General features: G+C 36.3%; 1 protein-coding gene and 1 long non-coding RNA gene across 2 annotated transcripts; both read left to right on the forward strand.

The window, feature by feature from the left end:
• The first annotated feature begins 12,506 nt into the window (after window positions 1-12,506).
• LOC119544710 lies at window positions 12,507-15,688 on the forward strand. Its single transcript, XR_005218905.1, has 3 exons — window positions 12,507-12,811; window positions 13,673-13,837; window positions 14,560-15,688. It is a non-coding gene; the product is annotated as an uncharacterized LOC119544710 (long non-coding RNA).
• Window positions 15,689-47,278: 31,590 nt separating this feature from the next.
• On the forward strand, window positions 47,279-57,029 carry LOC119544527 (translation initiation factor IF-2-like). Its single transcript, XM_037849994.1, has 3 exons — window positions 47,279-47,386; window positions 47,485-47,917; window positions 52,195-57,029. Exons 1-3 carry the CDS (start codon window positions 47,279-47,281, stop codon window positions 52,275-52,277), a joined length of 624 nt encoding a protein of 207 aa, XP_037705922.1. The 3' UTR covers window positions 52,278-57,029.
• Window positions 57,030-72,089: the final 15,060 nt, after the last annotated feature.

Genomic DNA, 72,089 nt, shown 5'->3' on the forward strand with positions numbered 1-72,089 from the left:
TCCTGGATGGGATCTGAGGATGGAGGACAGGAGGGTCGAAGGGAAACAGTTGGCAATAAGAAAAAAAAAAAAAGGAAATATAGAATGTAAGCTTTGTATCAATGTTGAATTTCTTGAACTTCTTAGCTGTGCTTAATGGGATTGCATAAAAGAATGTTCTTGTTCATGGGAATTGTATATTTGAATTATAGTGTTTGTTCAAGGATGTGTGCAGCTTGCTCTCATATGTTCAGAAGACAGAGCAATAGATGATGGATGATAGGGAGGGAGGGAGGGAGGGAAAGAAAGAAATGGCAGTGTGACAGGTTGTTAAAGGTGGATCCGGGTATCAGGGGAGGGGATTCATGGTATGCTAGAGTTCTGTGTATGGGGTTTGTATTGTTTTTGCAACTGTTCCTATAACTTTGAATTTATTTCAAAATAAAATTTAAAAAAATTACTAATGTTTTTAATTTGCAAAAAGTACAGGAAATAAAACATTTGATTATGACACTTATGTTAAAACAAAAACAGATGTTATGTAACTATAGATTTACTCTTTACTGACCATCCACCACCAGCTGTACTTTGGAACTGTTTGACCTTTGAAGAGCTACTTTGTCAATCAATCTAGTTATCCTACAATGATATTGAACTGATTTGTAAACAAATACTCTAATTTTAGTTGCATTTGTTTCAAAAAATCAGTTGAAATATTTAAATCAAATACTCACTATAGAATCAAACAAGTCTGTGAAGTTAACAATAAATTATAACTTTTTAAAATGGAGTTTACAACATGATGCTATTGAAATGTATGCCTACAAGAGCAAAGAAGGAATTGAATAAATTAAATCATGAGGGCTCAAACATTGTTCAAAATATAATTTTTATATCCCACAAATGATTTTTGGAGTGTCTATTTGTGGGGAATTGCTTTTGCTTGAACTAATACTTCTTCGTGTATAATCATGCATTTCACCCATTAAAATTATACAATTCAATGGTTTTTCGTCTATTCACAGAGTTGTGCTATCATCATGACAATCAGTTTAAAACATTTTCATCACCCCAAAAAAGAGACACTGTGCCCTTTAGCTTTTAACCCCCCAATAATCTAATTCCCTGGGCCTATGCAATCACTAAACTACTTTCTACGACTACATATTTGTCTATTATGCACATTTCATATAATTCGAATCATATAATATGTGGTCTTTAGTGACTAGCTTCTTTCCTCTAACATAGTGTTTCAAGATTCCTTCATGTTGCACTATGTATCAGCACTTCATTCATTTTTATGGCTGGATAATATTCTTTGGTATATCTATACCACATTTTTTATATTCATTCATCATTTGATAGACATGTGGGTTGCTTCTACCTTTAGTTATCATTAATAATGCTGCTATAAACATTCATGTACAAGTTTTTGTCTGGATATATTTTTATTTTCTTGGGTAGGTACCTGGGAGTGGAATCGCTGGGTCAAGGGGAAACTCTGTTTAAAATTTTGAGGAATTGCCATAATGTTTTCAGAAGTAGCTGTACCATTTTTATATTCCCACCAGCAATTTATGACAGTTCCAATTTCTCTACATCCTTAGCAACACTTGCTATTGTGTATCTATTTTATTATATTGTATATATTCTTTAGAGAAATGTCTGTTCAGATTGGAACCCATTTTTAAACTCGAGTTATTTTACCTTTTGTTATTAAGTTGTAAGTGCTCTTTGTATATTCTAGACACAAGTCCCTTATCATATATATGATTTGAAAATATTTTCTCTCCTTCAGTAAGTTGTCTTTTTACTTTTTTGATAGTGTCCTTGAAGCACAGTAGCTTTGTGCTTCAAGAAAGTCCAGTTTATATTTTCTTTTTGGTGATTGTACTTCTGGTGTCATATCTAAGAAACAATTAGCAAATCCAATATCATGAAGACTTACACCTATGTTGTCTTCTAATATTGTTGTAGTTTTAACTCTTTTATTTAGGTCTTATATTCATTTTTGCATATGTCATGAGGTAGTGGTCTAACTTCATTCTTGTACATATGGATTCTAGTTGTATTAGCACCATTTGTAGAAAATACTATCCTTTTTCAATTGAATTGTCTTGGAACTCTTGTCTAAAAGCATTTGGCCAAAAATGTGAGGGTTTAATCTTGATTCTTAATTCCATTCCATTTATCAATCTGTCTATTCTTACTCCAGTACCAGGCTGTTTTGATTATTCTTGCGTTGTAGTGAATTTTGAAATTGGGAAGTATGAATCCTCCACCTTTATTTTGTGTAACCAATATTCTTTTTTTTCACTTTATTTATCAAACAAAAATTCTTATTTCCTTAAGCCTGAATTTCAAAATCAAGTGTCAAGAGGACTGTGTACTCTCAGAGGCTGGAAGGGAGATTCTGTTCCTTACCACTGCCAGCTTCTGGTGGCTGTACATAGACCTTGGCTTCTTACTACAATCTCTGCTTTTGTCTTCACATGTCTTTATTCTCCTCTCTGTGTGTCTCTCTTCTGTGTTTCTCTCATAGGAAAAACTGATGTTGAATTTAGGATTCATCTAGAAAATCCAGGATGATCTAATTTTGATATCCTTAATTACATTTGGAAAGACCCTTTCCCCAAAGGAGGTCACATTCACAAGTTCCAGAAATTAGGGTATGAACATATCATTTGTTCCAGAAATTAGCATAGGAACATATCATTTGGGGAGCCACCATTCAACCCAGTATGGGGAGTAATGCCATCTAACCAACATTATTATTAACCCTTCTGATCCAAGAATATGTAATGTATTTCCATTCACTCATATATTCTTTAATTTCTTTCAGTAATGCTTTATAGTTGTCAGAGTGTAAGTTTTGTACTTCTGTTAAAATTTTTGCTTAGTATTTTATTCATTTTGAGCCTGCTGTAAATGGAATTGCTTTCTTAATTTAATTTTTTGATTGTTCATTGAAATTGTGTAGAAATGAACTTGGACTTTTGGATATTAATCTTATATATTGCAACCTTGTTGAACTCTCTTATTAGTTCTAATAGTTTTTGGTAAGTTTCTTAGTTTTTCTACATACAAGGTCTTGCCATCTTTGAATAGATAGTTTAGTTCTTCCTTTCCAATCTGGCAGCCTTTATTTTATATTCTTGCCTAATTGCCCTGACTAGATCCTCCAGTAAACATTGAATAGACATGGTGAGAGAAGATAGATAACTTTGTTTTGTTCTTGATCTTGTCAATTTTATCTTTCCAAATAACCAACTTCTGATTTTGTTGATTTTCTCTATTGGATTTTCTATTCTCTACTACATTATTTTCCACTCTAATCTTTATTACTTCCTTCTACTTGCTTGATTTAGGTTTATTTTACTGTTCTTTTTCTAGTGTTTCAAAGTAGAAGTTTAGGTTAATGATTTGAGATCATTCTTCTTTTTAAATATAGGCATATATAACTATTAATTTCCCTCTAAGTTCTGTTTAAGCTTTATCACATAGGTGTAGGTATGCTGTGATTTTCATTCACCTCAAAGTAGTTTTTAATTTTTCTCGTTATTTTCTTTGATCCATTGATAATTTAGGAATGTGTTGTTTAATTTCCACATATTTGTTCACTAAGTCTATTCTTCACTATCAGTCCACTGATGGTCTCTAGTAAATTTTTCATTTTAGTACATTCAACTACAGAATTTCCATTTGATTCTTTTTTTGTTTCTAATTTCTATGTCTTTATTGATACTGTCCTAAGCACAGCTTCTGTTAGTTATGTGAACATATTTATAATGGCTACTTTGAAATATTTGTCTGTTAAATCCAGCTTCTGGTCCCTATCAAGGACAGTATCTGTTCTCTTTTCTTTCTTCTTATGTGGGTCACACTTTCCTTTTCCTTTGCACATCTTATAATTTTTTTTTGTTGTTGTCGGAAACTGGACATTTTAGATAATATATTGTCACAAATCTAGAAACTCTTTTCAAACCTTCCATAGGGTTTTTTGTGTATTACCTGTGTATTTGTTTGTGTACTTGTCTATTTCTTTAGTGACTGGCTGGACTATTTTAGTGAAGTATATTTCCCAGCCCCTGATCTTGCTTCTCAGAGGGGCATGGGCACGCTCACCTTGGGATGCCAGAATTTTTAACAGGGCTCTCTTTGTCTCTTTCCCTGATCACACCCAGCAGGCAAACTCCACTAACTGACAGCTGATCGCTCTATTGTTTTCGACAATGTCCTGAAGCATAAATTACTTCACAGACTGACACAGTTATATTCTAACTTCTTTCCAAGGGTAGTTTTTGAGGTCAGGGTTTGAAATTTGATCTGACTGTAGGAGAGCCTTTCTTAGCTGTCTGTTTCCCTGGTTCATTCTGATAACTAGCTGGCCTATGGTTTAGCTAAGCCACCACCTACCTCTTAATTGCTTTACAAAAAAAAAACAAAAACAAAAACAAAAAAAACACCCTTGTTTCTGAGAGTGTCCTTCTGTTTTAACTGTCCTACACTGTGCTTCAAATTGGAGAGACCTACAGAGCTTTCTGATTTATGGTCTGCTCCTCCCTCTGGAGCTATGGATCCTGAGATGAAGGTGGGAATAGTGGCCTGTTTCTCTCCGAGTGACACTTCTGCTTTAGAAGCAGAGCTCTGGATCTTGGCAGAAACTTCTGGTCTTCTCTGCTTCCCTCTTCCATCAGGGAACCTACACTGTACAAATGGGTTGGGGTGGGGTCTAGTAGGCCCCAGTATTCTCACCATGCTGCACTGGAACAACAGTCTCCACCCTATTTGTGGGAACTGGGAGGAAGAACATAGCCTCTGACCTCTTGGCCAAACTGACCTGGAATTTAGCCTTTGCAACATGGAGCTGGTGGGGAAGGAGGAGAAATGTGGATGCCCTGTCCCTCCTGGGAAGATACTGTAGCCTCTGCTGGGAGCTGGTGGCAGAGAAGGCCCTGTGTTTTTTGTTGCACCCACCTGAAGCTGAGTTTCCATCACACTGGGCTTAGGCGGAGAAGGGAGAGCGCGGGTCATGGTTCAAATGCCATGGGCGCTCACTGTTAGTACAAGTGTTAGGTTTTCTTGAATAAATGCTTCTTTTGTTTGCCGTATATGCTTAAGATCATTTTCTGAGACTTTAAATGTTCTTAGAAAAATAATAAATCACCAGTTATGACTATTTCTCTGGTGAGCATGTGTGTGGAATTCCTCACATTTTCAATCCAGAAGTGGAACTCAGAAATCCTGTATTTAATTAGATCAATTATACACTATTTTTGAAATAGAAAGATACATAGAAGACACAACTTTTCAGCATCACAATTTGGCTTACCATTCAAAAGAATGAGAAAGACAACTCATTTGATGAGTTTTGCTTTAAAAAATATTTGTCAAGAAAAGCACTGAATGCAATCAATAGGAATCCTGGAATCCAAACTGGTTTTATGGGGAATCCTCTTAAATTTTGCTTGGTACTAGTAATTTGCTGCAAATTATAGAAAGCGGAGTGCTTTCTGGTTGGCTAAATGATCCATAACAGCATAAAGCAAGGTAGGAAACCTGGCTCGCAGTACAACACCACAGAGTTTACAATTTAGGTAGTCATTGGGATACCAAAGTTGTCCAAAGTCTAATTCAGAGATCAGTGTAGATGCCTTATAATGATTTGAAATGCATTTTTGTAGCTGCCCACGAACCAACACCTCTCCCCATCTTAATTTAGCAACCCCTAGCACAATCCTTAGCTCAGCTTCCACTAAGCCCTAACCACAAGACCCTGTGCAGGGCCCTAACCCAATCACAATCACAAGCAAACTTAACTGACTACTCAGCAAGATCCTCTCTTCTACATACCCAAAGAAACCAACTCAACCTGGCTCTGGGAGCCTGTGCAGTTAAGAAAACCCTATCCTGAAAATTCACTTTGCCTAAATATAATAGTAAAAATCATACCCACAGGAGCATTTATTTAAACCTCCCCCACCTAAAGTCCTTTTTGAAACAGCACATGTGCCAAAATACCCAGCCCCTTAAGACACCCCTGGACCAATTCACCCTCACCCCACCTTCTGCCCCTCCCAAACCAATGCCACTATAATGCTGCTACTCCCCCATGATGGGGAGACAGATTTGAGTAACTGCCCTCCTGTCTTGGCGAGGCTAGCCTTGGCTGAATAAACGTTTTCTCTTCTCAAAATCCCCATGTCTATTGATGGACTCTGCACACTGGGAAAGGACTCACTTTTGGTCTGCCATATTTTTATTCTGAACATTTCAAATATACATAAAAATAAAGAGCACTGTAATGAATATGAAAATATCCATCATCAAGATTTAACAATTTTTAATGTTTTCCACATTTACTCCCTGTATTTTAAATTTACTCAAATATTTGATTTAAGTCCTTAATGATGACATACTAGTATACATCTCTTAAAGGAGAGGATTATTTCTCTATAACGGAATTTAAAAAGTCTCTTAATTTTATCTAATACCCAATACATACACAAATTTCTTTGATAGTTCAAAATATAGTGTTTATATCATTGGTTTGATTAAATCAAGGAGAAAACAGATTCTTAAGAGTAGTTTTACATTTCAGGAGTCTTTCTAAATCTAAATGATTACCATGTCGAAGAGCAGAGATCAATGTCTAATATTGTGGAAGTCTGATTGCTTCTTTGTGGTATCATTTAAGTTGTCTTTTGATTACACATATTTCCTGTGAACTAAAAACAGAAAGTCTTCAGTAAATTTTAACACTTTTGCAAGAACATAACATGGGTAGTTCCATGTATTTCATTTTACATTATACCATGAAGCACAGAGTATCTGGAAGCTCCATTTTAGTGACTGATCAACAGGTTCATGTAAATTTATCTTTTTCCCTTACAAGGAGCAATTCATTATTACGGTAGTAACTTGGTGCTTTGTGAATGTCCAGTTCTCAATCAAGTAATGATTTTAACATCTGTTAATAATTTTGACTATATCCATTATGCTTCAGGAGCTACAAAAATGATAATTTTCTACTTTAATTCCTCCTACATTTTTTTTCAGAATTATCAGATAGTGAAGAAGATACATTCAGCCATGGCTTTTTTAGCAGGCAAATCAAAATAATTGTTCAATTATTTTTCTTTAATTTATTAATTTTCAAACAGGTGGTTCAAAAACTAGCTATTTCCAATAGTTAAAAATTATTTGTTTCTGCTTTCTTTCTTTTTTTTGAAAATCATTTTGAACTAATGGATTTTGAGTGAAACTATGTTTCTCAATCAATTGCAGGCATTATTAATTTTGTTGCTTAAATTATCAGTGTTTAGTCCATTCTAGTCTCTTCAGACTTTCCACCATGTCTTTCTGATATAACCCATTAGTCCTCTATATCTTCCTCTTTTTCCAACAAAAAAAAGGAAAACCACATTCTAGGATTATCTTGTACATTTCCTGTCCCAGATCTGAATTCAGCCATTTCTCCAAGGAGCCCTAGGTCCTTTCATTTGAAAATGGAATTGAGGCCAAAGTATATATGGCAATATATATTACTGATCATTGTTATTGTCAGTTACTTCCTCGTAAACATTTTTAGTGGCCACAATTATGATACATGAATTTTGAAGATAATAAAGTAACACTTTCAACCATGAAGTCATACTGCTATTCTTAATTCCATTTTAATATTACAGAGTTGCACTCAATTTCTTTGAGTTTTTATTTGTACATATTTTCTCACAACCAAAGTCTTGATTCTTAACATTGCCATAATTTTTAATTAATGAATTTTCTTACAAAAGACACACAATTGTTTCAAATTATTTTACTTTTTTTTTTTAAATCTGAAATATTATAGTGACTGTAAACCAGACAACAGGTGAAAATTCTAACAGGGTGCAGAGGTAAGGGAAGTATTTTATTGTTCAGGAAATTCAGTAGGTAAAGTTCACTGAACAATCTAAACACAGAAAGAAGTTTAATTAAATAAGGATTTTCCCCCCAATGAGCAGTGGTTATCAACTTTGTGTACAATAGAGTCAGTTCAGTAACTTGTTGAGAATGAAAATCCCCTTGTCCCTTCCCACAGTTTCTGAATCAGTATGTCTAGAACGGGGTCTAGGAAATCAAAATTATAAGAAGCTTCTCAGGTAAGTTTTGAGGTGCATGATTTACCCACCATGTCTTGATTTAGGCTTCTCTGAAAGCTCTTTAGTACTTCTGCCTACAAAACTTAGTGTACTCAGTAATGGGCAATTCTCTTATTAATCCCAAATTACAGTTGGTTGGAAAGCTGCAAGTGTACTTGAGCCAAGGACAGGAACATTAAAAGGAAAGTGAAACCAGAGGAAAGTTCTTATATTGAGCTCCCAAATGAAACTCAGCATTCTAATCAACAAAACATTCTATGCTTTCAGTAGGCAGCATTTTTTTCCCACCTTGATTAAATAAATCAGGGTTTGTCTTAGTACACTAAATTGCTCTGGCCAAACCTGCCAAGATTTAAATCAAACCTATGTTCCTTGAAAAACAAGTTTACACCTCTCCAAACAAATATAGTAAAACCCTGTCATGTTGTGACAGTGGGAACCAAAACACATTTGCATAAAATGCAGGATCACTTAATTATAAGGATAATGAAATGAACAGAAAGAGAGGACACAGAGAGCTAGGTGGCCTAGAGTTTGGGAATCCAGTTGCAAGTTCAACTCTGTCCAGGAACACATCACTGTTTGGCACTACCTGTTGGCATACACACACACACACACACACACACACACACACACACACACACACACACTCAACTTAAATAATAGCAGGGAAAAATCAGAATCTTATGGCTGGCTGATTATTCCAGGACAGTGACAGAAGTTCTAAGAATTTCCCAGTTAGTTGGTATTCATTTTGTACATCTGCTCTCAGAAGGTTAGACCAAAAGACTAATGAAGTGTGGGGGCACCGTTTCCCTCCCAGACTCGCTCTCAACACCCCTATCCCACCTAACGGAATAAGTCTCTCTGACCTCAGCAGCTGGGCAGAGGCTGTGAGCCTATCCCAATTATATTATTTCTGAACATATACATCAAAGAGATTATTTAATTATGGCATCTAACATTTCCAATATAATAGGACTCAAACTACAGAGATCCTGGTTTCAATAGCAATCATTTTGAAAATATTTGTTGATTTTTTTATGCTGAACATGTATTTTTCTGAGCTATAAAGAATTTTGAAACTCATTCACTCTAACCCCTTATTTACATATTAAATGTGTACATTTTGCCAATTGCTAGAGCAATTGACTTACTCCATGATAATTAATAACAGGTAGATCTGGAACTCAAATATTTGTACTTATAATTCATGCAAACATTAGGCATGTGTAGTTTAATACAGATACTTTGTGATGCAAGTCAATAGGTCAGCTCAGCTTGCAAGCATTCATTCCTGTCTCCTTCACATTGAATATGCCCTTTCTTGCTTGTTCTGGGTAGGGTTTTCAGCTCAGAATTTTTGCATTCCTACTTCAGCTGATCAAACAACAAAAATTTACAGTAAATCATATGGCAGAATTGCAGCTACAACAAATGTTTATCGGCTCCCTTTCTCTCCAAAGACTTCTTACCTTCTCTGGGTAGCAGGGGTGGAAAGGAGAGAAAGCATTAGAAATGATTAGAAAATAATTTATTGTGATCAAATGGAATTTTCTTAGTTCATTGTAGACTCAACTATTCCATTATCTTAATTTCATTCATTTTGTGACACCACAAACTGATTACAAATGTTGTTCTTTTAAAACTTTTTGTTAATCTTTTAATACTGTGTCCCTGAATTTTTATAATTAATTTTTTAAACTCAGAGTCATGAATATATTTTCTAGATGGACCAAGACACCAACTGAAGCTAATGCCACTTTGCTGACTATTAACCAATTTAGTGGGGCACAAAATACATGCAAAGGAGAGAGAGCTGGAACAATCAGAATTACTGGTAGAGAGTACTTTGGGTACTTTGTGCCATGCCAGCAAAACATTTATGGTATGGAGTCATAAATGAGGGTAGTTGGGTAGGGGAGCAGGTACGGGAAGTGGCAGGGGTGGGGTGGGGGGTGACTGAAGGAGAGTGATCCAGATTAAATACATTTAAGGCCCCCGATTTGTAGTTAGAATAATACAGAGATGGTTTCCTAAACTGAAGAGACTCACTGGGAATGCAACACAAAATGACTTCAAGTCTCCTTGAATTTCATAGCCCTGAGATATTTTTAAATTATTATTTTTTCTGTTTCTTCATTCATCTTAACACAAATCTTTAAATAAGCTCTACAAAAATGAAAGTATTATAAGCTATCATCATTTCATACAAGCTGAAAATTTTATTTTTGCTCAACTTTTATTTTTTGTTTGCTTAGTAATTTCTTTAGCATTTAATGTCATGCAAAAGTATGCACACACCATCAACAAGCCCAGTGTCTCTACCTGTCAAGTTGACCTCAGTTATTGAAATCTGAAAGTGGTTTTGTATCGCAATTTTTCAGCAATTTGTGATTGTCACTCAAGAAAGCACTCATGCATATTGTACTCCCAAAAAAGTAGAGGCCTCAAACCTGTCTGTCCATTAATGTCCAAATTGTTGCATGGTAAAAGGAGGTAGTGAATGCAACCATAGTCTCTTCACAGTGTCAACAAATGCCTTACAGGTAAAATATCTGAATTACAGACAGTCCTACATTCCTCAACTGCAAGTGTTTTGTACAGAATTGTTTGGTAGGTTTTTGTACCCTTCTAGCCCAAATAGATGCCTAACAAGGTGCTTTCATCCATCTTACTTCTGATCTTTGAGAGGGTAGCTAAGACACAATGCAATTGCTTGAACATATTTTTCAGGGATGGAAAGGAGAATCTTCAATCTATTTGGTAATTGCTATGGTAAGTAATTGAGTTTGAAATCCTGAATCGCTTGTTCAATCTTGGTTTACTAGTTTCTGAACCAAGTAATTTCCTGCCCCTACCACTAGTCAAGCATCTACTATTAGAAAGTTACATTAGCTTTTAAAGCACCAAAATAAAATGGATGAATTAAATTATATTCCCATTATAGTTATGTTTCTTAATCAACATGATTTCATATATTTTTATCCATCGCAATGTTATAATAACTCCATATGGTATGGTGAGTATAATTGTTTTGCAATAGGGGTACAATCTGAGTCTAACTTGTTTTTACACCAAATTTTCAGTATATCTGGATGTGCCTGGTGCACTGCTTCACATTTATCTGATGGAAGAAATGCCTCACTTTTATCTGATGGAAGAAAATGTCTCCTGGGAAAGAAGTCTTTGAAAATAAAAAGCAAATATGCACAAGTGTATTTCAAGGACAAAGAACCAGGACCAAATGGGGTGTTATGTTTACAGTAGTATTGAATTTATGTCTTAGATTTTCCTGCAAGTCAGATTCTATGAAACTATGTCTGTGTCTTAGGGTAAGAGAGCTACAGTTAAAGTTCTTCTTTATTAAAGTCCCCATGAGATTTTTGAGGTCACAGGATGTCAGAAATATTGGCTCAGTCACACTGGCAGTGGGGTAAGCCAGTGAAGACAATACTTTCTGCTGCGGTTCCAACAAGGCAGGTGCCATTAACTAGTTTTTGCAAAGTTGATTCTTGCTTATAGTACACCACATTCTTATTTGTTTCCAAATTTGTTTTTCATTGTGAATTTATCTGAAGAGGGATTTATTTCTTCCTGAATGACTCCCATGTGGGTGGCTTAGGTGTGAGATTAAAATTTTTTTCATACCAGTATAGTTTTCTTTTTGTTTTTGCCAAATTATCTAGACTGGTTATAGTCAGTCCCAGTAATTTTTACTTTAATTTCTCAATTTGTATATTCCTGCCAAACAAGAATAATACAAATTTGAAGCACAAATCCACTCCAAGTGCAGCACTTAATTTGGAAACCTCTGGGCTTTTTTTCTCATTTGGTTTAACCTGGAGTCCCCAGATTAGAGGCTTTCATGTTCTAGGCCAGTAGGTGAAGTTTTTCTGATACCTTTTTACATTGAAGACCTTGGCTGTAATAGAAACCAGCTCTAAACGGTGAAGTTCTCCTCCTTTTTCTTAGCTAGTCATATTAGTACATGAGCCTTGTATTTTGTCTGGAACTAGCAAGGGATCCCCAGTCTAACCACAGGACAGCTGTAGTGTTTTTCTGGAGCTGTTTTATCAGCGTTTACTTCATTAGTGGTATCTGGGCATTTCCCTTTATTTAGCAAATACAGATATGCTTTGAATTCTTGTGGCTTTGCTGTGGTCATATGTTATGCAAGTTACGTTATGTATGTAACAAGAGGTTTTCTTTTTTAGCTGGTCCTGCACTTTCGGGAAAAAAACTCTATTTTCCCTTTCCCTTCCCTTCTCCATTTACAGTTTAACAGTTTAACAGTAGCTATTTTTAGAGTATCACACCCTCAAACATTCTTATTATTTTTTGGATAAAGACCAAATCATTAATGAGAAACTACAAAGCTCAGCCACATCTTGCCCTTAACTTACTTCTTCAGATTCATCTTGAGGATTCAATTATGTCAATCCAATATGGTCCTTATAAGCAAGAAACAAAGGAAACTGGACATGGAAGGAGAAAGCCACGGGCAAAAGGCAGGAGTCAGTGGAACCTGGAGGAGAAAGGAGAAGATGCTGCCATGTGCATTACCATGTGAAACAAAAGGAAAGGACCAAAGATCGCAGGCAGCCAGCTGCAGAATGCCACAGCCTTTGGGGAGAAAGCATCCTCTTGCTTATGCCTCAATTTGGATTTCTCCTAGCCTCAAAACTGTAAGCCTATGAAGTCCCATTGTTTAAGCCAACCCATTGTATGGAATCTGTTTTAGCAGCTGGGAAACTAAAACACCTAGTATTATACTTTTACTTGCTTTCAGTTGCTGTCCAATGCCATGCTATCTGTAGCATGGAAATTGCATGTGTTATTCCTGTTGTCAGATAGCACTGAAATCTATTCTCCTTCCACTGCCAGCATCTATTACACAGCTTTCATAGCACTGATACTCTCTTTCAAAAACAAAAAGACAAAAACACAGAAAGAAACAAAACTTGATTACTTTACTTAATAGGTAAAGTAAAAATAATCAAGATTTTCCTCAATATAACTTCCCTCACTTATTGCCCAAGCTTCCCAGAGACAAAACTTCACCTCAGAAGGAGGATTCATTCAGTGTCCATGAACTGAATATTAGTTGTTTTTGCCTCTCCAGGAATCCTTTCCTTTTTTTTTTTTTATGATAAATCAACCCTCTTTTTAGTGCAGATCCTATTTAATGTGGTTCACATGTGTCTCTCATCACTCATAAAATGTGTGATAAACTTATTATCTAGTCCAGGTCTGAAAGTTGTATCACTTTGGCCACAATAATTATTTCAGTGACTGTGGTAGGCAGTCTGTAAGATGGTCCCCAGTGATCCCCATTTCCTGGTATTAATAGCCTTGGATCATTCTCTGCCCTTCAGTGTGAGTTTTACTTATTGACTAAGTTCAGATGAATGGATATCATTAAAGCTTAGGCAACGGGATATCCCTTCCAAGATTGGGTTACAAAAGGACTGTGGCTTCTGTCCTTTTATCTCTTGCTCTCTCACCCATCTCTGTCTCTATCATCTCTATATCTCTGTCTCTCTCAGAGCCCTCACTCTGGAGGAAGAAAGCAACCAAGAGAGTAATCCTATGGAGGAGCCCGTGCAGCAAGAACTAAAGTTGCTGGCTGACAGTAATCAAGGACCAATGACTGCAGCCCCTTGTTGACCCTTTGATAGAAGTTTTATGAGAGGCCTGAAATAGTCACCTGGGTAAGGTGTATACCTTGATTCCAGAAACACAGAAACTGAGAAAATAAATATTTGTTGTTTTATGTGACATAATTTTGGGGTAATTTCTAATGCAGCAATTGGTAACTAACATGTGATTTCAAGAAGGTTCATCTATCTTTTGCAAGTTTTTATATACAGACACTAGGAAGGAGTCTGGAAGGGAATGCTAGGCCTGAAACTGACAATAGCCATTTTTCTTGCTGTTTAGAAAAAGCCTATCTGCAAATGAAATAAGCATGTAGAAAAAATGAGAGCTCAAAAATGGAAATTAGACAGAACCCATTTGCTCACAAACCGTGAGGATTGGCAAGTCTGAATTCTGTAGGGCAGTCTGCAAGTAGGAAACTCTGATGAAGGTTTTGATGAATTCCCCAGGAGCAGCTGGATGGCTGAAATAGAGAAAGGTTTTTCTTTCTGACTGCAGAAATCATCAGTTTTTCCTTTAAGGCCTTCAACTGATTGAATGAGACATCTCTCATTGCCAAAGGCAGTCTCCTTTGTTGATTGTCCATGTAATCAGCCATCGAGGCAATCAACTGACTAATGATTTAAATTCATGAAATACCATCACAGTAACAATGAGGCCACTGCTTGCTTGACCAAACGACTGGAAACCATGAGATAGCCAATGTAGTATAGGAACTTAATCATCACAACATCCAAAAGAAAGATGCTTATATTTGTTCTTTTTTTTTTTTCAGGGAAATAATTATTCTTCTATATGGACTTCTTAACCTTTTTCACTAGAAACTTAAAGTCATTGTAACCTTGAAGTCACTAATGCCTATCAGATACAGATATTGTTTAATTTGGGGGATATGTTTTATGTATATCACTATTAAATTTCCTTTCCAATTTATAGAACATCAATATAATTAGGGATGTTTTTCACCAGACATCTCTCTGAAGGGCATTCAAAAACCCTAGCTAGTCAGGAATATATCTTTATATGAGTACATTACAAATGAAGCTAGGATATTTTGCTTTTATACAAGCCTTATTAAAAATGAATACTCATTTAAGAGCTCGGTAAATACAACATTTTCCCTGAAATAAAATAAACATGTTTTACTGCATGTGATAAGGACATAGAAGCAATAAATAGATCATTTCATTTCATATTTAATATTTTAAATGTTAAATATGTGTGCAATCTTAACAGTGGTAGAAAGCAATACAGCTCAATGATTCCCCAAATAGAAAATCTTGCTACAGACAGTCTGTGCAAACAGGCATGTGGCTAAAATGTCATGAAACCTACTCATCCTCACAAAAACATGTCCCAGTGGGAAATGGAAAAATAAAAAGGACAAGTAGGGAATCTGACCATTTTTAATCCCCCAAATCTTCATGGTTTCCCTCATTCCTACATCCATTCAAAATAATATTGTAACCTAACAAACATAACTGCTACAGCCAAGGACACAGGTTCTCCTTTACCCCCAACATAGTTGGAGGGCTTTCTTCCCTGAAGGAGCAGCATGTCAATGTTTCTCATCCTGACCCACCTCCCTGTTGCTGAGGCTAAGTCCTGGGTGAGTGCAGTTAAATGATGAGGGCTACCTTCTTCCCAACTACAACTCATGGAATGGAAGTTCTACCGTGGGTGTGGCATGCTGGTACCCCAAAAGCCCTTGCCCTGACTTGTTAGATTGGTGGATCCATGCCAAGAGAGTCAAGCCAAGAGAACCTCAACTGCTGCCTACCCCCTACCAAGAGCATAGGTGTCAATCAGAGAAGCTTTCTATTGACCTCACCCCCAGTTCCAGAGCCATGGCTCAGTGATTTTGCTGGGGGGAGAAGCAGGCCTAAAAAAAATAGCTCCTAATCACTTCCCAAAGGAACTGATTTCATTTTCACAGAAACATGGAGAAATTTAAGCCTAGGTACTCTTCAGAACAGTGGAGGCTGTAGTAAAAAGCTATTGGGAGGACATCTGGGTATCTACTGAAGATACAGCCTAGACTGCTGGTCAGCTACCTTGCAGAAGAAAACTAGGGAATAAGAAAGCTGGGTGAAGCCCTCCTGGAGTTAGAACAAATATCAAACCCTGAGCTCAAAATTATTCCTTAATGAAATAAAACTTCAGTGGCTGAGAGATTTCAAATGAAGTCAAGAGGTCACTCTGGTGGACATTCTTGCACACTATATAGATAACATTTTTTAGGTTTTAATATATTGGAATAGCTAGAAGTAAATATCTGAAACTACCAAACTCCAACCCAGTAACCTTGATTCTTGAAGACAATTGTATAACAATGTAACTTACAAGGGGTGACAGTGCAATTGTGAAAACCCTGTGGATTGCACTCCCTTTATCCAGTGTATGGAGGGATGAGTAGAAAAATGGGGACAAAACCTGAATGGGGAATGGGGTGGGATGGGGGGGTGATTTGGGTGTTCTTTTTTTTTATTATTAAATTCAGTTTTATTGAAATACATTCACTCACCATACAATCATCCATGGTATACAATCAACTGTCCACAGTATGATAACATAGTTATGCGTTCATCACCACAATCTATCTCTGAACATTTTCCTTACATCAGAAAGAACAAGAACAAGAATAAAAAATAAAAGTGAAAAAAAAGAACACCCAAAGCAACCCATCCCCCCCACTTATTATTCATTTACTTTTCTGTCCCCATTTTTCTACTCATCTGCCCATACGCTGGATAAAGGGACTGTGAGCCACAAGGTTTTCTACAATCACACAGTCACACCATATAAGCTATATGGTTATACTCTCATCTTCAAGAAGCAAGGCTTGCAAGGTTATACCCTCATCTTCAAGAAACAAGGGTTGCAATTCAACAATTTCAAGTATTTCCTTCTAGCTATTTTAATAAACTAAGAACTAAAAAGGGATATCTATATGATGCATAAGAGAAACCTCCAGAATGACCTCTTGACTCCATTTGAAATCTCTCAGCCACTGAAACTTTACTTTGTTTCATTTCTCTTCCCCCTTTTGGTCATGAAGGCTTTCTCAATCCCATAATGCCAGGTCCAGACTCATCCCTGGGAGTCAGGTCCCACGTTGCCAGGGAGATTTATGCCCCAGGAGTCATGTCACACGTAGTGGGGAGGGTAGCAAGTTCATCTGCCAAATTGGCTTAGAGAGAGAGGCCACATCTGAGTAACAAAAGAGGTTTTCTGGGGGTGAATCTGAGGCACAATTATAAGTAGGCTTAGCCTCTCCTTTGCAGTAACAGTCTTCATAAGGGCAAGCCCCAAGATCAAGGACTCAGCCTAGTAAATTGGTAGTCCCCTGTGTTTGCAAAAATTTAACGAATTCTCAGGTGGGTAAATCTATTATTTACACATTTTTCTCCAGTCCCTCAAGGGGACTTTCCAAATACTTTTTTATCCTCTGCCCAAATTACACTGGGATGTACTGGGGCTTCACACCAACTTGTACAAACAAAACAGATCTCACTCCCTATTCAAGTCTCCATGTAATTATGGTGTTTGAATAAATGTCCACACAAGTTAAATTATATAGCATCCAACAGAAAATATTTTCCACCAAATAAATATCTCTATCTTTTGTCTCACACAGAAGTTGAATTTTAAAGATGGTTCTTTGTAAAGATCAATAAAATTGGCAAACCTTTAGCTAGACTGACAAAGAAAATAAGAGAGATTAAAAAATCTGACTAAAATCAGAAATGAAAGGGTGAACATTACTGTCAACTTCAAAGAAATAAAATGGATTATAAAGGGATACTATGAACAACTCTGCATCAACAAATTAGATAACGTATATGAAACGGACAAACTCCTAGAAACATTCAAACAATCTACACTGACTTAAGAAGAAACAGAAGACCTCAACAGACCAACAACAAGAAAAGAGACTGAATCAGTCATCAAAAAACCTCCCAACAAAGAAAAGCCCAGGACCAGAAGGCATCTCTGGTGAATTTTACCAAACATTCCAACAAGATTAACACCAATCCTGCTCAAAGTCTTCCAAAAAACTGAAGATGATGGAATACTTCCCAAATCACTCTGGGTCTATCATCACCCTAATACCAAAGCCAGATAAATACATCACAAGAAAAAAAATTACAGATTAATATGCAAAATTACTCAACAAAACACTATCTAGCTGAAAACAATAGCACATTCAAGGTTTATACTCTATGATCATTTGGGATTTATCCCAGGAAGGCAAGTGTGTTTCAGCATAAGAAAATCAATCAATGTAATACACTGCATTAATAAAATGAAAGAAAAGAACATAATTTGAATCAATGCAGAAGTCATTTGACAAAGATTTTGCAACTAATATATGTGCTAAAAAAGTTTCACAAAACATTTAAAATGCTTATTAGAGAATTTTCATTTAGTTCACCCAAAATTGATTTTTTTATGACTATTCTGAAAATACTTCAGAGGGCTCTAATATAGAGTCCCATGTACAAACACAAACATTTGATTTTCAGAATATATTTAAACATCATCACTGTGGATTTTATTATTTCAAATATCTAACTACATTCCAACTCCATACATTATTAGTGAGAATATAAAATGGTGCAGCCACTTTGAAAATAGTCAGTTTCTTCAAATTTAAAACTTAAATTCACCATATAAGCCAGCAACTCTACTCAAAAGTATTCAAAACTAGATGAAAGCATATGTCAACAGGAAGACTTGTATGAGAATGTTCATAGCAGCATTATTCATAGCAAAAAGCAGAAACAACCCAAATGCCAATCATATGGTGAAAAGAAAAACAAAACATGATATATCTATACAATATAATACTATTTGTGAAAAAAGTACTGATGTATGCTACAAAATGGATAAACTTGAACAATATTATGTTAAATCAAAGAATCCAGAGAGAAATGCTCACATATTGTTTGCTTCCATTTATACGAAATGTTCAGAAAAGGCAAATCTCTGGAGTTGTAAAGTAGGTTAGTGTGTGCCTGAAGCTGGGGAAAAGAATTGGCAGTGACTGAAAAAGGAGGCAAGAGGTTACTTTCTGGGATGATAGAAATGTTATAAAATTTTATTGTGGTGATATTTGCACAACTTAGTAATTTTGTTAAAATTCATTGAGTTATATACATAAAATACATGAATTTTATGATGTGTAAATTATATCTAGTAAAGTGATTAAAAAATCAGGGCAAAGAAGGTGAACTACCTGTGGCACATAACCATTGATTTGGCTTTGAACAAGGTTTAACCAAGATCAAATGCCACTAGCATGAAAGAGAGAGAAATTTGTTGGAATTATAAGACAACTTTCAAAAACCATATTTTCTGAATGTTATTTACTTCACGAACAAATTTATAAAGTTCTTCTTTTGAGTATAGAATGATGTTGAACAGCAAAGTAAATACAGAGATGGAATTAAAGCAGATGGAGAAAGAGAAAATATAATGGGTAAACAGGCAAATGGAAGTAATCTGTAGCAAATGGAGAGAAACGGAAAGAAAACTCAGGGGGGAAAATCAATAACATATCAAATGTGTACAAACTACAGAAAAAGTCTGAATTTATTGTCTTATAAACTGCGTTGCAACACACTTTCAAAGGCCTGGTGGTGAAAAACATATTAAGCAAGTGTGATCTAGCTGTATTATCACCAGAGTAGAAAAACAGATACCTGAGCAAATCTTGAAACAAGTGAGAATAAAAAATTGGTCAAGAGAATGAGGTCTTGTCCATCTTATAAATAAGAGATACTGATATTTCTCTCCACCAACAACTAAAAATTAAAATAATTATATTATTAAATGCAACTGACAAAGTTAATTCCATATTTGAAAGAATGGTTTCCCTCTTTGAAGAGTGTTATGGTAGTAGACAGTAAGATGAATTTAGAAAACAGTTTAAATTAACTGTAATGTTATAGACATTTCATGAGTTTTTTAAAAAAATTAATTCTGAATATGATCTAGCTCATGAGCAATTTTATTAACCATCTGTAAATTTTGCTATATTTCACCCTAGAGAATATATGATTTAAAGAGTAAAAAAAAAAAAAAAAAAAAAAGAGATTGTTGAACTGTTCTTTTGTATTTTCTAATGCTACAATATTAGTCAAATTAAAAAAATCCCTGCCATTGCAATAATGAAATAACTCTATTCAAGAGAGAGCATTGCTGAACAATGATATTCTATAAATAGTGATCTTTCCAAATGTGGTGAGATTATTTAAACTTGCAATTCTTTTGGAAGGAAATAATACTCCTGTTTATCAAACTTTATATAGGTCACAGATTAGTCTTTTTTTTATCCTCTGGATCATCATCAAATCATGATTTTTCAGGCCACAGATTCAAGAATATCTTCATGGGTAATTTGGAGATGTTTGAATTACACTGAATGCATTTGCCTTGTTCATAAGCATTACTCTGCATTGGCGTTGGTTGAACAATTGCACTTTGAGTGGTGAGGCAATTGGCTGGAAACCTAGAGTTCCTCATATTATAAAATGCAAAATATTATTAAACCATCATCTACAAGCTCCTGGAAAGCAGAACATGTGCCTGTGAAGCATGTGGTTCTAGGAAAGTGGTAGGAAAAAGTAATAGTGTTAAGAGTTTTGGACCCTATTGAAGGCCTTTCTCAAGGCACTGCAGTGAAGATTAATGGGGCTATAGAGAGATAGAGGGCAAGAACCTCCCCCCAAAAGAAAATGGTTTTAACACTCACCTACTTACTCTACCACATACTCTCTCTATTCCACAATTATTCAAATTATTCTGTTTTCCCTGACAACATAACATGTGGTTACTGAAAACATCAGACAGACACCAGGACCTGGTATACATTAGATCCTTAGCTAGAGAGCAAGAACTTTGCATTTATCTTTTTCTCTAATGTTTCCAAGCACCAAGAAGAGTGCCCAGCACATAATAGGCAATCAAAAAGTATATCTGCTGAATGAATTTGAATCAGCAATTTCCTCAGACAGGTTAATGAGGAGAAATAAAACTTTAAATTTCTATTTTGGTAGTCTCATGTACCCACAAATCTCACAGGGGAAAGAGAGATTATAAAAAATAAGTCCCATAAATGAAAAAGATTCATGCGTGTTTAGAGTCACATATACATCTGGTTTCATATATGACTGAAGTCACTAGTGTGAAAAGTCATGCCACTGACCTTTAGCCAAGGATGATTAGGAACACACCTGTAGTCAAAGTTGCATTTATTGGTCATGGCAATAAGGAAGACAACCACTATGGGGAAACAAGAGGCATCTCAGTGAGGGCATTGGGAGGAATTTGGTATAAAATTTGAGCTTCTGTTAGGTTATTTATGGGAGGGGTCAAGAAAATAGTGCTTTGCTGTGGCCTGTGTGTTGACAGACAGCAAGGGCAGTTCTGTGATTGGCTGTCATAATGTGTGTTAGGTGGAAGTGGGGAGAAACAGAGCAGGTTGACAGCTACAATGGACAAAGAAGCATTAGTAACTTGTGTCAGCAAGAAAAGAGGGAAGTTTGATAATTTTTGTAGTTTGGATGGAATTCTTATTTTTGTTTATGCTCAAACATAAATAGAGTGATCTTTTTTTATTTTTTTATTTTTTGCCTCACTCCATCATCATTTAGAGTTACTTTATCTGATGTTAGTGATCTCTGAAACTGTTTATGTTCAACAGGAGAAAAACAAAGCCTAAATTTTATAGCCAGGCCTATACGCACCTGATAGATATCCAAGGACTTCTTTTTCATTTTTCAGTCACATGTTTGCAAATTAGTAATGACTATTGGTTAATTAAATCAACAAATTCAAAAATCCTAAATTTATCATCATTTTCAAGTAAAGCAGGAAACTATTTGCTGTGGTTGGGAAAGGAGTTAGGGATTTTAATACACATAAGCATCCCTGCCTTCCTTTTCCTTACATTTCAAAATATTGCTTCAAAATTCAAAAACAATGACTAGCAGATGTGGAGTCTTATGCATGAAGATAGATATGTTTAAAATAAGCAAGGTAAAATCCCATTAAAATCCCAATACATATACAGCACAGTTTTCAAATCAATGGTCTATTTCATAATGAATCAGTGTCAAAAATGAAGAGATAATACCCTAGTGACTTTTTGAAGAATGAGTCAATTCTTCCTGTGAATTACATTTTGATTTTAAATGAGAATTGGTGACTTGGAGAATATTTTAAAATGTAACACAAATTTGACCCATGAAGGCTTAGAATGAGATTCAAAATCAGATCAAGGTCTATGAATGAAAATTTCCCTGTGTATCTTAACACCACAAATGTAATTTGGTCTCTAAAACTATGTGTAGATAAAATAGAGATAAGCCTCCCTGCCAATTATACTTTGATAACACATACTACATTATTGCATCTGGGTTTTGTAGTTTCTTCTCACAGAGGACTCCTAATGCCTTAGGAGCAATTTTTTGCAGGAAGTTAGAATCAGTTTGAGTGATAATCATTATGAAAGAATGAAGTCTAAAACTGAATAGCAAAACATGAAGTTATAGAGTGTTGTGACCCCTGACCCCTTTTCTTCTAAACAGCAAACAAAAATAAAGTATCCTCTTTTTTTTCTTGCCTGAAAAATAGATTAATTCTCTTTCTTGAAATTTATCAAATTTTATTATGGTAAAATCTGTATGTTTTTCACATTTTTTTATAGAACTACAAGAGATTGTTTGACCCTATACATATTTATGTATTTGACATTTGGTAATTTTTCTTGAACTACTGAGGGAAAAACACAGTAGTAAATCATACAGCACTGAGAACTTTATAGTACATTTAAATGTTGGGCTTTTATTTGACTATTGAATTTTAATAGGCATGTAGCTATCACAAGGCAATAATTAAAATTCTTTAAATAATATATATACTTTTTAAAATGTTTTGTTCTTAATTTTTGGTATGTCATGAGTCAAGATTATGTTCAATTTGTTGGGAGACATTCAAGGAATGTGTCAAATCTAAAACTTTCTCTCAAAAAGCTGATTATTTCTGGAAATGTAATACCTTGATTAAGATCTACAAGTATCTAGTAGATATAAAAACAGATAGGTATAGCTAAAAAGAGAATTTGTGAGCTGGAAGATAGAGCAGGAGAAACTACTCAGACTGAAGCATAGATAAAAAACTGAAAATATATTATAAAAGATTTAATTTGTATAATTAGAATCCCAGAAATAGTAAATAGATTTAAACAGAAGCAATATTTGAAGGGATAATGCTTGAGCGTTCTTTTGTTTTTTAGTTGTTTTTTTTTTTTTAATTTTGGTTGTTCTTTTGTTTCTTTGTTTAATTTATTTCCTTGTTAAGATAACTCCTTGAACAATATTTTAAGAAACAATGGTATTATTAATATCATGCTCCTATAGGATAAAGCAAAAAGTGCTTTTTTTTTCCCAAAGCATTTGAGTTACTCATTTTAAATGAAAGCAGATATCCGAGATTGCTACCACTATTAAAAGTCAATACCACATAAAGTAATAAGAAAAGTGAAAAGGAAAGAGAAGCAAATGTATTTAAGGATTTTTAAGACTTTAGCTTCAGAAATTATTTAGAAGGTGCAACCTCTAGGTACTACCCACAAAAGCATGGAGGTGTCCATAAGATTGTCACCATCAAATTATCAAAATTACCATTTAATCACTCTTAACAGTTGATGGCTCACACAGCTTATGCTCAAGGTGTTCAGATCTGGGCTGTAACTCTGGATTTACCTTTCCAGATTTTGGTGTGGTATTTTGCTCTGTCACCTCCATTCTTGGATGGGTACAAGAAAATCTTGATTTTCTGTTTGTTCATCTTTTTCTTTCCTTCTTTAAGGACAAAGTGACAATTAACAAATCTCAGAATTGAAACCTGAAGTCCCATTTTTTTTTCTTCACATGTATGTATGAAGATAATTACTATAATCTTAATCATAGCTCTTTAGGCCATGATAGTCTTCTCTTGCTATTCTTTGGATTACATTTTGTTTTTTGTTTTTTTAAATCTGGATGAATTCCTCAATTTTTCAGACCACCCCTGACATCATTTCTTGTTTTCCAGCAATATTAGAATTACTATTATTGTCATTATTATTGGCATGTGAAGGGATTTGGGATAGGAGGGCAGGTAGACTGGTAAATGTAGTTTACCAACTTTAATCCAGTCTCCCAATGTATTTTCACTCACAGTATGAGGGCTTAAACTGGTTTTTTCAACTCATACACCAATTCCAATTGAATGCTGATATCTAGCACAAGCACTGGTGTGAGAAAAATGTGGACACTAAGAGAGATCTAAGGATAGATAGTAATGTAATTGGTGAATTTCTAGGAAGCAGAACTATATATATAGTTATAGTCATATAGTTATATATAACTATACAGTATACACAACAAACACAATTATATATCATTAATAATTTAAATTTTCAAATAAATTTTATTCCTCAATATATCGAATCATTTAAAAAGTTTTAATAGAATTAGTAGTTACCAATTGGAGGTTCATTGAACTGATTCTAAATTATATCACTTTTACAATGTGTCCCAGTGAAGGTCCAACACAAGAAAAGGATCCAGTCAGAGTCCTATCAAGTAATCCTTGATTACAATGGAAAACACCATATAAATGAGTTTATAATTGATATCCCAAGGGATGGTAAAAATATTGGATTGCTTGTTGGAATTAAAAGATTTTCTTTGCGTGCTTACTGTATTCTACTTCGACATGCCATATGAAACAAGAGTGATATGAAAATTTACAGCAAATACTAGGTTTGCAGACCTGATCCACTTCTCAATGACAGTCTCAGTTTAGGAATATTTAGTAACAGTCTCAGTTTAGGAATATTTAGTAACATATCCAAATTGAAATTCTTAATGATAAAATTAATCCTCACCACTTATTATATTATCTGAAGATATTACTGGAATTGTTTCAAATCTCACAATACGTGAATGGACCTAATAGAAACTCCATTTTAATTGTTTCTCATCATTTTATTCTTCTACCCACCATAACGTCACGGCGCTCTTCGGCGTATTCCTGCAGTTTAGGAGCTATCACAGCACCACTGTTAACAAGAACAAATCTTTAACAAGAAAACCTACTCTCTGAATATACATTTTTGTTAACAGGCCTACCTGAAAGCTAATCATCATTAGTGTGGTAATTTTATTTTGGAACCCCCTAACCTCCTGCTGAGCTACTTATTAGCAATTTCAAATCATTACAAGTTGTTGCAGGAGAACCAGAATTATTATAGACCAGCTCTCAAAGAAATTTAAAGAAATCACTGGAAGGTATCCTTCAGTAAGAATAGACAGAAAAACTCTTAGTAGAAGCCAGAGGGTAAATAATGATGGACACATCACCATGGGAAAAGGAAATAACACTTTACAGGTAATACTTTGAATAGCTCTTACTTTTAAAGGATGCTGTCTCTCTAAAGCATATATATTTGTTTCTTTTCCTTTACTCATTAACTCCAATAATTTAATATAAATTTACAAAAAGCTTCCTCTTTTAATAAATTTACATATATGAATTCATTTGCCTTTCTCAGAACTCAATGGCATAGGTAATAATATTATCAATTATCAATTTTTAAGATCATGCAACTGAAGTGCACAGTGCTTAAATAATATGGACACAGTTATGCAACTGAGTGACAGAACCTGTATTCATAATAGGTAACATGCTTTCAGAAACTGCTCTTACAAACTAGGCTAAACTGCAATATAATTTCAGGTTAGCTATCTTGATTGATCTGTATCTTCTTCTAGTTAATTTTAGTTGTTATTTTAATACATTTATGAAAGTATATATGTGCATTTTTGAAAGTCAAAACTTTAAAATTAAATACCAAAACAGCTTAAAATGAAAAGTATCAATTTTTTGATACTCACCCTCTCTGATACCCAATTCTACTCGGCAGAATACTCTATAGTTCTTTAAATGTATAGTAAATGTATAGTCTGGTACATGTTTCTTTGACTATTTTTTTGGTTTATGAATGTTAGACATTACCCATGGACAAAGTGGGAGAGTGTGGATTTAGTTCATAGACATATTCCCCCCCTCCATGACTTCCCTTTCCACTCCATCCAAAATATTACTATTTTTATTTCTTCTCTTTGACAAGGAATTAGAACATCTATTTTTATTCTAATAATAATGAATTAAATTTCTTAGTTCTGCATTTTGTAAGTTGAGGACAGTAATGATTCTAACTCTCATGCAATACTTCAACTTCCTCAATATATCATAGACACTAACCCCTTTTTGTTCTGTGTATAGCTTAGCTATTGAAACTAAACAAAAATTTTGAATTATCATGAATAAGAATTTGTATTGCAATGGAAATGATGTATGATGCTCTTTTTTTTCCTTGTTTAATTTTTGCTGATCCTTAACTTTCCAAACTTCTGCCTCCCTTTCTTGTGTTATTTCTATTTGGCCTATCTTTAAAATATTCCAAATATATGTCATCATATTACCTTCTCTCTACAGATCTTTCTTTTACTTAGAGCATTTCCCATCCCACAAACTCTACTCCACCCACAACCAGTACTGTTCTAAATTGGTTACACTTCAGCCTTTACAGAGCATCATCCTGTGACTTCCCTCTACAACTTTCCTGAGTTAGATCCACAGCATCTTATGTCTTCTACTTTGTAAACTTAATCCTTTCCTTTACTAGAGTCCATCTTCAAGTAATTTGTTTAGAAAGGATTTGTGAGAAAATAACTCATCCATCATTACCTGAAAAATATCTTCATTTTGCCTTCATAATTATTTGATATTTGGTGTGTTGATAGAAATCTTTATTTAAAGTAATTTCCTCCAGAAATGTGATAGCAGAGCAGGGTTCTGAAATGGCTGAGTAAGGTATTTGGCAAGTCCTTTTCCCAAATAGCAATGAAAAAATTGGACAAAAGTCACCAAAACAACCATTTAGGATTCTGGAAATTTACTAAAAGCATAGCATTTATTCAAGAAAATCTACTGAACCTCAGTAAGAACAGTGGGAGTCTGTGGGGACAAGAAATACAACTTGTGCCAGTGATTTATTGAACGGGATGCTAAGTAGGCCTACTCCTAATTCAGCTTCTTTATTTCCTCATCCATATATTCCACCATTGAGAGTTATAGCAGAACATAGTGGTCTGTGACACAGGATGAAAACCCTCCCATCTTCACAGGGTATCACTCAAAGCTGTCCTCTCAGCTGCATCTTCAGAGGACATCCATTTGGTCTATCAACCTGACATGAACATTCTTTATGTCCTCAGATCAAGGTACTAAATAAGGACCTACAGACAGGAAGTACAAAACCGCACAAGAAATATGTGTAGGTACCATTTAACATGAATTGCTGAACCATTCAGTATAGAATAGGTCCAATATAATGAACTTGCTTCCAAGTTACCAGTTGGTTTCCTCAAGGAAAGGTGCCCATCCATATGTAAGTCTTGGATTGGGGTCTGTCCAGTCCTTGGTTAATGGAAGTCCATCCATAGTCTCCATGCCTACTGCCTTCAGCTGCTCACAGGGCCAGTACTGAGGTGGATTATGACAGAGACTAGCTTAAATCAACTGGGTCTTTAGTGTCTTTTCATGGTGACTATTTTTTTTTAATTCAGTTTTATTGAGATATACTCACATATCATACAATCATCCATGGTGTACAATCAACTATTCACAGTGCCATCAAATAGTTGTGCATTCATCACCCCAATCTATTTTTTGAACATTTTCCTTATACCAGAAAAAGTAAAAATAATAATAAAAAACAAAAGTAAAGAAGAACACCCAAATCATTCCCCCCCAATCCTATTTTTCATTTAGTTTTTGTCCTCATTTTTCTACTCATCCATCCATACACTGGATAAAGGGAGTGTGATCCACAAGGCTTTCACAATCACACTGTCACCGCTTGTAAGCTACATTGTTATACAATCGTCTTCAATAGTCAAGGCTACCAGGTTGCAGTTTAATAGTTTCAGGTATTTACTTCCAGCTATTCCAATACCTTAAAACCTAAAATGGGTTATCTATATAGTGCATAAGAGTGCCCACCAGAGTGATCACTGGGCTCCATTTGGAATCTCTCAGCCACTGAAACTTTATTTTGTTTCATTTCGCATCCCTCTTTTGGTCAAGAAGATGTTCTCAATCCCATGATGCTGGGTCCAGATTCATCATTGGGAATCATATCCTGCATTGCCAGGGAGATTTACACTCCTCGGACTCAGGTCCCACGTAGAGGGGAGAGCAGTGAGTTCACATGGTGTCTAATTTTTGAAGGGTATTAATATTCAATAGAAGAACTTTATCCTATAAATCAGCTTTCTTCAACAGATTTATCCACATGCCATTTTCCTAATTCTTCTTGTCTCTGATTTTTAAATCTTTGCCAATTTAGAACCATAACCAACCCGCCAAGTCAATCACCACTATCCATTAATCCATATATTGTTTTTATCTCTGACCACTTCTCTTTCTACACAAAGTGGTTACATAGGGCATTGTCTGAAACTTAACTACTAGGGAAAATTTCCCTTCCACTCTCTTTCATGGCCATCTGGTAGCAGGGTTTTAGCACAGCACCAGGGACCAGTAGCAGTAGTAGATGTCACAATGTGTCACCCAGATTTCTTCTCAAGTTTGAGGCATTCATACCTCTGTCAGGAGTGTTCGCTGCTTGCAGCCCCCATCTTAGTCCCTGGTAAGTAATTGTCCTTAGTCAAGGGACATTGCCTTGCACTAGGTTATACCCTCTCACCCGGGTCAGCATGTATTCATGGACTGGTAGATGCAGGGTTATAAAATCTGGCTTCAGTTTGGTACAAATCTAAAAGCCCACCTTTTAATCCTTGGATATGGTACTTGTCTCCACTTTTTAAGTCTTTTAACTTCTTTCCATAATATTTTGTTGTTTTCTGTAACAGACTTTGCACTTTTTAAAAAAGAAATTATACTCTATTTTTGGTACATAAATCTTTCTCCTTCAGTCTTGCAAAATCACTTACTACTTTTCATAGTTTTTTGTCTCCATTATTGTGCATCTCCACCATCTTCCAGGAAGGCTTGACCTCTAGTGTCTCTGTTATGTTTTTAACCAACCCACTGATAAGCCTTGAGTCATCTCCTCTTGATCATTTTCAGCCCATCCTTCTGCACCAAACTCATGAGGAACCTACACATGAACTGTTTGTTACGCACTCTCCCCACCCCCACTTTCTCCAGTGTTCCCTCCTCTACAGTGCTCTTTCCTAGGGAGAATAGTTATTTTGACTGCCCTGAACTGTTGTCTCTGCCACTTCAGCTGCACAGTGTCACCGTGTGTTGGGAGTTGAACCATGTCCCCACAAAACATATTCAAGTCCTGACCCCTGGTCCTGTGGGTGTGAACTCTCTTGTAAATAGAATTTTCGAAGATCCTATTAAAATGAGGTAAAATTGAATACATGTTGGCCTCTATTCAATACGACTGGAATCCTTATTATCAAAGGAAATTTGGACAGAGAAGCAAAAACAACAGGAGGAGACCGAAGGAGGCAGATTACCATGTGACCGAGGCAGAGAATGATTGTCAGCAAACTACCAGCAGAACACTACAGACTTAAGAGAAGTCATGGCCTGTTGATACCTTGATTTTGGGCTTCTAGCCTCCAAATCTGAGACAATCAATTCCAATTGTTTAAACCAACCAACCCATGGTATTTGCTACAGCAAACCTGGAAAACTAAGACATGATGTTCTACTTACACTCTCGCTTGTTGTACCAGATCAGAAAATTGTCCCCAGGAAGAGAGCCAAGGTGATTGTGGTGCCATATCATAAGTTTCCTTTCTCTTTTGGATCATAATTGTCCTGCCTGTCATGCAATTCTTGAAAATAGTTATCTCCTGGCTCATACATCATGTTCAGTTTTGTGTTTGTTTGCAGCAGTGGCCTAAGGAACTAAATATATTACAATAGCCAGCAGCATAAATTCATCCCATTATTTTTTCTAATATTTTAGACCTTCCACCTATCTTCTTTGATACCAGTTACATGTATGTTAGGCTACTTGATATTGTCCTACAAGTCATTGATTCTCTGATCATTGTTGATCCACCTATTTTCATCTATGTTTCAGTTTGGAAGGTTGAAATACACTGGTGTTCTCATCTACTATGTTGAATCTGCTCTTAAATTTATCCATTGCATTTTTTTCCCCATCCATATACGAAATTTTGGCTCAGGATTTCAATTTGCTTGTTGTTTGTTTGTTTTTAATTCTCTACTGAGAGTCTCATTCTGTTTTCTCATTATGCCCATGCTTACTTTAAATCTTTATTGTATATAATGGCTGTTTTAGAGTATATTTTGCTAATTCCAATATTTCTGTCATTCTGTGGATTCTACTGATGTTTTTTCTGCTGGTTTTTGGTCATATTTTCTTATGTATTCACATCTTTAATTAGTTAGTCAATTTGTGTTTTTGTTTGTTTTTTGCAGGCAGGAAATTGTGGATCCTATCTTGTTGAGTATCTGGGTTTTGTCTTCTTCCTTTAAATAGTGTTGAATTTATTCTGCCACACAGTTTGCTCACATATGAATCTGTTTGATTATTTTAAAGTTAGTTTTTATGCTTCCTTAGAACAGAGTAGAGTAGTTATTATGTTAATTTTGGAGTATTCCTAGTCTCTAAGACCTAGAGAGTTTTTTTCTGGGGTCTTAAATGAATGCCTAGAGTTGTTCAACAAACTATTTCCACTATGGTTCTATGGAAATACAATGTCTGCCAGCACCCTGCAATACGTAGTTCTTATTCAACTATATTCACTTTGAAAACCATTCCTTGTCAGACCTTGTATAGTCTTGATCCATGTATGTGCTACTGTATTTGGGCAACGACTTAAAGGGAGCCTGGGCATCCCTCTGCATTGCATTCTATGAAAAGCTGTCCTATTTCTGATACCCTGTATTGGAATTCCAGATATGTCAGCATCTGAGAACTCTAATTTCTCACTCCTTAGCTCCGCAAGACCACTGTGCTTTGTTTGGATTCATTCCCTTGAGATACAGTTAACAAATAATCTGCAATCAGGAAGTTTGGATCATCCTGGGGCTTACCTTATGACTTTGTCTTCTATCAGTAATCCTTACCCTGCAAAGCCTGTTGTCTAATATGTGACAACAGTTTCTCTCATTTCATTCTTGTTTATGGTAGTAGGAAAGCTAGTCTATTACAAGTTGCTCTACTATAACCCAAAGCAGAAAATTCTGATTTTTTAAAAATGAAGATATTATTCACTTGATGCCTGTACTTTAAAATGCAAAAGGAAAAGTAGTTTTGTTTTGTTGCATGTAAATATAGAGTCTTTAGATTTAAGTGATTTGCAAATTATTTTAGTGCTTACATCACCAGAAATGGTATTTAGGGGCAACAATAAAGTATAACAATACCACAAATTAAACAAAATTCTAAATTTCCATAACCTGCAAATGATTAGGGAAAAAATGATATAAGTAAAATTATATCAGACTATTTGAAAAAAATATAACCAAAGATATATGGATAGATAGATAGACAGACAGATAGATGGACAGATAGACAGACATAGATAGATGGATAGATGGATGGATGGCTGCTCTTGAAATTAAATTCTTGAAATTGCCCCTGTTTCTTAGAGCAATATGTTCATACAAACTCATTGTTTATCTGAGAAGGAAAAACAAATATCATGCATTTATATAAAGCATTTCTTCTTACTTTTATACTTGCATAGAAGTTGCCTTTCTATGAAGAAGGTACTATGAATGATTTTATCCCTTTTGCAGTGCAAAAAAAAAGTACAAAATAGTGCTTCTCTATTTCAGGTCTCAGTTAAAAGTGTCCACATAGAATTTTAGCCTCATTCTTTTACTACAGTTTCATCTTCCATACATAGTTTCTGTGTGATATGGAGTTATAATCAAAAATTATATGCTATTCTCCTCTCTGTTTCCCAACTTCAAAATGTAAGGCCTCAATTTTAATCCAAAATTATTTATTTTTTTAGTGTTCTCTATCAGTAGATATCATAAATCTATCACTTGAAACTATTTATTTCACAAGGACCTACCCCCCATTTTTCTAAGTAAATAATTACAAATGTTTTTGATATGCATATGTTATGAAACCTATTATCTGAGCTCTAAAAATAATTATTCTGTCACACTAATCCATCAAACATGGTTTCCTGCAGTGGGTTCAAAATTTGTATTAAATGTTTATTATTCCAACATCTCACATGTCATTAAATACGGGAAAGAGCCCCCGCCGCCGGTACCCTCCGAGCAACGCTGAGAGCCGAGGGTTCAGCAACCGGCCGCCACCCCCCCCCAGACGATTTAACTGAGACCGCAGGAGATTGCAGTTTTGAGTTTACAGAGACCATTGACATGTATAAAGGGTAATGCGTACTTTAATAAATTTATTGTGCAAAGTGGAAAGAACTCTGTTTTAAGCTGTCAACATTGATTGCACATTTTTGGATCAGCAATAAATATGTGTTGGTCAAATAACTATTGTGACATAATGTAGAAAAATGAGCAGGCATCAAAAAGGGGAATATTTCATTCATGTAATTAGCTCTAGATAGTAAATGTTTCCTCTGAATCACAGTGAAGTTTTCTTTCAAATACCTCCATAATGTGCATCTAGTATGCCTACATTTCCTTTACATTACATTTTCTGGATCCAGTCCCCCCCCATTATTTCCACACATATACAAAAAACATCCTATCAAATGCATTTTTGTTTGCTGAAAAAATGGGTGTGTTTTCATATTTTAATATTTTTTCTGAAGTAGCTGGAAACTGAAACACATGGTGCACATTGAAACATGCATCCAGAGAGATCACGCATGGTTGAATGGCCTGGTAAGAGCTAAAGAGGAAGAAACAGAGGATTAAAATAGTTGAAAAGATTAAAAGACTTCTAATTTTCATGTGAAATTTTTAAAGAAAATAAATACTGATACAAAAATTAGTTCCTAAGAATAATGCCTTAAAGTGAGAATATATAAAGAATATTACAATCTGTTCTGGTTTGCTGAAGTTGCTGTTATGCAAAATACTGGCAATGGATTGGCTTTTATAAAGGGGTTTTTTTGGGTCACAGATTTACAGTTCTAAGCCCATAAAGTGTCCAAACTAATGCATCAACAAGAGGAAGGAAAATCAATGGTGTTCGGAACACCTATCAGCTGGGAAGGCACTTGACTGGTGTCTGCTCGTCCTTTGCTCCCGGGTTGTGTTTCAAAATGGCTTTCTCCAAAATGTCTTTGGCCTTCTGTCTCTCTTAGCTTCTCTCAGCTCCCTGCTTGGTTCGCCTGGGGAGTTCTCTAAGCTTCTGGGAGTCCTCTCTTAGCTTCTCCAGGGCAAGCTGTGGGATTCATCTCTTAGTTTAGCATCTCCAAATGTTCTCTCCAAGCATCTCCAAGCATCAGTGTCTGTGTCAGCTCTTGAGCTCTCTTAAGTACTCCAGTGAATTAATCAAGACCCACCCTGAATGGGTGGGGTCCACACCTCCATGGAAATAATTTAATCAAAGGTATCGCTCACAGTTGAGTGAGTCACATCTCCATTGAAACACTGAATCAAAAGTTTCCACCCTAAATAAAAGATGAATAAGTCTGCCCCCACAAGATTGTGTTAAAAAACATGGCTTTTCTGGGGGACATAATATATCCAAACCAGTACACCATCTTACAAATATTATGGTTTCTTTGCTTAGTGCTTTCATTGATTCAACAATCTTGTATTGAATATTCCAGGCCTTATCTAAGACATATGTTACTGTACAGGAAGGAATACAGGTAGCAGTTCAGGTCAAGAATGACTATGAAGATGACAGGATTAGTGGAGATGATATTAATGAATGCAGCAGAATTTAAATATGCAATATCAGAATGCAGTAAATGAATGAGAGATACTCAGAGCCCATGGGGTTTTCATAAGAGGGAGAGAATTTTCAGTAGAAAATTAATCACTTAAGTTGCATCTTTGAGGGCAAACAGCATTTCTTCATGATGTGGTAAAATTGGAAACAATAAAAGGAAGAAGAAATGTGAATAAAGTCACAGAAGATAGTAACTGCAAGAAAAATTTTAAAAACTAAAAATAATCTAGATTGGTAGTAATTTAGTGTTTAAAAATGAATGACGTCAAGCAGGTTTAGAAAAGAAACCCTGCTCCATAATCTGTAGAGCCTAGAATGCTAGGATTAGTAATTTGATAGGCAGAAAGTATATTAAAATTCAGAATTAACAGTATGTGAACTACTTTTACCTGGTGTGATTTTGAAGGGAAGTTTTGGTCTAGGGAAGACTAGTGTAATAGCTTGCAGACTACTATGGTATTCTGAGAGGGGAATGAAATACTGAAATATAATGATTGCAGGTTGGTTCAAAAATAGAATGGGAAAGGGGGTCAAATTATGAAAAATTAAATACCAAAAGATTTTAAAAGATGACAGGAAGAGCTAGAATTAGCTCAGATATTTCTTCTAATGTGAAATAAGGGTGGTAGCTTAAAAGAAATAGAGAAGTTACGATGAGCAGGTTCAGAAAAAAGAGGAGAAATGTGGTTTGGAAAATTTAAATTTGAGGTTCTGGCAATATCTCTCTGAGTAAAGTGATCCATGAGGCTCTTTGAAACATAGCTCTGGACTTTAGGCATGAAAGTGGGAGGATCATTATTAGGATTTGGGGTCAAATTACAAAGATATATTAGTTCAGGCTATGTGGATATGTGTAGGTGTCACTAGCTCAATTTGGTCTATATTGCCAGATTCTGGGGAAATTCTGAAATTAAGAGACTGTAGAGTAAATTTCAGGATTAACTATTCGAGAAATAGAAGAGGGTTTACAGAAGTTTTGCTAATGAGAGATGAGTGCTTCTCCCACAAAAAGAGGTCAGGCATTTCTATTGTAAACAAATGTAAGAAATTATGTTATTTTAGAAAATATGATATGTCAATAAGATGCAAATGGTAAATTTCCATTTGTATGGAGTTTTGAGGAATACTGCCTAATAGGCCTGGGATGTAGATGAACAGGTATTTAACCCTGTTTAGCCACCAGTTAAGGGAGATATTTTCTTAACAGAAATATTTAACAGAGATATTTCTAACAGATTATTTCTAAACAGATTATTTACTTCTCTTTAAAGGTATTCTGTTTAGTGGATGAGGTGTTCTTTCATTGCCAGAGTGAAGTCTGGCTGGCACATATTTATGCTATTAGGGAGGCAAGTCCTATATCCTGACACGTTTTATTCTTTGTAGAGAGAGAAAGTGTGACAGAATGGACTATCCGATGCTGGGTATCAGACAAACCACTGATAAAATCTCATTTTTCTAACACATTAGCATTGCGGCTTCAGTGGAGTTACTTAACTTTTTCTGAATGTCATTTTTTTTTTCAAAGGAGAAATGGAGCCCCCAAAAAATTATTGTAAAGATAAAATAAGAAGAAATAGATAACAGGCACATGGCAGCAAGGAATTTTCTTTGCTCATCAAGCAAACTTTAGATTCTGAAATCAGACTTCAAGTTCCATTGATTCTTGTTCTTGATGGTTAACATATAGACTAATGTTTCAAATTTGTACAACTTCCATTGTAAAACATAAATCATAATTCTACTTATTAAATCAATCTACTATGAATTAATAAGGATGAGTTGATTTCCAGGATCAAACCCCTGCTGAACATATTTATAAATTTTAGTTTCCCACACTATGAAATAAGAAGCATGTAGTTACCCTCTCAGGTTCTATCTGAAGTATCTTTCTCCCTCTTAATCATTTTCTTCAGTCTTTTGTACCTCAGTACCTCATGGATTGGTTGCAAACCAAGAGGCACCTGGGGTCAGGAAAGAAATGGAAGAAGTTAAGGAGCACACGCTTCATAAATAAGTAGCCGGCAATAAATCCTATTGGAAACAGATGTGCAGAAATGCGGCCTATATTTTCTCATGGGAAGCTGGACTGTATGCGTGTGTGTGTGTGTGTGTGTGTGTGTATGAGAGAGAAAGAGAGAGAGAGAGAGAGGAGAGAGAAATATCCAGATTTTCAGGAGTTAGAAAAATATTCAATTGCCAATGCTAACAGTTAAAAAAAAAACAAAACTTCAAACAAAATATGGGTCATATTTTACCCTCAGACTGATAACTTCCATGTAGAAATGTAGAAAAAGCAAAGTAAGATTCCATTCCCCTGCTTTGCCTCAAGCTCACTCCCAATATACTAAAAATAAGTTTCCAACACACATAAACTTCTTTTAAAAAAAGCAAAATTTATAATATTCTACCCTGTTTTCTGCACATTTCTTTTCACTTTGAAATATGCTTTCCTGGCTTATACTTGACAAACAATCTATTCTTTGGATGTGCCATCAGTTCTTTCACTAGTTCCCTACTGGAAACCCTTTATGCTTTTCTGAATTGTATTAATATTTTAAAAATATCCATTTAAATTCCTTGTATATTTTAGAAATACATCTAAATGAGTAAATGTCTAAATTTATTTTTTCTCAACCTGTTTATAGAATAGTATTAACTAATAAAAGTGTTTAGAGAAACTTATCCCTGGAAATGCTTAGTGATTTTAAGGTGAGGAAAAAGATTTTCAAATGATATTGAAAATGAAAACTATCACTTTAATGCCATAGATGTCTAGAATTCATTCCAGTCTTCTTTGCATTAACCAAGCAAAATGCAAATAACTTTAAATACTATTTAACTTTAAATAGACTAAAACAGGTTGCAGTATTCGCTACCTATTGAAAGCAATACCTTGTCTGGAAGTTAGTTTTATTTCCTTCTCAAATATTCATATTAGGCAAAATACACATGCTGTCATGACAACTACATGAAAATTTTAGCCTGAATGTATTTTTTCAATACAACAGGATAAAAGTTTTCACTAATATCCAAGATTTTAAATCATGATCTTTTTTTGTATCCCTGATTCCGCACAATATTTCATACTTTTAATCTATTTTTAAATAATGTTTCTAAATGTATTTTCTTCTCTGCCATTGAGAGATATAATTTTACATGTTTACATTAATTATATATTTGGATTTATCAAGGAATATAGATAAAACAGATGCTTGAAAAAATTAAGCATTTGTAGTAGATAAACTGTTTTCTAAATGTTATTGTTTTTCTCTATTAGAGAAGTTATGGGTTTATGGAAAAATCATGCATAAAATACAGGTTCCCATGGGTTATTTTGCAAATATATTCATAAAATGGAAGGATATAATAGTTTTCTACTGTGCAAATCCACAATTCTGCAGACACTACTTATATTAAAAATAAAGTTTTTTCATTTTAATTATTTCCCTTTATTGATGCATTTAACCTATATTGTTGGAAGTCAACTCACTATAACATTTGCACAATGAGATAAGAGAGAAATACAGGTCTTCTGGAGGCAAAATTAAAATTATGTTAGCACCAGATTCCATTATCAGACAACCGTCTCTCTAACCTTTAACACTATGTTCCCTAAAATTGGGAATATATTAATATATCACAATAAAACAAGCTACCTGGACAATAATACTGTAAAAAGTACACTCATTTTGGGAAGCAATTTTTTCTCCCTAGTTAAATGAGAAAAGGTTATACAATGAACACCAGTATTCCTAAGAAATTCTCAGACACTTCTCAATCTTAATTTTCTTTAAGGGGACAATGACAACAACAACAGCCTGGCATGAACACACTGACTTGGAAATGTTCACCCCAACACTATGTGGGATCAGTCATTTGTCCAAAGCCACATAACTGGAATCTGCAATACCAAATCTCTGATCTGGGTTTTTTGACTCTAGATCAGCACTCTGTAACAAATTAGTTAACAGTTAAGCCCTTATTCCATATTTAAAGCATATATTTTCTTTTCATGTGACTCAAAGAGATTGGAACAAAAATTAAAACTATGCCCAGAATAACTAGAGCTATTCTCCCTATTTTTTTATGTGTAGCAGTAATTTTAACACTTGAAACAAAATTAAAATGTTGTTGTTATTATTAAGAGACTCAGGGCTAATCATACAGAGATCTCCTGCGATTCCCTAGGTTAAACTCAGAGAGTAAAAAGGAAATCTAGAGAGAGATGGTGACAAACTGAAATTTACCCATATTTTGCTTTGCAGGAGTATCATTTTTAACATGTAAGTATATTTCCTTCTCCTTTAAAAAATGTAATGGGCATGCTTGTGTGTATTTTCATACATATGCAATGGATGTAGTACTAACAGAATGACTATGCATTTTTAAAAACTTAACACCACATCATGAAAATTTCCCCATGCCATTAAATACTCATTGAAAATACAGTTTTATTTGACTCAAGGTAATCTTTCTGTATTTTTGAGAAAATCTTTGATAGCAACAGGTTTCATATGAGAAAGCCTCAGCTATATTAAAATAAAAAGATACTTTCTGCTGTCTACTATTTGGTTCTATATTCAGTAGAATTTGTAAATTATTTTTGTTGTATTTAAGTTTCTCTGGAATATTCAAGAAGAGGAAGTATTTCCATTGTTCCCTAAAAATCTTCAGCTCACAGAAAGTGAACCATTGCAAAATTTCAAAAATTCATAGAATCCCTGATACATGAGGAGAAGTTATAATAATAGTAGCTACTCTCCAAAGTTAACTGGAGGCTCTAGACTCATTACTATTGCATGTAACAGAGAATTCATGTATTTCATATACTAACCTTAAGCATGAAGATGGAAGTTGACAGAGCAATGGAAGAGGTGGTTCTTATAGCTGGCAGATACTATATTATTAAGCGATAAAATTTGCCTCAAATTTTCATGAGAGAAAGAAACTTCTTCTAATTCCAAGAGAGAAATTTTATGCAAGGAAGTCCTCTGACCGCTCCATTCCACATTTACTGGTATATCTAATTAGAAATTCGGGGAAAAAGAATGAGAATGTGTGGATCAGCCTCCTTTTCTCTCATTTTGAAGTGCAGTATCCTCAGAATCCACATTTTTCTTCTATCCCATGTTAGGTAACCTTAACTTATTCTAAGGGCCCTGCAGCTGCTCCCACTGCTAGCGACTAGAGAGTAAAAACTTTGGAGGAAGTCTTGGGAAACCTCTTCAGCCATATGCCGAATCTTTATGCTTCAATTCTGTTTATAAGAAAGACAGCTTAAAAATGTGAAATCATAATTCAGGAAGAAATTAAAGCATGTTTTATCTCCTCAACCTCCAACCTACATAAACAGCAGTTTGAGAATTCATATGTCATGAAAACAAACATTATTGAGAGCTTTTCTAGGCCAATTCTATTTTCTCATTCAATAAAGGATGAACTTGAATTGGAAAATATTTGATGTTAATGTCATATTGCAAAACTTCATGGTTGAGGCCTAGGCTAGCAGGAATGACCAACTCTGATTGCCTGAGTGCTTGTATAAATGTGTGCACGGTGGCAGCAGTAAAATCTGTCCAATAAGATGAAGCTCATAAAAAAATGCTTGCATCACATATAAGTTCCTCAATCAGGTATTGTGCCCTGAACTGTAAGAAAATGCACCAACATTTTGGTCTAAAATATCACGTTAGAGAAAAATAAGTAATTGCCAGGAATGTGATTTGAGGGTAACAAGAAGTTTTCCCTTAAGAAGAAAAAAGTTATCTTTTCCTATAAATTTAATTTTCCTCTGTCCAAACTCATGGCACATGCTGCCACTGGAGTGGTAAGTCAGAGACTCAAGGAAAATGACTGCAGTAAGAATCAAACTTGTCCACAAATGCATTGTCTAAGTCCAGAATGAGTCAGGCATAGCCCAACTACACCAACGGTTAACATGATAACAGGCTAGTGAAGCAAAAGCTGTACTGAAAGCCATTGGGATTGGGGGAGGACAATGTAAAAGCTGGCAGCATACCATGGCCTAAGCTTTGCTGTTATTTAGACCACTCAACAGTAGTAATGTTATAAAGGGAATGTCTAATTAACACTTTGTTTTATCTACATGAACGGAAAAATACCATAATATTACTCTTTAAATGTACAGCAAAATATTTTCAAAGTCCCTTAGCCAACACACACACACACACACACACACACACACACAATTAAATTATTGTATAACTCTCAAAAAATATATAGAAAAGCCCTTAGGGTTAGGGATTGGTATGGGGATGAGTTTGGTAAGTGTAAATTTTGAAGCTTTGCTGTCTTTGAGGTGAAGGATAACGCACAACTCAAATTTAGGGTTTTGATGCCCACAGGGAAATGGGAGACTGAGGCCCTTGTACAAAGTAGTGTAGATGAATCAGGGATCCTTGATGCCAAACTGAGATAAGCAGTGTAAAATCTTACATTTCTCTGATTACAGTGACCATAAATAAAGGATTAGTCTCCAAAATAAAGAAAGAACTACGTATCAATAGGAAAATTACAAGTAATCTAATTTAAATATGGACCAAGTGTTAATATTTACCAAATGAGAAGCAAACTCTTTTTATACATATATGTAGGAAAGAAAAAGTGTTCTTGAACATATACACTTCATGCAATGCACAAAAATGTTCTTTGTGGGCTTATTTTAAATCCAAAAAATCTGGACAAAATCAAAATGTCTTGCAGCAAAATGACAAATAATTTAGTTTTTGAATATTTACATAAGACTGTGAAATAGCAGTGCAACAAATGAGCGACCACTTCAGACATTAACAAAGAGAAATTTGAAAAATAAAAGCAAGTCACAGAATAATACATCCTATATGATATAACTTACAAACAATACAGAAACCCAAAATACAAATTATACACACACAAACACACACATACTTAGAATTTATATATGTATATTGTACAACTATAGCAAAAATCATGGCAATGGTTAAGACAAAATTCAATTTATTCTTGAGGAAGAGATAATGAGGAACAGAATGAGGAGAGGCATACCAAGGTCTTTAAAGTCATTATGAGCTACTATTCTTTAGGTGGGTGGTGGGTAAACGGGTATTGCATTACTAAATATTCCCTACCTACAATAATCATTATGTATATATAAGTTAAAAATAATAACTTAAAATATTATAAAGTTAGTTGATTTTGAAAGTTCCTTAGATTGTTTATCAACATCCCTTCAATTGGTCCTCCCCAATCATGTCCTTTACAAAACTCTCAGATTTTTATCTGTGATTTTTTTTTTCCTTCAGCAACAGTAAACCAATAGAATTTGAGTGTGTACAATGCAATTGTATGGTTCAAAGTTATCTGTTGGTTGGTTTTAATACTTGAGTTGGAATTTATCTTTTTCATGTTGAAGCTGTTAATTAGGATTTTTATTTCAGCATGACATGTCTAGTGTGATATGGAGCAATAAAATATATATTAAGTTACTTTAAGTTAATTAATATATTATTAAGTTAATTTAATATATTGTTCAAAATCTATATTGCATTCATCAAGAAACCAATGACCAATAAAAAGCCTTATTTAAAAATATATAGCATAAAGTCTACTTACACTTGGTGGAATTTAACAAGATGTTAGATGTCAAAAGAGGATATAGCATTTGAATCAACTAACCTAAAATTTATTGATTTTATGTATACAAATGACATTATGCCTCTCAAGATGTGGTCTTGGCTGATCAGAATCTATTTTGGTGTTGCCATCTGGCCAAAGCAAATTTTAAAGCTCTCTTTTTTATCTGCACTTCATATGCTATACCACATTTGTTTGAACATATATAATATTGTCAAATCTTTGTCTTGTGTCTGTGAATCAAGTGAGTGGGATGATTAACCTGGCTAATAAAGTTTTGATTAGGAAGTAATGTTGATTACAAAGTAATAAAACTCTCTTTATGTGTGTTTACAGGTAGGTATGTTTTGTACTTTATACATTGACTTTGAACTTATATCCAAAGTGGGATTTTATACTGTTTTGGATCACTAAAAGCAGCATTGAAACAACATGCAACACAGAGATTATTGCAAAGAATCATCTTTAGGCATACAATCTGATGCCTTTGCTACATAACTAAAATATTTTCAATTTACAGTTAAAACTGTATATTTATTTGTAGACTTACTTTTCATCATAGAATTCAATAACATGTAAATTGAATTTTCATTGCTCAAAGGTCTGAAATCACCAACTCTGTTTTACTCAGGATATTTTATATTCCTTGGTAACTCTAGACCTCCTAGGAACAGACACTTAAAATGGTAAAGTAAAAGATGTATCTTCTTATTATTTTCACTTTTTTCAGAATATAATAAAGACAATGCATGTTATAGAAAACTGTCTGACACAATTCCATTTGTAATTATCATAAACTTAATTGTTGTGTATTGATTGATTAAATTCATTTATTCAGTAAATATTGATTAAGTTCCTACCATGTACCATATGCTGAAAGGCTTACATAAATTATTTCTAATACTCGTAGAAAAACCCAATGAGGTTATGTTTCTTTAAATTACCATTTTCAAATGAGAGAATTGAAGTAATTTTGCCAGTGTCATGAATTAGATATATATTAGACAGACACTGCTAATATCTATTTCCTTTATAAATACCCATGCAAGATGCCAGATGGCACAGTAGACAGACAACATAAAGCTAGAAAACCCACTGCCTAGCTGTGTTCCATGGATCAGCCTGAGGGCAGCCCACTTACCAAAGTGATAAGATGTGCTATGAGAGGGACACCAGCACCTTTGAGAACCTCAGTGTTGGCTCCCTTCTTCAGGCCTGGGCAGACTGCAGTGCTGCTGTAAAGGAAAGGGCTCCCTCATTACAATGAGGGCTATCAGAGCCCAAAATGATAGAGGCCAGGTGGTGGCCCTTAAACATTAAAAGCCAGGTGGGCACAATTATCACAAGGCACAGCAAGATCAAAGTGGCAGTTAGGGGGCCCATCTGCAGAGAGCTATAGAGGTAGTTAACAGTGATATCACATTGTTGCGAGAGGGAAGATCCAAGGGTACTGCTTACTCTCTACAATCAAGCAGATCAACAAGGATTATCAGGAGACTGAAGGAAGCAGTCCTATTATGAGAAGATCAGTGCTCAGATGTTTCCAGACCTAAGCCATTTCTCAAGCTCTGAAACCATTACTAAAAGAGAGCCTGCATTCCTGTTTGAAAGGACATTGCAAAATCTTGGCAAGTGTATTTAGGAGAAATCCCCCATCCTTCCCAGAAAGATCTACAGCAATTTACTTAAAGGATTATTTCAGAGTAGGCCCAAAACAGAAAAAATAATCTCTGCAGGAGGTCCAAACATTGGTGTCATTTTGGCTATATGATCCAACAGACCTTGGAATATTAGAGGTGTATTTGATAGGAAAACAATCTATCTATGATTCCAAAGAAAAAAAAAATCACAATGTAGACCCCTAGGGTTCCAGATCAAGGTAATGGAATCTGCACCAGAGATGACATACCTTTTTAAAAGCATCTCCTGTCCTTGCCTTTATCTGCCACGCTCATGTGTGAAACTACCTGATATTTTTTTCATTTGTGTTTCTCTGTCACTTCAACATCACCATTCCTAAAATAAACTCTCAATTTCTTCCTATCACACTTCTAAATATACAAGCATTCTCCATCTGAGTGCTTGCTAGCATGATCTATCTGCTCAAGCTTTAAAACAAGGTGTTAACCCAGATTCTTCCATTTTCCTCAGCCCCTACAACCAATACATCACCAAATAAGGTTTTTCATCCATCCACACACCCCACATCATTCTCTACATAGCAGAAAGAGTGGACCCTTTTAAAATATAAATGACATTATGCTGCTCCCAGCTTAAAATGCTTCAAGGACTTCTCTTTGCATTTAGAATACAACCCGTATCTAGGTGTTCAAGTTCCTGCGTGATCTGGCTGTTTCTTCAACATTAACTATGGCTGGTCTGTCCTTCACTAGATACAGATCACTAATTGAACAGATCTGAGATTTTGCAAAGCTGTTTTTATTCCCTCCTTGGCTAAAATGACCATGTCAGAAAGTTCTTTCCTGGACATATTTAAAATAACCACTGTGCATCAACACTATCTCAATCCCTTGTTTCTTTTCCACGTGATACCTATCACAATTTATTTTTTTTTAAATTTGTTCATCAACCTGTTGTCAATCTTTCTCCACTCTGGAATGTACATTAGGTAAAGTGAAGAAGCTATCAGTCTTCTTCACTGTGGAATCCCAGGTGTTTAGCACAGCCTGTAAAATATTGTAGGTACTTGAAAAATATTTTTGAATGTAGTAACCCAAACTAAGATCCAAAGATAGTTTATTTAAATTGCATGTGCAATTATGACAATGCATATTAAACAAAAGTTATTTGGTTGACTTATCATTCCTACTTCTGAGAACAACAGCCTCTTCTACAAAACTTGCCCTATCCTAGTTTTGCCCCTAAGAGAGCGTCTTCATCCTTATATTATCCAATCAAAAAAGGTTTATATTACCCAATCAAATGGCTATGTATGGGAAGTCAACCCAAGCTGGGCTAATTAGAAACTTTCCTAGGATTTTAAAACTCTGAATCCAGAAAAAGATTGGATAACTAAACTGACAATGGCCAACCATATATAAATACAGAACTCTGACCCACTATATGCAGCAACTGGTCCAGAAAACTATAACAGCAATCAGTCCAGGAAACTAAACCACAATCCCAGTAACAATCAGCCCAAATATCCAGGACTTAATCAATTACTGACAGCTTCCCTAATTTTTGTCCCCACTTCCAACTTAGGACCAATGGGAGAAAGCCAAACATAATCCCCTAACCAAATATATAAGATGCCCCTTTTCTAGTTAGCTTTCCTCCAGCTTCCTCATGCTAAGAGTTTCCAGTCAGTACATAAGTCAAGTCTCCCCTTGTTTCTGCTATAAAGCTTTCCAACTCCTCTACCTGCCTTTGAGTGTGTGCCAAATGCAAGTAATGATGCCTGGACTCACTCTCTTGCCATAGCAAACTTTGAATAGTAGCTTTTGATTGTTCTCATGTGTATGTTCATTTATTTCCACAGATACAGGTAGAAACCTTAAAGTTCATGTTTGCCAAGTGTTTCACCATTTAGGGAAAAAAATAAACTGGACAAATAACCAACAAAAATAGAGAAAAATATACGAGATTAATTAGAGTGTTTGAAATCCAAATGAATGTTTAGTCTAGCTTCATTCTGCTTTTCTGTAGATTTGTTGAATTTCTTGGATTTTCTTAGCCAAAAAAGATCCCCCACTCCCCACCCCCACATATATTCTATAATCTTAGCCCTACCTTACTTAGATTAGGGCCTCTGATATATTTAATTGAAAGACTCTCAAAAATGAAGGAGACATTTAAATTCTTCATTGGCAAGGCAGCAAAAATGAGCACTAATTTTATTATTGCTTGAGGAGTTAAATACATGTACACATCCTCTCATGTCATGTGAATAGATGCATCTGATAACATGTTATCTACCTAGTGAGCCAATGGCCAAACCTTTATAATTTTTTGAATGTCAGTACAGATGATACATTGTCCCAGTTGAATTTAATTTGTCCTTCACAGACAAAATTTCAGAATGATTCACATTTTCTTCATTCCTGAGTACGTTGTCTTTGCTGAATTTTATTGATGTTTTAATTTAGCATTCAAATTTCTAATCAAATGGGATTTCCAATGTTCTGTTAATTACAATAATAGCATTTAAAATTAGCATGCAAATGTAGACACAAGATAAATTGAGTATCTGATTGTTAATAGATGGCAAAGTATATTTTTAATATCTCTAGTGTAATCCTGATTAAGATTACTGTCAGCAAGCTACAGAGCATAATATCAAATGGCAACATAATATACAGTAATTTCTTTTTCTAATTCTACACTGTTCTTTAGAGCCCTATCCTGTCTATTTTATTGTAACTGTTGAGCAGGACAAGAAAGAATATGGCATGCAAGCATTTTGTTAAACCATTTCACAGTCCACACTTACTTGCAATAATAATTCATTTTATATGGTCTCAGTAAATATTATGAAAGCTATTTCCCAGAATGACAATTTTGTTGGTATATAAAATAGAATTATGCTTTAGCTTAAATTGTGATGCAACAAGAAATAAAGAATGGAGTCTTAGACAATTAGCAAGTATATCATTTGCATATGTATCTTAAGGGAAGCTAGTAGAACTTGCGTATTTATAATGTGGTTACTAAAGACATTTGGTAACTGAGATATGAATATATAGAATCTTTTTCTCAGAATCTTGTTAAAATTGTAGGAGAGTATAATTTTAAATTCTGATAATTCATAGTATTTAATAGCCTACTTCTTTACCTTTGCATTACTTTATTAATAAAAAGGATAGGTTTCAACTCTGTGTACATTAAGGTTAAAATATTTGAGAATAACATTTTTCATTTCCTGATCATGAAACATGACATTAAAAAATGCATCCAGAATACAGAATTCATTCTTGTAAATTTAATATAAATTCAATTAATATAATTCCAATATATTTTCCCTTGGTTCAAAATAAGACTTAATGTGTGAAAAGGTATCACGATGGGCTAATATATTAGGCATGGTTTTGCCATTTATCCTTTCAGGTTTTCAGTCTTCTATTCCATAAAATGATGATCTTAGCTTAAGGGATCACTAATTCTCCTTTTCCTATTGACATTTTATGAAATCAATATATATACTCTAAGGAGAAATTGAATCTTCCAGAATGCTTGAATGTGGAGAGTTGGAGAGGGTATGGAGAGTGGATGAGTCAGTGTTCTCCACAGAAACAGAACAACAATAGGATATATATATATCCCATATATATGATTTATTTTAAATAATTGACTCACGGGACTGTGGGGGCTGCAAGTCCAAAATATGAAAGGCAGAATGCCAAGCTGGCAACCAAGGCAGGAGTTGACGTTGCAGACTCGAGTCTGAAATCTGTAGGGCAGGTCAGCAGACTGGAAACCAGGCAAGAGTTAATGCTGCACTCTTGAGGCAAAATTTCTTCTCTTCAGTGGGAAACTGCAGTTTTTCATCTTGTTCTGTTTTTTCTCTCTCCCTAGGTCTTCAACCTGATTGGATTAGGCCCATCCACATTATCCAGGGTACTCTGCTTACTTAGTGTCAACTGATTATAGATGTTAATCACATTTACAAAATGCCTTCACGACAACACCTGGAACAGCGTTTGATTAAATAACTGGATACTATAGCTGAGCCAAGTCAACACTTAAATCTAACCAGTTTTAACAATTAGAGGAAACAAAAATTTTTAATATTTAGAATATGGAAATTTAGAGTAGGAATGTATCTTCACATTTATCTAGTACAGTCCCCTCACTCCAGATGAAACACCCATCTTCAGGAAGTTTGTAAATTAAGAAATTATATTCAAAGTAAAGGCAGCGCATGCGCGCTGGGGCCGCGGTCTCGGGCCTCCCCGGCGCCTTCTCCGAGCACCTCGGGCCCCGGGCCGCGGGCGCCCCCCTTTCGGAGAAGAGAGGCCCTAGGCCCGGGGTGGGGCGCGGGGTCCACAGGGTCGTCACTAGGGAGTGGGGCAGGGGTCAGAGCTGGGCCAGGAACGCGCCTGGGGGAGCGCTGCCTCTGGGGGGAAGGAAGAGCTCGGGACTCGGGGCGGGTCGGGGCCCCACCGGGGGGACGCGCGAAGCCCCCCGGAGCGCGCACCTAGAGGGGGAGCTGCGTGGGCGCCGCGCTCCAGCCCCGTAAGGCTGCCGCGAGGCGGAAAGGGCGCGTTCTCGGCGCAGCCTCCGCGGGGAACACGGGCTCCAAGCTCGTGTGGGTCGTGTGGAGGTGGGAGAACCCGGGAACGGGCCCGGCCCGGGGCGCCCTCCGGCCTGGGCAGCAGCGGGCGGCAGCGGTGCCCCGGGAGGAGGGAGCCGGGACCGCGCGCACCGGGGAAGGACGGCGTCAGGCGGGGCCCTTCCCTCGGCCGCGGGGTGGGCGCCTGCACGGCCGCCGGGCACACAGCTGGGGCGTCCCCGCGGAGACGGCCCGAAGGTTTGTCCTGGCCTGTGTGCTCGCCGCCAGGTAAACGGTGTTTCTTCCCCAGAACAGTGGTTGCGTTTGGGGCTTGGGACGGGAATTGACGGGGGAGAGGCAGGAGGGAACTTTCTGGGCTGGTGGAAATGGCATTAGGGTCACACAGGTGTCTGTATTTATCAAAACCTACTGCAGGGTACACTGAATATTTGGGCATTTCACTGCATGTCAATTTATCTAAAAAAAAAAAAACAATTATAAACAAATATTGAGTTCTACTCAGTGATGAACACACAGGAGTGTCCAGGGTGAGGTGTGCTGATGTCTGGCACTTTGAAATGGATCCAAAACGAAGACAGACGGAGGGACTGACATACAGACAGCTAAGCAACAAAGCCAGCATGGGAACACATGTTATACAGTCTGGGAAGTCAGTCCAGGCATGTTGACTGTAAAATTCTTTCAAGTTTTCTGTATGTTTGAATTTTTTCCAAAATCAAATATTGGAAAATGTAAAAAAAAAAAAAAGTAAAGGCAGCAAATACTCAAAATGCATTGTTCCCTTATTATTTTATTATTTACTATATTTTACTATCATCTATTTTACTGTCTCCCTCAATATAACAATATTTACTATGTTTTATTATTATCTATACTCTTGAGATTATTTGTTTATTTTATCTGTATTGTGGAAATAATATAATATAATGCTGTGCTTCTATGCATCCCTTCTGAACTACACATTCAGTGATATCAATGTCTCTTTGGCTATGGCTTGAATATTTTATACCACAGAAACTGGCAAATGCTACAAATCAGAACTTTCTTTGCCTTTATCTCTCCTCTCTTTCTCTCTGCCTGTCTGTCCCTTCCTCCTTCTCTCTTTTCCTCCCTCTCTTTCTCCTTCCCTATCTCCCTTCCTCCTTCCCCCTTCTTTCCTCCCTTCATTCCTTTATTCTACCCTTCCTTCCTTCCTTCCTTCTTTCCTTCCTTCCTTCTTCCCTTCCTTCCTCCCTTTCTTTTTACATAGCTGATTGTTAAACATTTACCAGCACATCATTGACTGAATCCCTAGAATATTGACTTACCCCTTGTCCCCCACCTAAGGTCCTCATCCCTTAACATAAATACTTGTTAAGTGACTCTCCTTGGGACTCTGTCATATTAGATTTCCATAATCACTCCTTTCCCTTGCAGTATTTATCATAGTAAGGGGAATAAGAAGCTCCCATTTTACTAGCTCCTTATGACTGACTAACCTTTTTAAATAGTCCTTTGAGATGACTTTCTTCAAGTTACCCTATTCAAGCTTACCATCTATTTTGTGTCAGGATCCTAGCTTGTTTAAGCAATGATTAAAACTCAATTATTGAAAGCTAACACCACATCAGGAGCAGAAATCATCAAAAAATTTTAAGTATTAATATCTAAATAATTCATAAATGATGGGAAATGAATTACTAAAAAAAAGATGTCCAAGATTGAGAACATAAGAATGCAATTACAATTATTTAAAGTAAAGGAGGAACATCTTGAACAACAATGTATTGTGCCAATGTGATCATTTTCTTTACTACGTCATCACTATCCCCTAGATGAAGTAAGGCAATGTTATTAATTCAAGGCAATTTTTGAATCTTATAAGACATTTTAGTTGGTACTTGTAGTCATTAGGAAACCTTTAGCTACAAATAAGGAAAAATTAAGCTCAAATAAGTTTTAAAAAATAATGGAATGCATTTCTTCATGGTATCCAGAAGCTGTTAAGTGGGTCCTCTCCAGAGTGAGTGAATTCAGTTTCCAAAATATCATCAAACTTTCATAGGCATATATTGTATGTGGCCATTTTTTTGGTGTCCTTAATGTTGTCCTCAAGGCAGTTACCCCGGTGGTTGCAAGAGATCCAGACAGACCCAGGCAACTATTCATATTTTTTGAATTTCCAAAGGAAGAAGAACTTTTGACTTCACATAGTCACAGTTTAAAACAACCCACCCACCCCCAACAGACTGCAGATTTCCTGTTATGTTTCATCGGCCAGAACTGTGCCCCATTCCCATGCCAAATTAGTCACAGGCAAAGGGAAGAGACAAAGGACAGCTTCTGTGAAACATTTGGCAAAGTGAAGGAAACTTCAAATCTGAATGAATTTTGAAGTTCTATGAAGAAGTAGAAAGGGAAACGTAAATGCTTAGTAGGCAACAAATAATGTCCACTGCAGCATCATACCTAACAGTTCGTTAAGTGATGCCTTTGGTTTAGGGAGGAATGTGGTATAACACTTCATATGCAATGTGTAAGTAAAACAACATCAGAAATATTTCAGATGTGGCCTAATATATATTTGAAATGTTTAATTTAGTGTCCCAGCTATGCTTATTTATTAGATTAGTGTTTATTGCTTTTGTTTTATTCAAAAGAAAGTTTGTTTCATTTTATTCATGATAGTTGCATTTAAATAAATGTTCTCTTGTATTTATACTTCTTAAATAAAGGTAAAAAAAAATCATTGTCTTATGGCAGAGTTGTTTTCAAAGAGCAGAAGCCGACTCAAGCTAGCTTAAGTAAAAAGAGATTTATATAAGATTTTTATAAGTGATTTTTATAAGAAATTTTTATAAGTCAAAATTTAATTTCACAGACATCGGAAGGCAGAAGACAGCTGGTCTGTATAAAACTTGAAATTGGAAAGTAAGGAATGGAGAAATATTTTCATTTCTCCTAAGGCAGCATGGTCTTGTGTCTCTTTCTTTTCTGCAAATGTGCTCCAATTTCCTCCGCAGACCACTTTCTCTAACCACCGACTATGTTAAAATTAGTAGGAACAACAGGTGGACCTGAGTCTATATAAGATTATAGATCAGGTTAAGCCCCAAGAGTTTGACCCAGTTTCTGTGAATCTTGATTCCTATTTTTTAAAGAGAATATGGATCTTATATGAACTGATAGTCCCACGATCAGGTTTTTGTTCTGAGCCAGAGAGTTAGGGTTGTGGGAGGATGTGTGTGGGAGGTTGATATCAAAACAGTGAGAGGGACTGTATGAAGGGACAAGTTCTTACAAAAAGATGGTCGTAAGGCAGCAGTGGCTAACAAGTACTCATGGACGCTGAGTCAAGGAAAGTATTATTTGCAGGGGAGGAAGGCTTAGGAATTAGTTCTGAAAACGACTTTGTGATTAAATACATGACTATAACAAAGAGAATGAGAGGAGAAGTATCTACCAGATAAAAAAAAATACTCTAAAACTGTAATAATAAAGCTATCAGTAAGTGGTTCTAAATAGAAAAAAAATGCAACAAAATAGAGAGCAGAAATCACCTATATTTGCAGACATATAGTCCTTGATAAAGGTGGCATTTCAAATTTGCAGAATACAGATTAGTCAATTTGAATGGAAATCACTGGCTGACCTCCAAACCGGCATCCTTGATTGTCCACTTTACCTTGACACGCTAATGGGCATCTCAGCCTCACAAGTCCAAAACAGAGCTTTTGATTTACATCAGTCTAGCCTTTCCCATCTCAATAAATGACAAAACTATCTACGTGATTACTCCAAACGAAAATCTTAGAGGTCTTCCTTAATTCCTCTAGTCCTCAAACCCAAAATTAAAATAACTGCATTGAAAAGGATAACTATTCTGTCATTTTAAATAATACATTTAATGATTATATATACAAAATTTACACTGATACAGTTTTAAATAATGAATTTAATGATCATATATACAAAATTTACTCTGATACAGTTTTAAGTAGTTATAAGTAGAAAACAAAATATTGTGGGCATTAGGGAGGACATGTTAGGTTTTTAAAAATTGTGTGCTGATTTAGTTAATTATTTATTTAATCTTGGGGCTTTTTTATTGATCTTAAAATAAATGGAAGGATATACAAGGCTTATACCTCTAGCCCCATTTTATTACACTCTATGTTATGATAATTGTTATATCACTTACCTGTTTTGTCTAAATCAATTTGTTATGGGATTCTTATTAATTGAACTAAATTTACTGTATATTTTTACCCTGCCACACAGGATCATTCAGTTTCTATGACAATACTTTTTCAAGATAATTTAAAAAAAAATCCCTGGATTTCTTTACTAATATCTAGAAAAATGTATTCATTTGTGCAATATAAAACTATTTTAGACTACATGAAAATGAAAATTTTACATATCTTATTAGCAGTGAAAGAAGTTTGTTTCATTCTTACTGCTGTGCCCTTCCCTCACAATTTATTTCATGATCCATTTCCATCATTTCTTCACTTGTCAGTATAATAACCACGATAAAGATTAATTTCTCTTTCTCCATTTAGCGTCAACTTCTGCCTTGCATATGCTGTGGAATTTAATCGGAAAGCCCATTTTGAGCAATCACACTTCAACGGCTGCATCTTGATGATCGCACCATTAGGATCTATTGAAGAGTAAATCTTGGGAATCAGGGAGAGAGTGCAATACTGAAATCATTTTTTTTGGTGAAGTTTATAATGATTTCTTCATGTCACTCAAATACTTTCTTTTCAGATTTTCAGATAAAGGAATCTAATGCTACAAAATCAGAAATTTTGTAAACTTATTACAGATTGTACGTTTCAGACCAAATGGGTGTATATTTAATTGTATAATTAACATATGGATATGAGAAGAGGTCTTTTTCCTGTAAATTGAACTCATTGCAGTGAAATATCATTATAATTTTTCTGTACTTTCCCTTGTAAATATTTTATTACCCTGTCTTCCTAAGCAGCTATACCAATTTTAAAAATTGGTGGGTGTCTTCTAAATTCTTTTGAGATCTAAAAACTATATCCACAAAAAATAATTCATGAAGGAGTTTTTTTTTTAAATTACATAAATCTGATTCATCCAACCAGCTCAGCTTCTTTCTTTTAAAAATGTGTTGCAAACGAAAATGAACAATTCAAAAAAGTGGATATGGAAGCTAAGGAAAGGTGTCATATTTCTTTTATGTAGAAAATCAAGCTTCAAAAAAATCAAGGTGATATCAGTTAAGTTAGATAAAAGGAAAAATAATTTATTTAATAATTTGTTATTTGCCCAAAGTATTCCTACTTATGAGGAATAGTATTTATCTCTGCCCTAAGCAATCTTAGTTTCAGTCAAAAAACTTATGGCTATGCATTCCATTTATGACAAATTTAAGTTCCAGTTCATTTTTGAGTTCAAGTAGCAAAATACAAAACTGGAATTCTGATATTTTAAAATAATCAAATGTGACATGCATATCTGATATTTTATCAGTCCAAAATTTAAATAAGACTATAATTTTTTATTACTCAAGGTAATTTTTATAAAATTATCCATTCTCTTTAAATTCAGGAAGTTAAGGCTTGCACCAACTTTTCCATTTCTGTTTTATTCAGAAATTCATGGATAAAGCCAACATGTTCCACAAATCCATTCTGGTTTCCCATAACCCAATCAGCCAGACATCCAGTTCTCATCTTTTGTAGTTCATCTCCTGCAGTCTCAGTCTCAGGCCCAGTTTCCTTCATGTTTCTGCTATTGACTTGTCCAACAGCCATGATTCTTTTACTTATATTGGAACTGACCTTTCCACTATGACCTTAGCACTGGGAAATTGACCTTCATTTGCTATTATTCCCAAAGCGGGGAATAGGTACTATAATAGCTACTTAAAATAATTACTTCAACAACTACATAACAAATGCACCCCAAGGATCCTTTACCTGTCTTCCTGGCCAGCTTCATTCATGGCTCCACATGGCAGGGACCAACTCAAGGATCACCCATCAGGGAACACCAGGGAATTCTCTGGCTCCAGAGCCAGTTGGAAATTTGGCTCTTTAGATGCAGCGTTTTCTTTATCTTTCCCGAGATTAGTGGGCATAACAAAGAGTGTCCAACAAGGTGGACCCTCTCAGTAAAAATGGAGAGAAGTTTTAAGGAAGAGCCAAAGTCTTCACCTTTAAAAGCTGAATTGATTTTTTAACTTATAAAATAAAGATTTTTTCCAGCTTCAGAAAAGATTAATAATTCACATCTACAGAGTCATTTACATTTTATTTGGGTAATTATCATCATGTAGGAGCCGATATAAAGCTAATGATACAAAGGCTCATTAACAATTAAAAGAACGTTACACTGGAAGACTCTTCTACAATGTCTTTGACTTTATCCTTATTGAAGGTGATGTTGACTGTGTTACAAGCTCTTTGAAGACTCTGGGCAGGTATAGCACTTAATTTTAATCTCAGTGCTTAGTATGGTGACAGGCGTTGTGCTCACCACAATTCTCATCAACCCCTTCTTCTAAAGGTGTTGTTCTTTCTGACACAGTACACGTTCTCACTGTAAACTTTCAGTTCTTGCTCCTGATCTACTATCTGTTTTCTCTTTCTTGAACATTTCTTATATAAAAGTGTGCCAAATGTTCCATAGTCATGTGTACAAAGTTTGAATGGTGTCCCCTGCAAAAAGTATATCCAAGTCCTAACACCTGGTAACTCTGTATGTGATGTTATTTGGAAATTGGGTCACTGCAGATGTAATCAAGTAAAGGATCTTGAAGCAAGATATTCCTGATGTTAGGCTGGGCCCTAAAATAATGACTGATATTCTTATAAGAGAAAGGAAAGGAATATTGGGGAAATACAGATACAGAGGGAAAGGCCACTGAAGATGGAGGCAGGGATTGGAGTTATGAAGCTACAAAACAAGGAACAGAAAGGATTGCTGGCAGCACCCAGATGCCAGGAGCTCGGGATGGAACTGACCCCCCTCAGTGGCCCCAGATGGAACCAATCCTGCCAACACCTTGATTTCAGACCCCTGGACTCCAGAACTCTGAGAAAATAATTTTTTGTTGTTTTAGTCAACAAAGTTTTGGTAATTTACAGCAGCCCCAGGAAATAACTACATCTTCCCTTTTCTCTTTTCAATCTACACTGACTGTCTTGATATTTTCTTCCACTTTCATCTCTCTGTAGTAATAACCATATGTACATCTCTCCATCTGAGCCCACCCGAGCACTACATTCCCACATACTCAACTTGCAAGTACAAATCATTTGGTTTCTCCCCAATAAATCTATAGGAAAATATCTATTCCTATTATGGTGTCTGGGTGAAAATATTACACATATTCTGTACTAAAACATTAAAATTCTGAATTATTATTCTTAAACATAATATCAAATTGGCCATCATGCCCTGCCATGTCTGTCCCCTAAAAGTTTTAAATTGCCAGTCCTATTTATTCTCACAAATAGAATGACTGTTTTCATTTCCACTTATACCTGCTTGGGTTTAAATTAATTTTCAGATATTAAAATTTACTTCAAGTCTCTTGTAACAAAAAATGTGGTATTTGCACCAATGTTAAAAATACAACAATGGAATAAAGTAGTACTTTTAGAAAGAAACACAAATACATGCAGGAATTTTGTATTTGAAGAAAAAGCTAATTAAATTCAGGGGAAAAATAATAGTCTTTTTAATGTCACATATTGGCATAATCGGCTACACATGTATATCATAAAGTACACAATTTAATTTCAAATATGTAAACAATACATGTTAAATGATTCAAAATATTAGAAGAAAAAGTAGACAAACGTGCAAACGTTTGGTGGACATCTTCCTCAGCAAGAGAGTAAATTCAGAAAGAAATCAATTTTTGGGAAAAAGATATCAGAATATCAGAATACCAAGGATAGAAGGAAACTTCCTTAAGTAATGGAAGGTTCCTATCAGCAGCTGTAAGCTACAAACAGCATCGTAACTGTGGAAAAATTTGAGGTAGGAACAGGACAGGGAAGTTTTATATTATCTTTTTAACCTGAAAGGCTAATGTGTGATTCATAATAAGGGATAATATATATTATGGGTGGAAAGGAATAGGAAAAAAAGCATGTTAAAATATAATTCCATTATTTTCTATTGTCTGTTGTTCTTGGTGAGATGCTAGATGACAATCCAGTTGTCTATTAAATTAACTTTATCATTTTGTACCTTGGCAGGTTTAATGTTTTTCTTTCTCTATGGCTTCTATTTGACTAACTAGTGTCCGGTTTGGATTTACTTGTATTTGTCCTATCTTGGATTACACTAGCAATTTGGACTTATGATTTTGTTCAAGTCTAGAAAACTCCATATTATATCTAGTAATCATTTTTCTCAGCTCTTCAATTTTTTTCTCTTCTCCTGGCATTCCTATTGATTATTTATTATAGCATATCAATCTAGCCAACATGTCTCTTTACAAATCTTATAATTTAAAAAATCTATTTGTCTTTTTAAGATGTATTCAGGATAAATTTATCACTGCAACTTCCTAATGTACTTATAATCACTTCTACATAACATACTTTGACTTTTGTTCCTTTCCTGTTTTACTTTCCTTCACACTCTCTCCCTGCCTCCCTGGCATCACCTCCTAATTAAACTCCCTGTAGTTGAGTCCTTTTATCAGGCTCTCCTTTCCTAGAAATCCAAACTAAATGAATACCTTTCACACAGCTTTTCAGTCCAGCCCTTAATTTTTTTTCCAGGTCAATTTATAAGAGTTCTTTATATTTTGGTTTATGATATAAATTGAAATTTTCCTCCATTTTTAATTTTTTTCATTTTTATTTCAGATGTGGTGTTTTACTTTTTTAAAAAAGTCTTACCATGCAAATGTTTTATTTTAATGTTGTCAGATGTATTCACTTAATGCCTCTAAATTTGAGTAAAGTTGGGATTTTTTTCCACACTCCCAGGTTATTAAAGCATATATTAATGTGTTCAGATAGAAGTCACTTTGTCTCTTTTCCTTCTTGTTTTAAAGTTAGTTCTCTGTTTCTATTGAAATTTATCCTGCTATATGGTTCATGGAATAATTCCAATTTGCATTTCTCCAAATGCTTATCCATTTGTCCCCACAATAGCTTTCATAAAGGCTACTTTTTCTCCATGATATGTAATACCACATTTTTCATATTCTATATTTTTTGTACACAGTATATTTCTGAATTTTAATTCTGTTCCACTTATTTGTTTATGAATGTGACTTTACCATACTTTTCTTTTTATTTTAGAGACCTTATAATAAATGTTCATATTTGTTAAAATTGACCCTTCACCAGTGTTGCTATTTTATTTTTTCAGGCATTAATAATTCTTGTATGTTTATCTTGTAAGCTTTATAATAAACTTATCCAACTAAAAAAACTTTTACGTTAATTTTATTGATACCACATTAAAATTTAAAATAAAGGCAAAATAGACACCTATGTGTCTGAATCTTACAATCCAAGAAGAAGGTATGTCTATTCTTTCATTCATATTTGTGTTTGTGTCTATAAGGAAGTGTATAATTTTCCACATTTAGGTTTTTCCTTTATTGGAAAATTCAAACCCATTTATATTTTATTTTATTTTATACCTTTAAATTAGCAATTATTAGTATAAACATATACGCTATTGATATCTTTATATTATTTTGGGGGGTAAAGCACCCCTAATTAGTATTAGAGATAATAAACATTCTTCTCTTGCTTCTACCTTTAGTGACAAAGACTTTAGTACTTCCACATTGAATATTCTTCATCTTGTGAATGCTATCATGTGGTAAAAATGCTCAGGTTCAATTACTGAATAATGAGAGCATACACAGAGAGATGAACTAGAAGAGAGTTCATATTTTACGCTTTACTACTCTTTATGTTCTCAGGTGAATGAGGCCACATGAGTGACTTCAGCTATACCTTAAAGTACAGAAGAAACACTCACCTATCCCGGTTAATCCATATATAATAGGAAGTTACTGAGGGTTGAGATGATTGTTCCACAGTATTGGATAAATGATAAGTAAATAATCAAAAGCAAATGTGGAAATTGTTAGAATTTATTAGAGTTATATGTCAGATATGAATGTCCATAATTCTCTGCACTTTCCAGCCTGTATTAAAGATTTTATCATAATTCACTTTAAAGAACTCTGTAGAATACACATAAATTAAGTATGTTTAAATTTTGGTAGTTGTCACATAGATGGTTATCTAATCATCAGGTCATTCTTATAGTTAAAGGAAGGGATGATGGCTGTAGCTAACATTCACAATAAATAACTAATGTATTCCTGAAGTGCTCTTTGATAATACAATGATTTACACCTGTAACAAAATTTTATTCATGTAAGAAAAATGTTCAGCCAATGTCTGCAAGTTGAGCTATACTCTTTAATGCTATTATCTGGACTGAGCTGCCATTCTCAAATGATTAAATGATAAATCATAACAAAAAGATAATACAAAGACTATAGAGCCATATGTGTAAGAGATCTTTTGAGCTCATTTCCCATCTTAAGAAGGCATTTAGTTATGGTGACCTTACAACATAATGTCAATGATAACAACTACTTTTTATATCTGGAAGGATAGTATCATATTGCTCTAATCAGGCATTTAAATGCTTTTTCTTAAAAGTATAGATATATTTATTTTTGACAGTTACTTTTTTAGACATTTGTCTTTCATTTTTCTTTGCTTTGCTTTTCTAAGGGTACACATTGTTTTCCAGATTATTTTATCCATCTCTACACTGAAACCTCTCTAACAACAATAGTGCTTTCACTGTTCTTCAGTCATTATTTTATTTTTATACAGTTCTGAGCTTTTTTCCTCAGCCTCTTATTTTTTTCTAATTCTTCTGACACTTCCTACTTGACCTATAAATTCAATTTTGATTCACAATGCAACACAGATCTCTCCCCTAAATCTCAGAATTCTTTCTCCTGAAGACTGTCAGACAGTAAAAATGGTGTATTTAATAGTCCCTTAAAACTAACACATTCAAAATTTAACTCAGAACATTCTTTCAGAGCATGCTTCTCTTTCTTATGAACTCCTTCTTACCACTTCAAGTTACTCAAGTCAGAAGGTTGAAATTCATTTTTATCACATTCATATTCATACATTCCTATAATCATGGCAGGACTAATGTCCAAACACTGTTATCTCTTAAATCCATTTTCATTAATCTCCCGCATTTTCTGAAAAACCTGAACCAGTTTCTCCCAATCTCTTACTTGGATTATCATCATAACCTCCTACTTGTTGCTCTGTCTCCATTCTTGCTGCGCTTTAATCCATTCTTCATATTGCAGACAGAAGGCTCTTTAACATTCAAAGCAGATTTTTTCATTCCCCTACTTAAAATTTTTAATTGACTCCTCATTGCTCTCATGATAAAATCCCAAATCCTGCTTGTGTTAGAAATTGTGAAGAAGTGTAATGTATGGCTCAAACCAACACAAACCATAAGCAGATAGCTGCCCTGCAGGACAGCAGGTGCCAGCCTGTCCATAAGGGAATGAAGACCAAAGGTACCTATAATAAAGGAGGTCACTGAAGCCTAACAGACTTTACCCAGGAGTTTCAATAATAGTTAATAGACTAGATTACCTGTGTCTCCGTCGAGGGGTAGGGTCCCCCCCACCCACCCTGCGGACATGCAGGTGAAACTAAGATAAGGAAGTCTTTGTGATCATCCCAAGGAATTAGCCCTCCCTTGAGATGTGCACAAAGCATTTCTACTCCTGGACAAATTGCCATAAATACTGGCCCGAGTCCCAGGAAAAGTTGGAGCTCTCACCCAGGAGGGGATGCTCTGCCTGGGATCATGTGCCAACCGGAACTCTGATCCGCTGAAGATCCAGGACCTCCCCAGCCAGTAGTATCAGATGTGGGGGCTTTCCCCGGTCTGGTGAGTTTTTCTTTTCCTTTCCTTTGTCTGCTGGACAGACCGCTTGACTTTCAACTATCGTATCATTAATGACAAATCTTTGTAACCTTGGTTTATTGAGTTTTTCTTTTCTTTTTCCTTTGCTGCACAGACCGCTTTACTTTCAACTATCGTATCATTAATGATAAATGTTTGTAGTCTTGTAGTTCAGTCAATTTTCTTCCGTAAAGAAGAAAATATCCATTTGTGTCTCTTCCTTCCTCCCATGATTTGCTTCACACAACACTGCCTATAACTGACTAAACCCTTTAGGATGTGGCAGCTGCTCCCCAGACTCACGTCTTTCAGCCTCCCCTTTCCATACCAAATCCAAAATAAAATCTAAATGCAAGGCATAACTTTTCAAAAAAGGTAACGTTTTCTATTGCCTCTAGGCCTTACTGTTCCTTGTGGTAAGTGATTCTTCTACATGTAGCCTCAATCTGAATAATCCCTATATATTATTTATATCTCAGCATTGAGTTCACCTTCCCTTGGAAACCTTCTTTAACGCTCCAAGGCTATGTTACATTTCCTCTATATTTATATTATAATAGTTCTTAGGACACACCATTGCAATTGCCAGCTTTCCTATATATTTCCTACATTTCCTTGTATATAATAATCTTTATTTACTTAGTTATTGTTCAACCCTCAATGAATAGCACTATGCCTGAACCTTAAAGGGCAAGCAGTCACTATTTGTTCAATAGATTTTAACACAAATTAATAACACCCTTGAGGATAATTTTACAGTAAAGACAAAGCCACTTTCTCCCACTTTCATCATGAAATGGGTAGGTGAGAGAAATGTGCTTTTCAAAAGCTAATACATAAAAACTAGAAAGTAATAGATATGTGGAATGCCAAACTCATAACAATGGCAATATTTATGAAGGAAAATTTGATGAAATAATGTGAAAGTTTCAGTTATCACTGAATTTTTATCTGGTATTACATGAATTTATTTTAAGAAAACATTGCATGTATTATTAGTAATATGCAATGTAAAAAAATGAAAGAAACTATAAACATATTAAGTCTATTGACTACTAAAAAATACTGTGTAATGATGCATTCCAACTTGAACATGTTCGTCTTCCAGGTTGGGAGCCAAAATTCCATAGGGAAGCTCCTTTTCCAGATTTCCTACATACACTCATGTAGTCTCCAAGTTCAGGCACATGCACTTGTTAAAGGTAAGTGTTTCAGGAAACAGAGGTGGTGAATTGAATCTTTGCTGTTGTGAAGCTTCCTGAATCATCTTAGTCTGGCCACTATACATATTCTCCCACGTAGAACTTAAGCAAAGCATACATTTAGCTTTAGAGGTAGGAATGAGCTAGATATTCTCATGTCAATTCTGGTTGAGAAACCAGGTTTCTTTAATTGCTCTCCAAGTTTATGGTCTCCTTTTTCCTTTAATCTCTGATGGATATAAACAAAAGGATAAGAGAAGAACAAAAATGAGAGGTGCAGGTGCAAAGTGATAGAGCAGGAATTTTGCCACTGAAAAAATTAAAGAAATGGAAAAGACACTGGAATTAACTAGTTGGTAACCCTGGAACCAAAATGAACATTTACAACAACTATCAGAGTGCCAGAGGAACTGAGAGGCTGCCAAGAGTTCAACTTTTATAAGTGAAATCATGAACCTGCGACCAGTCACCATTGGTCAGCTGGAAATGTCTGTGGCTGGGGTAAGGTGGCCCAGATTCTGGGAGTGGCTGGCTGTGGCTGAGCTGGCAGAGGAAATCTCCTCCTCTAAAACTGGGGGTTAAGAGTCAAGGTTGCCCCCAATTTCAGCCCTCTGGGCAGTAGTACTTCCAGGATCCCCCCAGCATCCACCTGGACATAAAGAGCTAGTGTACCTTACTTGGCTGTTTCTCTTTTTCCTTCTGTGCATGGGTGTTTCTTGGTCTGTAAGATCCCTGAGGGCACAGCATAGACGCTAGCCTTGGATTCAGCCCTCTCTGCAGCAGCAGCTTCTGGCCTCAAGCCAGGATCTACCAGAACTTAAACTCCCAGTGCAGTTTCTCATTGGTTGGGTTTCTTCTCTCTCTTTCTTGTATAGTTTAATCTGGTGGATCCCTAAGGGTCCAACACAGAACTTAGACTAGTTTCTTTCAGAAACTGTCATCTGGCCTTATACTAGCAGATACAGGGATATAAAGAGCCAAATATCTCTTTTTTTCTTTTCCTTTTTTTTTTTTTTTTCTTTCTCAGTTTTATATTTTTGGGTTTGGCAGATCCTTGAGGAATGAGCAGAGTCACTGGCCTGTGTTTTGGTGTCAGAAGCAGCAGCTTCTGACTTCCTGCTAGCACATAACAAGAGACTTGGAGAGGCAGTGCACTTCACTATTTTATTTCCATGAGTTTTTTGTTTGTTTTTCTTTTGATGGGTATTTTGAGGTTTATAGTATTTTTTTCTCTTTTCCTTTTTCTCTCTCTTTCTTTTCTCCCTTTTATTTTTTTCTTTCCTTTCTTTTTTTTCTCCTTATTCCTAGTCTGGTGGACAGAAGAGTACAAAAACTAGTTTTCCAGAGTGATCATAGCATAATTTTCAGAAATTCTGTTCTCAACAGAAATCCTGTTCTCAACAGAAATTTTAAAAGCTTACAAAGAGATAGGAAAGTATGGCCCACCCAAAGCGGGGGTGGTGGGAATTTGACAGAAAACTTTCTGGAGGAAGCACAGTTTATGCAATCACTAACCAAAGATCTTAGAACAATTCTCATAAATAGGATCAATGAATTAAAGGGAAACATAGACAAAGAACTGAAAGAAATCGGGAAAACTATATAAGAACAAAATGGGAATTTCAATAATGGGATGAAATTATAAAAAAGAAGCAAATGGAACTTCTAGCACTCAAAAGTACAGTAACTGAGGGGAAAGTTCAATAGGGGCTTCAAGAGAAGACTGGAGGAAGGGGCGGGGCAAGATGGTGGAGTGGTGAGGTGTAAGTTTTAGTCACTCCTCCAGGGAAGTAGGTAGAAAGCCAGGAACTGTGTGGACCAGACACCACAGAGCAATTTGACTTTGGGCACACCTCATATAACACTCACAAACATGTGCAACAGCTGAGATCAGTGAACTCTGTCAGTTCTCGTGGCCAGGGGACCCGTACCCCTCCCTGTCAGGCTCAGTCCTGTGGGAGGAGGGGTCGTTTGTGCTGGGAACAAGGAAGGAGAACTGCAGTTGTGGCTCTGACTGAAAACTCAGACTGTTGATCGAAACTCCAAACATAGATAGACTGAGACCAGATACCAGAGAATCCAGGAGCAGTCAGCCTAGCAGAGGCAGAGAGGAGATAGGGCTAGCAAAAACAGCAGGAAAAAAAAAACCGAAAAATAAAGTCAGAGACTTTTTGGAGTTCTGGTAAACATAGAATGGAGAAGGGCAGGGCTCAAACAGATTCAGGCTCATATGCAAATCCAGAAGGCAAGTTTCCTTGTCTGAAGAGCCAGTTTCTCTGCTTTCTGATTGTTCCTTAATGGCCCTAATCTACTTGTCTCTTAGCATTTCAATAGCCCATTAGATCTGCAAGGAGGCCCTCCTTTTTTTTTTTAATCTTTTTCTCTTTTTCTAAAACAATTACTCTAAGAAGCCCATTACAGAAAGCCTCACTCAAAGACTTGCAATTTGGGCCCAGACAAGAGCAGAGCTAAGAGAGCTCTGAGACACAAAGCAATAAGTCCAGTGACTGAGAAAATTTGCTAAACACCACAACTTCCCAAGAAAAGGGGTACGTGCCCTTACAGCCATCTTCCTGGTTGGCTGGGAACACTCCTGCCCGGTGACAGTGCCACAGCCCAGGGATGCCCCAAACAACCCAGTGTGACAGGAAGTGTTTCCAACAACACAGGCACACACCACAATATCGGGTGTGGACAATAGCCTTTCCTGCACCCTCAGCTAATTGTCCTGGAGCTGGGAAGGTGGAGCTGTGTGAAAAGGGGGAAATTAACACATCCCATTCAGCCATCCTTTCAGCAGACTGGGAATGCCCCTACACAGCCCTCCAGCCCAGAACCTCCCTTGGGGGATGGTGCTCACCTGTGACATAGCACAGTCATCCCTCAGCAGAGGCCCTAGGAGTGCACGGCTTGGAAGAGGGACCCACTCACAAGTCCCAGGGACCATACGCCAATACCAAGGACTTGTGGGTCAGTGGCAGAGACAAACTGTGGCAAGACTGAACTGAAGGATTAGACTATTGCAGCAGCTTTATATCTCCAGGAACACCTGGGAGATTTGATTATTAAAGCCGCCTCCCCCTAACAGCTCAGACACATGCCCCATATGCAGGGTGGCAACATCAACTACACATGCAAGGTTGGTACACCAATTGGACTGCATAAGACTCACACCCCCACTCACCACAAAGACAAAGTGGGGGAGAACTGACTTCAGGGGAATAGGTGGCTCGCAGATGCCACCTAATGGTTAGTTAGAGAAAGTGTACTCCATGATGCTGTAGATCTGACAAATTAGAGATAAGGGTTTGAATTGGTCTACATATCCTAAAAGAACCCTATCAAGTTAAGCAAATGCCAAGAGGCCAAAACCAACAGAAAATTGCAAAGCATATGAAAAAACCAGACGATATGGATAACCCAAGCCCAAACACCCAAATCAAAAGATTAGAGGAGACACAGTACTTGGAGCAATTAATCAAAGAACTAAAGAGAAACAGCGAGAGCATGGCACAGGATATAAAGGACATGACAAAGACCCTAGAAAAGCACAAAGCAGAAATTGCAAGAGGATATAAAAAAAATAGTTGCTCTTATGGAAATAAAAGAAACGGTTGACCAAATTAAAAAGATTCTGGATACTCATAGTACAAGACTAGAGGGGGCTGAACAGTGAATCACTGACCTGGAGGATGACAGAATGGAGAATGAAAAAACCAAAGAAAGAATGGGGAAAAAGTCAAAAAGATCAAAATGGACCTCAGGGATATGATAGATAAAATAAAACATCCAAATACAAGACTCATTAGCATTCCAGAAGGGGAAGAGAAGGGTAAAGGTCCAGGAAGAGTATTCAAAGAAATTGTTGGGGAAAACTTCTAAACACCATAAATATACAAATCATAAATGCCCAGCGAACTCCAAATAGAATAAATCCAAATAAACCCACTCTGAGACTTATTCTAATCACACTGTCAAACACAGAAGAGAAGCAAGTTCTGAAAGCAACAAGAGAAAAGCAATTCACCACATACAAAGGAAATAGCATAAGACTCAGTAGTGACTACTCAGCAGCCACCATGGAGGTGAGAAGTCAGTGGCATGACATATTTAAAACTCAGAGAGAGAAAAATTTCCAACGAAGAATTCTTTATCCAGCAAAGCTCTCCTTCAAATTTGATGGAGAGCTTAAATTTGTCACAGACAAACAAATAGCAAAAGAGAATTTGCTAACAAGAGACCTGCCCTACTTGAGAAACTAAAGGGAGCCCTACCAACAGAGAAACAAAGAAAGGAGAGAGAGAGATGGAGAAAGGTTCAGTACTAAAGAGATTCAGTACGGGTATGTTAAAGGACATTAAGAAAGAGGGGGAAAACATACATCTGAAAAACATAAACCAAAGGATAAGATGGCTGATTCAAGAAATGGCTTCACAGTAATAATGTTGAATGTAAATGGATTAAACTCCCCAATCAAAAGATATAGATTGGCAGAATGGATCAAAAAAAAATGAGCCATCAATATGTTGCATACAAGAGACTCATCTTAGACACAGGGACACAAAGAAATTGAAAGTGAAAGGATGGAAAAAAATATTCCATTCAAGCTACAGCCAAAAGAATGCAGGAGGAGCAATATTAATCTCAGATAAAATAGACTTTAAATGCAAGGATATTATGAGAGACAAAGAAGGCCACTACATACTAATAAAGGGGGCAATTCAACAAGAAGAAATAACAATCATAAATGTTTATGCACCCAATCAAGGCACCACAAAATACATGAGAGAAACACTGGCAAAACTAAAGGAAGCAATTGATGTTTCCACAATAATTGTGGAAGACTTCAACATATCACTTTCTCCTATAGATGGATCAACCAGACAGAAGACCAATAAGGAAACTGAAAACCCAAACAATCTGATAAATGAACTGGATTTAAAAGACATATATAGAACATTACATCCCATATCACCAGGATACACATTCTTCTCTAGTGCTCATGGAACTCTCCCCAGAGTAGATCATATGCTGGGACATAAAACAAGCCTCAATAAATTAAAAAAAAATTGAAATTATTCAAAGTATATTCACTGACCACAATCGAATACAATTAGAAGTCAATAACCATCAGAGACTTAGAAAATTCACAAATAACTGGAGGTTAAACAACACACTCCTAAACAATCAGTGGGTTACAGAAGAAATAGCAAGAGAAATTGTGAAATATACAGAAATGAATGAAAATGAGAGCACAACATATCAATACCTATGGGATGCAGCAAAAGCAGTACTGAGGGGGATGTTTGTAGCACTAAATGCATACATTAAAAATGAAGAAAGAGCAAAAATCAAAGAACTAAATTGATCAACTGAAGAAGCTAGAAAATGAACAGGAAACCAATCCTAAACCAAGTAGAAGAAAAGAAATAACAAGGATTAAAGCAGAAATAAATGACATAGAGAACAAAAAACAATAGAGAGACTAAATAACACCAAAAATTGGTTCTTTGAGATAAACAAGATTGACAAGCCCCTAGCTAGACTGACAAAATAAAAAAGAGAGAAGACCCCTATAAACAAAATAATGATTGAGAAAGGTGACATTACTGCAGATCCTGAAGAAATTTAAACATTTATAAGAGAATACTATGACAACTGTATACCAACAAACTGGATAATGTAGAGGAAATGGACAATTTCCTGGAAACATATGAGCAACCTAGACTGACTAGAGAAGAAACAGAAGACCTCAATCAACCAATCACAAGCAAAGAGATCTAATCAGTCATCAGAAAACTTCCCACAAATAAATGCCTAGGGCCAGATGGCTTCAAAGAGGAATTCTACCAAACCTTCCAAAAAGAACTGACACCAATCTTACTTGAACTCCTTCAAAACATCAAAGAAAATGGAACACTATCTAACTCATTTTATAAAGCTAACATCAATCTAATATCAAAACAAGACAAAGATGCTACAAAAAAGGAAAACTACAGGCCTATCTCCTTAATGAATATAGATGCAAAAATTCTCAACAAAATATTTGCAAATCGAATCCAAAGACACATTAAAAAAAACATGGACCATGACCAAGTGGGGTTTATTCCAGGCATGCAAAGATGGTTCAACATAAGAAAATCAATCAATGTATTATAACACGTTAACAAATCAAAAGAGAAAAGTCAAATGATCATCTGAATAGATGCTGAAAAAGCATTCAACAAAATCCAACATCCCTTTTTGATAAAAACACTTCAAAAGGTAGTAACTGAAGGAAACTTCCTCAATATGATAAAGACCATATATGAAAAACACACAGCCAGCATAGTACTCAATGGTGAGAGACTAAAAGCCCACCCTCTAAGATCAGGAACAAGACAAGGATGCTTGCTGTCACCAGTGTTATTCAACATTGTGCTGGGAGTGCTAGTCAGGGCAATACGGCAAGACAAAGAAATAAAAGGCATCCAAATTGGAAAAGAAGAAGTAAAACTGTCATTGTTTGCAGATGATATGATCTTATATCTGGAAAACCCTGAGAAATCGATAATAGACCTACTAGAGCTAATAAACAAATTTAGCAAGGTAGCGGGATACAAGATTAATGCACATAAGTCAGTAATGTTTCTATATGCTAGAAATGAGCAAACTGAAGAGACACTCAAGAAAAAGATACCATTTTCAATAGCAACTAAAGAAATCAAGTACCTAGGAATAAACTTAACCAAAGATGTAAAAGACCAATACAAAGAAAACTAAATAACTCTACTAAAAGAAATAGAAGTGGACCTTAAAAGATGGAAAAATATTCCATGTTCATGGATAGGAAGGCTAAATGTCATTAAGATGTCGATTCTACCCAAACTCATCTGCAGATTCAATGCAATCCCAATCAAAATTCCAACAACCTACTTTGCAGACTTGGAAAAGCTAGTTATCAAATTTATTTGGAAAGAGAAGATGCCTCGAATTGCTAAAGACACTCTAGAAAAGAAAAATGAAGTGGGAGGAATTACACTCCCTGACTTTGAAGCTTATTATAAAGCCACAGTTTTCAGAACAGCATGGTACTTGCACAAAGACAGACATATTGATCAATGAAATTGAATTGAGAATTCGGAGATAGACTCCCAGATCTATGGATGACTGATCTTTGATAAGGCCCCCAAAGTCATAATGGTCTTTTCAACAAATGGGGCTGGGAGAGTTGGATGTCCATATCCAAAAGAATGAAAGAGGACCCCTAACTCACACCCTACACAAAAATTAACTCAAAAAGTGGAACAAAGATCTCCATATAAAAGAAAGTACCATAAAACTCCTAGAAGATAATGTAGGGAAACACCTATAAGACCTTGTATTAGGGCGGGGCAAGATGGCAGACTGGTGAGCTGTATGTTTTAGTTACTCCTCCAGGAAAGTAGGTAGAAAGCCAGGAACTGGGTGGACTGGACACCACAGAGCAATCTGACTTTGGGCATACTTCATACAACACTCATGAAAACGTGGAACTGCTGAGATCAGCGAAATCTGTAAGTTTTTGTGGCCAGGGGACCCGCACCCCTCCCTGCCAGGCTCAGTCCCGTGGGAGGAGGGGCTGTCAGCTCCAGGAAGGAGAAGGGAGAACTGCAGTGGCAGCCCATATCGGAATCTCATTTTACTGATCCAAACTCCAACCATAGATAGACTGAGACCAGACACCAGAGAATCTGAGAGCAGCCAGCCCAGCAGAGAGGAGACAGGCATAGAGAAAAAAAAACAAACCGAAAAACTCCAAAATAAAAGCGGAGGATTTTTGGAGTTCTGGTGAACATAGAAAGGGGAAGGGCCATGAGGCGCATATGCAAATCCCAAAGAAAAGCTGATCTCTCTGCCCTGTGGACCTTTCCTTAATGGCCCTGGTTGCTTTGTCTCTTAGCATTTCAATAACCCAATAGATCTCTGAGGAGGGCCCTTTTTTTTCTTTTTTTTTTTTTAATCCTTTTTTCTTTTTCTAAAACAATTACTCTAAGAAGCCCAATACAGAAAGCTTCAAAGACCTGCAATTTGGGCAGGTCAAGTCAAGAGCAGAACTAGGAGAGCTCTGAGACAAAACGCAATAATCCAGTGGCTGAGAAAATTCACTAAACACCACAACTTCCCAAGAAAACGGGGTTGTCTGCTCACAGCCATCATCCTGGTGGACAGGAAACACTCCTGCCCATCGCCAGCCCCATAGCCCAGAACTGCCCCAGACAACCCAGTGTGACGGAAGTGCTTCAAATAACAGGCACACACCACAAAACTGGGCGTGGACATTAGCCTTCCCTGTAATCTCAGCTGATTGTCCCAGAGTTGGGAAGGTAGAGCAGTGTGAATTAACAAAACCCCATTCAGCCATCATTTCAGCAGACTGGGAGCCTCCCTACACAGCCCAGCAGCCCAGAACTGCCCTGGGGGGACGGCACTCACCTGTGACATAGCACAGTCATCCCTCAACAGAGGACCCGGGGTGCACAGCCTGGAAGAGGGGCCCACTTGCAAGTCTCAGGAGCCATACGCCAATACCAAGGACTTGTGGGTCAATGGCAGAGACAAACTGTGGCAGGACTGAACTGAAGGATTTGACTATTGCAGCAGCTTTAAAACTCTAGGATCACCAGGGAGATTTGATTGTTACAGCCACCCCCCCTCCCTGACTGCCCAGAAACACGCCCCATATACAGGGCAGGCAACACCAACTACACACGCAAGCTTGGTACACCAATTGGACCCCACAAGACTCACTCCCCCACTCACCAAAAAGGCTAAGCAGGGGAGAACTGGCTTGTGGAGAACAGGTGGCTCGTGGACGCCACCTGCTGGTTAGTTAGAGAAAGTGTACTCCACGAAGCTGTAGATCTGATAAATTAGAGATAAGGACTTCAATTGGTCTACAAATCCTAAAAGAACCTTATCAAGTTCAGCAAATGCCACGAGGCCAAAAACAACAGAAAATTATAAAGCATATGAAAAAACCAGACGATATGGATAACCCAAGCCCAAGCACTCAAATCAAAAAGATCAGAAGAGACACAGCACCTAGAGCAGCTACTCAAAGAACTAAAGATGAACAATGAGACCATAGTACGGGAGACAAAGGAAATCAAGAAGACCCTAGAAGAGCATAAAGAAGACATTGCAAGACTAAATAAAAAAATGGATGATCTTATGGAAATTAAAGAAACTGTTGACCAAATTAAAAAGATTCTGGGAGAGGCGGGGCAAGATGGCAGACTGGTGTGCTGTATGTTTTAGTTACTCCTCCAGGAAAGTAGGTAGAAAGCCAGGAACTGTGTGGACTGGACACCACAGAGCAATCTGACTTTGGGCATACTTCATACAACACTCATGAAAACGTGGAACTGCTGAGATCAGCGAAATCTGTAAGTTTTTGCGGCCAGGGGACCCGCACCCCTCCCTGCCAGGCTCAGTCCCGTGGGAGGAGGGGCTGTCAGCTCCGGGAAGGAGAAGGGAGAACTGCAGTGGCAGCCCTTATCAGAAACTCATTCTGCTGATCCAAACTCCAACCATAGATAGACAGAGAACAGACACCAGAGAATCTGAGAGCAGCCAGCCCAGCAGAGAGGAGACAGGCATAGAAAAAAAACAACACGAAAAACTCCAAAATAAAAGCGGAGGATTTTTGGAGTTCTGGTGAACATAGAAAGGGGAAGGGCAGAGCTCAGGCCCGAGTTCAGGCCCTGAGGTGCATATGCAAATCCCGAAGAAAAGCTGATCTCTCTGCCCTGTGGACCTTTCCTTAATGGCCCTGGTTGCTTTGTCTCTTAGCATTTCAATAACCCATTAGATCTCTGAGGAGGGCCCTTTTTTTTTTTTTTTAATCCTTTTTTCTTTTTCTAAAACAATTACTCTAAGAAGCCCAATACAGAAAGCTTCAAAGACCTGCAATTTGGGCAGGTCAAGTCAAGAGCAGAACTAGGAGAGCTCTGAGACAAAACGCAATAATCCAGTGGCTGAGAAAATTCACTAAACACCACAACTTCCCAAGAAAAGGGGGGTGTCTGCTCACAGCCATCATCCTGGTGGACAGGAAACACTCCTGCCCATCGCCAGCCCCATAGCCCAGAACTGCCCCAGACAACCCAGTGTGACGGAAGTGCTTCAAATAACAGGCACACACCACAAAACTGGGCGTGGACATTAGCCTTCCCTGCAACCTCAGCTGATTGTCCCAGAGTTGGGAAGGTAGAGCAGTGTGAATTAACAAAGCCCCATTCAGCCATCATTTCAGCAGACTGGGAGCCTCCCTACACAGCCCAGCAGCCCAGAACTGCCCTGGGGGGACGGCACTCACCTGTGACATAGCACAGTCATCCCTCAACAGAGGACCCGGGGAGCACAACCTGGAAGAGGGGCCCACTTGCAAGTCTCAGGAGCCATACGCCAATACCAAGGACTTGTGGGTCAGTGGCAGAGACAAACTGTGGCAGGACTGAACTGAAGGATTAGACTATTGCAGCAGCCTTAAAACTCTAGGATCACCAGGGAGATTTGATTGTTAGAGACACCCCCCCCCTCCCTGACTGCCCAGAAACACGCCCCATATACAGGGCAGGCAACACCAACTACACACGCAAGCTTGGTACACCAATTGGACCCCACAAGACTCACTCCCCCACTCACCAAAAAGTCTAAGCAGGGGAGAACTGGCTTGTGGAGAACAGGTGGCTCGTGGACGCCACCTGCTGGTTAGTTAGAGAAAGTGTACTCCACGAAGCTGTAGATCTGATAAATTAGAGATAAGGACTTCAATTGGTCTACAAATCCTAAAAGAACCCTATCAAGTTCAGCAAATGCCACGAGGCCAAAAACAACAGAAAATTATACAGCATATGAAAAAACCAGACGATATGGATAACCCAAGCCCAAGCACCCAATCAAAATACCAGAAGAGACACAGCACCTAGAGCAGCTACTCAAAGAACTAAAGATGAACAATGAGACCATAGTACGGGAGACAAAGGAAATCAAGAAGACCCTAGAAGAGCATAAAGAAGACATTGCAAGACTAAATAAAAAAATGGATGATCTTATGGAAATTAAAGAAACTGTTGACCAAATTAAAAAGATTCTGGACACTCATAGTACAAGACTAGAGGAAGTTGAACAACGAATCAGTGACCTGGAAGATGACAGAATGGAAAATGAAAGCATAAAAGAAAGAATGGGGAAAAAAATTGAAAAAATCGAAATGGACCTCAGGGATATGATAGATA

Source organism: Choloepus didactylus, chromosome 9 (assembly GCF_015220235.1).
Source record: "Choloepus didactylus isolate mChoDid1 chromosome 9, mChoDid1.pri, whole genome shotgun sequence".
Lineage (NCBI taxonomy): Eukaryota > Metazoa > Chordata > Mammalia > Pilosa > Megalonychidae > Choloepus > Choloepus didactylus.

What these genes read in the sequence shown, in the direction of transcription:
- LOC119544527 (XM_037849994.1), top strand. Translation starts at nt 47,279, where the DNA reads ATGCGCGCTGGGGCCGCGGTCTCGGGCCTCCCCGGCGCCTTCTCCGAG. An exon ending in AGAGAGGCCCTAGGCCCGGG is followed by an intron (nt 47,387 to 47,484) that starts GTGGGGCGCGGG and finishes TCTGGGGGGAAG; the next exon opens with GAAGAGCTCGGGACTCGGGG. An exon ending in GCCTGTGTGCTCGCCGCCAG is followed by an intron (nt 47,918 to 52,194) that starts GTAAACGGTGTT and finishes TTCTCCATTTAG; the next exon opens with CGTCAACTTCTGCCTTGCAT.